The sequence below is a fragment of the Coptis chinensis genome, chromosome 8 (genome assembly GCF_015680905.1).
Source record: "Coptis chinensis isolate HL-2020 chromosome 8, ASM1568090v1, whole genome shotgun sequence".
NCBI lineage: Eukaryota > Viridiplantae > Streptophyta > Magnoliopsida > Ranunculales > Ranunculaceae > Coptis > Coptis chinensis.
In genome coordinates this window covers 17,598,396-17,670,484 of record NC_141463.1, presented here as the reverse complement: position 1 = coordinate 17,670,484, position 72,089 = coordinate 17,598,396, and the positions used below count along the sequence as shown (strand labels likewise).

Below are 72,089 nucleotides of genomic sequence, written 5' to 3'. Positions count from 1 at the left end.
AACATGAACTATGAACAATCATTGTTCATACATCAATATAGTATATGAGATATGTTCACCTATTATCAACATAAGATATAAATAACAAGAACGAAAAAAAAAGTAAAATCGGAAAACATTTATTTCAAATCCGGATTATTTGTTCTTACAAATTATTTTCACCCGAAAATTAGTTTTTCGAATTATTTTCACCCGAAAATTGTGCTCAAGTAATTTTGAAAAAAGACTATCCTAGAGACTGATATTGGCCCGGTTCTTTGGACTATTTTATTGAAACAATTATTGGGTCCGTTGATGTACCAAAAATAGCATTTGGGCTTTTATGTTGCATGAGATAACCCTAAGATAATTGGTCATTAGATTAGGAAATCATTTTTGGTAAAGAAGTTAGGAATTCATAATGGTACCCTTCATAATATCATACAAGGTTTCGAATTTGGAAATATGAAAAGACAATTTAGTGATTCATGTGAATGATGCAAAAAAATAACAGACACAAGTCCTATCCTTCGGGCATCTTGTTCAAAGTTATGATCGACCCCACTAGACGTACCCTTTCAGCTTTGTATTCTCTTTCTGTTATCCTTTAAAGTCCCACAACTCAAAAATTTGTTTCTCTTTATGTTATCCCTTAAAGTCCCGCAACTAAAAAATGTGGCCTATATCCGCGCATTATTATGTCTTCATTTTTTTATTATTATTATTATTTTTTTATTATTGTGCGTGGGAAAAATAGGAAAGGAGAGTAAGGTCACATGTCTTTCATGTGTTGTTTTCAGTTGTTATGGTATACAAAACAGTAATCTGACGCCACATAAGCCAAAAAAATAACACGTCAACATTTGTTGAACGAAATTTGGCCCATGGTCATTAACTGAAAGAAAAATCAATGTACAATATACTGCAGTGCATAAAAAGAAGTAAAATATCTAAAATGCAAAAAAAAAAAAGTAATATGCATTGTATGTTTTGCCTATTAAGTGATTCCCATATAAACTTGATAACTATCCACCGTGGTGCCGGAATAAGATAGGATTTGATTGATAAACACACCATCTTCAGGCAACCTCAGCACGACAAAAATTTGGATGTTGTTCTGATTAATATCCATATGAGAAAGTTTCAATTTGAGAGCTGCATTTCATTATTAGTCAACCAAGATGATAGGCACATATCAATCACCTCATTGCTATACCCTAGTGTTTTTGATTTCAAACGAAATCTCAGAATTCGGCCGGATATTTCGATTTTTAAAAAAATGAAATAGAATCAGAATTTTAATATAGCTAGGGTCGAAAATTACTAATTTTCAAAATATGTTCAGAATAATCCGAATTCCGGGTGGATTCATGGCGGAATTCCAGTTTTTCAATAATTTGGATTTCCAAAGATTTTGAAATCTCGAACTATGGCAATACCTCACTTTGAGGTTCCTGACTTTTCCAAACTTTGTGAGTTTTTCTAGACTAGAATTCGATGGGTTCATTTTCCACAAAATTATGTAGTATGTCCTTAAAAACATTACACCAGATGGTCGAGCAACCTAGCTTGAGAAAGGCATGCAAGGTCATTACTAGAAGATTCACACTGCCCAAATCAGATTCATCATGGGGGAACCCAGGATAATCATACCCTCCAAGCTTCATGAGATCATAGGTATTGGTCAAGTCATTGAATGACGTTAATTGGTCAAGACGAAGACAAGTGAAAATTCATTCACTAAGAAATGTAAAGGCTATTTACAAGTACTAATTAAGAAACATAATATGAACTACTTTTTCTCTTCCACTTTTAGTTTGGGTTTTAGAGGTAGTCATTCACTAAGAAATTTAAAAGCTATTTACAAATACTAAGAAACATAACATGAGCTGCTTTTTCTCTTCTACTTTTTGTTTTGGTTTTAGAGGTATTTCACAAGAAATATAAAGGCTATTTACAAGTATTAAGAAACTTTTCAAAATTACCTCACAATTGGGTCCTTTCCAATGCCCATTTGTCTATAAGCAATCTAGACTTCTTAGGTATAAAAATATCCTTTGATTGTTATACACTAAATAGACTAATGAGGAATAAGTAATGACGATACTAGATGAAGCCTCATCCTTTGGACCTTTCAAGTATTGCTATTGTTATTTCGAATATGGTCCCTGACCATTCTACAAAGAAACTTAGTAATTCTTCTTCAACTATTTTAGCGGTCGATAGGTGAAGGCTTTAGAATGAACTATTTCCATTGTTGCAGCATGCATGTCCAACATAATTGCTTTGATATGAAACCCTAGTGTCACGAACACGTCCCGAAGTATGTGTTGAGAGGGTCCCGCAGCGTATATGATCGTGCAGCTCAAACATGCACAAACCTGATAGGCATTCGGTGCTCGAGTAACTCACAGATAATCAAGATTGAAGGATTCCCCATTGGCCTACAATCGAATCCTCAGATATGTTCGAGAGGAGACAAACACTCCAGTCCCATGTTTCTAGGACTAGATAGCTAAATACACCATTGGGACGAGTATCTAGATGTTCCCACATGACGTAGTGCAAAATGCTAGGATGTGGCCGGTATTGGCATGTTCGAGCCCTATATGAGGCGAGCTCGAGCTCAAATAAAAGCTCGTGTAACAAATGAGCTTGATGAAGCTTGGCTCGTTTAGTTCAAATAACATATTTATAGTGTAAAATAACCGAAGGCTCGGAGCTCGGCTTGGGCTTGGCTCATTTAAGCTCGGCTCGAGCTCACTCCTTTAACTATATGAGCCGAGCTGATCGAGCTTGAGCATGGTAAAGCTCGGCTTGTTTAGCTCGAATTCCACCCTTACCGAACGGTACCACATATGAATGCTCCAAATGCGATACGTCTCTTGACCCGTCTTAGAGTCATCAAGAATCCATAACACACCTTCAGTTTCATCATGAACTGGCACTGGTATTGAACCAAGGAAGTTCCTAACTGATAGTCCGGAGACTATGAGGAGTGATGGGAACTCATCCCTCCCTAATATAGTCAATAAATATTTTCCACTATAATCAATATAGAACATAGATCCAGGTGTGAACTTCTACCAGGCATACTCCTAGCTTGGTGCTCTGAATTAGTCATTCGACCACTCTATATGGTGTCTCAAAATATACTAAAAGATGGAAATAGAATTAGGAGCACCCGACTCAAGGTTTGACCGGAAGTTGACTTTTGTTGACTTTTCTCTACCCGTGATGTTTTAGCATATATAAGTTCACTTTTGTCACTCTGTCATATCTAGGTGCAACACTATTGGGTATTATTGGAACGACGATGAATTCTCATGCAATGTAACAAGGTTGGATAAACAATTGGTAAAACCCTTAATAGTGGGTCTTGGTTGAAAATGAGATTAAACTTGAACTTTTGAACTCACTTTATTATAAGAGCATTCCCAATCATAGTCATTATGGAGAAAAATTGACAATTTTCACCGTTTTTGGGAAAAAACCCTTGCCCAATGTCAAGGGTGACAAAGTCGGTCAGTTGTGACTAAGTGAAAATGAGAGTAGCAGTTGCTACTGAGAAATTAAAGTAGCTGAGTTGTGAACTTCGGACGGGATGTTTGATTCTGTTTGGATCACAAAACACATCAGACGGAATTAAACATCCCGTCTGGATATATTTTTTTTTTTTTTCAAACGGAATCAAACATCCCGTCCGGAGTCCTAACAGCTATATCCGGCCAACAACGATCAGAAAGTCAGAATGGTCAAAAATGATCAAAAATTAAAACTTTGGTATATATACAACATTTGTTCCATTTCAACTCACACTTCTAACAATCATATTTCTTCTTCTTCAAAATCAGTTCTTCAAAAAAAAAAATCTTCAAAATCAGTTGAATTACTTTCAAATGGCATCTCAAGCATCTCAAGAAAGTGGTAGCACTCAATCAAAACCAAAGAAGACATCGACTCACTTTAGCATGCCCAAAAATCAAGATTTATTTCTTGCTTGGATAAAAATTAGTGAAGACTCCGTTATTGGTGCTTTTCAAAATGCAAAAGGATTTTTGGAATCTTGTAACAAACGAGTTCAATCAAACATGTGGGTCGGATAGGTCTTCCGATTCAATTTGCGGTAGATGAAAATATATTTTTAAAATGATGAACAAGTTTGTTGCAATTGTGAATGCGGTGGAGGCTCGAAATGCAAGTGGTACTACAATACAAAGCCGGGTAATTACAATTTTGTCAATTTGTCAATTTATAAATTTTGTCTATGATTAGTTTAGTCTAATTCTTTTTTTTTTTTTTTAGTTGTCCGAGACAAGGATGACGTACCAACAACAAGAAAAAGTGTGTTTTTCACTTGATCATTGTTATGTTATGATCAAAGATAATCCAAAGTGGAGTAGCATTTTTGAGACAAGGTCAAGCCGACCCACAAAGGGAAAAGGTCGCAAAAGTGATGGTGAAAAGTTAACTTTTAATTCACCAAGTATTGGTGGAGTTGAATTGGAGGGTTCTAAAGAAATTGAGCGTCCTTTTGGATCGAAGAAAGTCAAGTCCAAGAGGAACCAAGAAAAATCAGTTGGTATGTTGGAAGGTTTCTTTATACGTTTAGATGATACATTTGCAAAGGATGCAAATGAAAAACAAAAGTGCATAGAACTTAGGGAAATGGAGCTTACAAATGGTCAAAGAATTGTGACAGCTAAAGAAGGAAAAAAATCGGGTTCAATGAAAAAAAAATCGGCTTCAAAAGATGCAATATGAAGCTAAGATTTTAGCTACCGATACAAGTATCCTCCATCCCGATACCGCTTTTATAATCGAGCAACAACAAGCTAAAATACATGCTGAATGGGCAAGGGCTAAATGTGGTTCTAGCTCTAACTAAGCTTATGCAATATCTAGTATTTTATTTTAATTAATGCACTATGTATTTTAATTTCAATATATTTTTAATTAATGAACTATGTATTTTAATTTCACTGTCTTTTTAATTAATAAACTATGTATTTTAATTTAACTATTTTTTGAATTAATGAACTATGTATTTTAATTTCACTATTTTTTTTAATTAATGCACTATGTATGTTATTTTCAATGTATGTATAATTAATGAAATATGCACTATATTTAATTAATCAATATAATTATTTTCATAGAAATACAATTATCAATAAAATTAAAATATATTGTAATATAGTTCATTAGAACACAACTCATAAAACACATAGGAACTTCATAGTTCACTTTTGGAAATACATAGGAAATACATCACACTTTGGAACTTCATAGTTCACTTTTGGGATTACATAGGAAATACATCACACTTTGGAACTTCATTGTAAGACCCCAAATTATTTTTACATTATTTTGTAACAATATTTAGTATTTCGGAATTTGAAATTTATTTTTGGTCAATGTGCTAGTAAAATATGGGCTTGACTTTTTGATAGAAAGAGAAAAGAGGGAAAGTTAGTATTTTAAATTTTGAATTTTTGTGTAGAGATTTTTAATTATTCGGAAAGTTTCCAAGTAAAGATGAAACAAGATATTCATACAAGGTATATAATAGATATACTACTTTTAATAGAGAATAACATTCTATAGTTATGACTAGATATATTTGGTAAAATAGGAAGTTTCTAAAAAGTAAACATAATATATGGTAGATAATTTTTGGAATGGAATGACTTATCATAAATTCAGGGTTTTCAGAAAAATAAGGTTTTCTTAAGAATTAAACAATTTTAACTAAAAGAAAGAAGAAGGAGAATGGGCGAATTCGTGCATCTTTTAGCTAGCTTAGGGATCGGATTTTTGGCGTCATATTCTATATACTTTTTCACGATACAAGAGGTGAGTAGCTATATTTTTAAATCTATTTTCACCGAACCTACGAGCATAAAGAAAAAACTTTATTGTCAGAGTTTTGTTCCCGCTTAGTTTTTTTTGTTCTGCTTTTCCTATGTCGTTATTTTTTTCTCATCCTGTGAAATTGTTGAACTGGTTAGATGTTAGTATATTTATTTGCTTAATCATTGAAACTCTGAATTGAACTGTTGGAACTTGGAAGAGGTCGTTAATGGAGGTGTAAGCCCAGAGAAATTGTCATGTATATTATCTATATTATCTGAACCTTTATAATGTTTATTATGTTGTCGTGTTAGTTGGATTATGATTGGTGATAGTGGGGTGATTGAGTGTTGGAGAGGGGGGGCGGTTGAAGCTTTATGGGTTGTTAGTGGTGGCTAAAGCCCAAAAGAAATAATCGTCCTGTAAATTATTTGAACTGGTATATAGTTTGTTTTGGTTGATTGAATGGGTTATTGGTTGATGTCGGGGGATTAAGGGATTGATGTTTGGTTGTTGGTTGGAGAGTGGGGGTTGTTGGGAGCTTGAAGAAGTTGTTAATGGCGGATGAGATCTAGTTTGGGGGAAAGGGATCGATGTAATGTATTGGGTTTTTGTGTTCATTAAAGTCTTAGGGGTTTTCACCAGATGTCAAACCGCGGGGATGAGAGTTGGGGAGGAGAAGAGTTGATGGTGGTAGATCGGTGGAAGTGGTGAGGGAGAAGAAGGAGGAGGTGGCAATCCTGTTTCTATTTTTGCTTGGGCTTGCTTGGACCGAACCAATTATTTGTTTTTGGGTGAAACCTATTAGTTGTTCTTGAGCCGGTTTTATGTTTTTATGTGGGCTTGTCCTTATGTTTCCAAGTGGGTCAGGTTGTATAAATAGGTTGGTTTTAGACTTTTGGGCTTAGGCTTTTCCATTGGTTTTGTTTTGGTTAGTTGGATTTGGACCATGGGTTGAAGTGTTTTACATACGGGTTTGTGTCAGGACCTGTTTGGATAACCACTGGTTTAGGACTGTTGATTGTTGGGTTTGACCTGTTGACTAGGCCAGTCAACCCTTTGATTGTTGATCGTTGATTGATGACTGTTGACTGTTTATTGCGTTATATTTTGTATATATTAAATTTTATGGACTAATCCAATGGTGGCATGTTGTGGAAGCCTATATAAACGGTTTGTCATTATCTAAGAAAGATTTGATATTGATTTTGTGCAATTTTTGACACGTGACGAGATTGAAATTTTAAGAGACGTGATATTCCTAAAATGCTATAAAAATGTTATGCGGTACGTTTAGTGAAATTGTGACATTATGTGGTATGTTGAAATTGTTGTTCTATTAAATAAGATGATATGTTATGATATCTATTAAATGTGATATTTTTGAGAAATAAATCTAAATGCTCCATCATTATATTTGTGAGATGCTACTATGAGGTAGTATAATATTTGTGGATATATATTTCCCAAGGGATTGTGGCTTAATGCAATAATTTATTTGGCACGTGAAAGAATTTAAGTTGTTATGAGATATATTGAGATATTTCTAAATATTGTGGCGTAGTACAATAATTTGTTTGGCACATGAAAGAATGAAAGCTGTTATGAGATGTATTGAGATATTTCTAAATATTGTGGCTTAGTGCAATAATGTATTTGGCATGCACGTGATAAAGTAAAATGGTTATGAGATACTAATGTATGATGCCTGGATAATTTACGTAACGAAAATCCTAAAACCTAGCTACCACAACTCATGTGATTTGGCCCTTGTGTAGGGCGTATGTGATATGATTTGGCCCTTGTGTAGGGTGTGTGAGATGTTGATTGACCCTTGTGTAGTGCAGTCGTAGCCGAATAGTGGTTGGATTATCTCGTTCGCAAAATTAGAACGAGACGCTCTATATTTTATGCTGAATAGTACGTGGCAATACCCACCTAATGGCTTTCGTGTAGGGGTTACCTGGTATGCGATATCCCACTTAGGGTAACTACGCACGGAGTGGTTCATTACGTGAAGGGAGGCATGTGGATGTACATGTTCGGCATAGGGAAGCAATTGTGGTAGCCAAGGAAACAAGGTACAACATAGAGACGACGTGATTCTAGAGACACTTGAAGAAACTCTAAACAATAATTGTGATAATATATCAAAGTGTACGTTAAATCTATAATAAATGATTTATTGTAATTTATGTTGCATTCACAAGGGTGTTGTAGAAGGGTGGGTTGGATTGATTATTTATGCAGGTGTGACCCACTTTGTGATCAAGCCTACACCCGTGTAGGTATAAAGTAAGTTTTAGTTTTGTTATTTTATTATTAAATGTAGTTGATCTAGTATGGTTGGAAGCTAAGGTGCCTCAGTGGAGGAACTACCTACCTTAATTATTGCACTTAAGAATATTGTATTATTCGTTGGATGTTAAAGCACCTCGGTGGAGGAACACACACACACACACACACACACACATATATATATATATTGTATTTTTGGGTTACTCATACCAGCATTGTTTATAATCCTGACCCGATTTGCATATTTGCTTATCGGATATGTTTATAAAATGAACATAGTCAATAAGTCTTGACATGATTAGTGTTGAAAAAGGTTGATTGCTGCTTGTGGTTTGCGTTAGCGTCTCATTACAGAATATGTTTTGTTTTCTCTTGAGGTGCAATAGATTTTCAGTTGATACAATATATATATTTTGTATTTTCAGTTGTAGTTATAATTAAAGAGTTGTTGAAAGAAATTTTGTAACTTAATCATATTTGTGAAATTTTGGTAATTAAAAGGACTTTGGTTTATTTTAAAAAATTTATTGGGTTCAAATTATTGGAATAATTAAACAGGTTATGGGTTTTTGGAAGTTGAGAGTGCATCACACCTCGAAAATCGAAGAGTCGGGAACAAATATTGTTTTTCTAATTTTGTCGAAATTCGGGGTGTGACATTCATAGTTCACTCACTTTCATTTCTATTTTCCCCTCTTTCTCCCTCTGCATCATCCGACCAATTTGGATCATAAATTGGTAATGGTGTTTCTTCAATACCAATCCAATTCCACACATGCTAAATTAAGTCCCTTTGAAGATTAGTATGTGTAACTTCATTTCTGATTTTATTTCTTGTTTGAATCATCTGATAAACAAAATGATAACCATCATCTTCTTGAAAAAGCTCAGGTATTTTTTCATTTCTCTGACCTTTCCAATTCCACACTCCACTTTTACGTTCATTCTCAATAATCATATTATGCATTATAATGCATGCCTTCATTATGTCCCCAAGAACAACAACACTATGACAACACGCGCACAGAAGCCTTAAGAATATGTCATCTTGCCTACAAAACTCCAAACGTCCTTTCAATATCTTTTCTTGCAGCTTCTTGACATTGACTAAAGATCTTTTCATGCTTATTTCTTGGATAAAGAATGGATTGAACAAATGTGCCCCATTTTGGATAAATACCATCAACAAAATAATATCCCATATTGTAGCCATTACCATTCACATTAAAATTAACAGTAGGAGCCTCACCTAGCTTGCTCTAATGATTCAAAAACATGAGAATGATGAAGCACGTTAATGTCATTATGCGAACCTGGTAAGCCGAAGAAGCAATGTCAGATCCAACAATGTTTGTCTGCAACAGCTTCAAGTACCAAAGTTGGTTCCTTCTTGTACCCCACATGTTGTCCAGCCCATCCAGTTGGACAATTCTTCCACACCCAGTGCATACAGTCGATTGATCCAAGCATTCCTAGAAAACCCCTTTCCGCATTTTCAGCTAATATCCTAGTCATGTCTGCCTGAGTTGGTTGTCTCAAGTACTCTTCTTCAAACCCCGTGATTATTGCAGCACACCAACGCTTCATAGATACAGCTGCTGTGAAATCTCCAATTTGAAAATACTGATCCATTGAATCAGATGAACAACCAGTTGCTAATTGTTCAATTGCAGCTAATCTCTTCTGCAACCCAGAAGTTGTTTGCCGACCCAATCCATCCACCCTATCTTGGAAGTAGTCGTCGAATGCTGCAACTATTTTCAACATATACGTAAAAAGCTATCTTTGCATCTTTTACCTTTGCCTAAACTTATGAGGAGGCCACCTACAAGGTGTTGTGAAGTAATCCCTCATTATCTGTTGTTTACGTACATCACCACCATCTCTAAACATATATGATCTACCCATCACAGATCCACCTCGTTTGTCTGTATCCACATCTTCAATGGCTGCTTGAGCCATTAATGCCCCAGCAGTGTATAATAACTGCTGCCTCCTCCTCCTCCTTCGCCTCATCATATCATTATGCTCATCTCTTACTTTTTCCATGTAGTCATCTTCAGTGGAAGTACCAAAAGATGCGGTAATACTAGAAGACGAACTATTACTACTAGATCCCCATAAACTTTGGTTGTATGCAATTCTATCTTGTCTAGACATTGTTTTCAATATTTAGCTTGCTTGTGAGGAAGAAGATGGTTGTTTGTTTGATTTGGAAGAAGAGTAAAACGAAATATGTAAGGTAAGGTCACATGTGATAGCTAGATTTTGGTCCACTCTCCAATTGACAACACATTCTATCCAAATGTACTATATAGTGATAGCTGGATTTTTGTTCACTCTCCAATTGACAACACATTCTATCCAAATGTATCATAGTGATCAACACATACCCTCAATAATTTCAATGTATGGACCACCATCAATAAGATCAATCCATGGAAGCCGCAGTGGGATGGACCTATTAACCAGACGGGATGTTTCATTCCATCTCGGTTTAAATTACCAGACGGGATGTTTCATTCCGTCTCAGTTTACACCATACACAGATGTTCCTGAAATATGTAAAACCCAAGTCCTGAAAACAGATACAGGTTCTAGGGACTACAACAATACAACATATACAGGTTCTAACATAGAAACTCTATACAAAAACTAACTTATAATTCCTGAATTTTTTTTGCCATAACCTCCTTTGTTTTATTGACATACTCATATCCAAAACCTACCAATATTTTCCTAAATAATAAATAAGTCATTACAAACAACAATCCCAAATGCCATATTACGAGTAATGGCGCACAGTTATTACAAATAATAAAAATTTAACTACGAATAATGAACTATTGAGACCTCCTCCCCTTACCAGAAGCCTGGCTCGAAGAGCTCTCCCTCCTACGTCGTTGTTGCCTCTCTGGTTGAGGTTGAGCTTGAGGTGTGGCACTTCCTAACATAGCAGCGTTCTCCAACTTTTGCACATCTCTGAAGCTGCAAAGTTCAATTTCACTCTTGCTGTAAGTACTCAAAACTTTGAAGAGAGGACTCCATGAACGACTCACGCATGGCATAACTCATAGAGCTATAGTTAAGGAGTTATGATCTTACTTCCTCCTGTTTAACAAAACAAATACATGTTATATGTTATAGTGAATAATAATAACAAACAATTTTTAAATTTAAATCATACTAACCATGGCTAACTGCTCAAACTGTTCTAACAAATCTGTGACCAATGCAGCATTTGCTGGTGGAATAATTATGCTCATATCTTGCCCATGAGAATTAATCATGCTCCAGTGCCAAAGGTTAGACTCATCAAATATCTGTGGAGTTCTTTGTGGCATCTCAATATCATGAAACACCCTGGGCTGTGATTGTGGCAACTCCACTCCTTCTGGGAAATGAATGTCAGGCCTCAATGCTTCGGAAGTAACTCCTTCAAAGTTGGTTCCCCGGTATAACACAACTAGCAAGAGACCTCGACCAACCCTCTTCTAATACAAGTCATAGTCTCTCGTAAAAATGAAAGCTGCTACGTTTGGCCAATCATTTGGGTTTGCTTTATAGTATGCATGAGTTGCAAGAAGAATATCAGAGGCTGTCATATCTATGGGTGGTGGGTAAGGAATAACAATCTCTCCAGATACTTGATGCCAACATCGGTCCCCAAGGTACCATGCAGCTTCTGACCCTACAAGTATTACTTTTGTGAGAAAGAAACCTTGCTCTATGACACATATATGACAATCTACGGTACTCAATGTTCTCTGGAACAGCTGGAATATCCTCATAAGGGGTCTGAAAGATGAATGAAGAGGCCCAGGGTTGGCACTCAATTCATGTAGCTCCTAAAAGCTCAATCTATTGACGAATGTTATGAATATTATGAGATAGATCATTATACCCCCTCTGCGTATGATGAAGCCCCCATGCTTGAATACGTGGAATCAAGTCATGAGTCTCATTCTCTTGCAACGTCTTCAACACAAGATGCATTACACGAAAATATTCATACCACCAATGCTAAATCAATAGATAAAATACAATATCAACATAAATATAAACATGTCAACATTAATAACTAGATAAATAAATAAGATGAAACAATAACTTAATAAATAAAGCCGCACAAATTACTTTTAGCTGCTTTAGTCTCAACTACGAGATCTAGCCAACGGTAAAGGTACGCTAAGATCGATTGACCCCAGTCATAATCTCACATCCTTTCTACATCTAAGATAGCGGCCATCCACCCAATACGTAAGAAACTATCAGAGTATCCAAATAGTACCGCAGTAACAAAGTAAAAGATAAAAGCACATACATATTCTTCGATTGACTCAATGCCAATATGATAGTCTATCGGCTTCTCCTTTAGCCTATTCAAGTATCTCAAAGTAAACCAACTTATATTTATAGCACCTCCCTTAAAGTGCTCAGCCGATAATCTCAAAACATGTCTTCCTCATCATTTTCTACCATATCAAAACCTTGAAAGAAACTCATTGCAGTAGTAAAAACCTCCAAATTTTCATCAAAAGGAACGACATCTCCATAACCAGTAGGAATACCCGTGAGCATGATGAAATCAAGAGGGGTAATCCCAAGCTCACCCCATGGGAAATGGAATGTATGGGTAGATTTCCACCACTGCTCAACTATCCCAAACAACAATGCTTGATCATTTTGTCCCAAATTTGAATTTAAAAAGTTTCCAAATGGTGTGGCGGCTATAATGTTAGTAACCGTGACAAAATTAGGGTCCGTTTTTTATTTCAAACAACACCACCATAACACAGCATTTGAAAGTGCACAACGCACTTTCCATAGGTGTATTGCCTACATTCATATTACACGCAATACAACAAACTATTCAACACGATATAATTTCAACTCAAATTTTTTTAACACAATGCAACAAATTCAAACTAATTATACAACAACAAACTTGATATAAACTAACATAAATAATAATAATTAGCATAAAAAAAATGTAAAACTTACTTGAGACGCGCCACTCTATTTGCTACGTGTTGGTCGTATGTTGACGCTAATGGTGGGTGTTAGTCGATTTCACAACGTGGTGGAAAGTTAAAGCCAAGTTCTCCTCGTCCACATTTTTGAGTTGTTGACGACAATTCTTTTTGCCCCTTTTTTTAAAATTTTGTAATTTCCAAACCATCTACTACGCTCTTGGTGTGGTGAGGCAGGTGGGGAATCATTGGGAGGGGGGTGGGGGGTTAGAGAAGTCATTAGGAATTCAAGAAATTGAAAAAAATCGCAATGGAGGACTGAAAATCGCAATGGAGGTGTAATGGAAGAAACTGAAAGTGGGATGTTCCGCGTATGTTATATTAGACTTACTAGACGGGATGTTTCATCCCGTTATAAAATACCAAAATATCAGACAGAATGTTGTTTCGAACAAAATGCATCCAGACGGAATCAAATTGGTAAGAAACAAGATAAATTGAGCCTACGTAGAGGTGAAAACTCTCGCTTGCATTGGGAATGCTCTAAGTATCAATGTATCAATTGCAATTTAGAGTGCCTTGGGCACGGGTATGTGGAGGAACTTGTCTCCTCATCTCACAGATCACAATAGCCATCAACGACCACCCAAACTAGTCAAGGTCACTTTCCTGTTTGTATATAAAAATACAAAACACACTAAAACACAGCCACTCAAAATTTCCTTCCTCACAAACAAACCCTAAACATTTGCAATGCCAACTCCAAATATTTCCGCCATCAAACACCCTTCAATGACAACCACCACTGCAAATATTTCCTTCCCAAACCCAAAACCATCTTCCTTCCTTTCTTCAAAACCCAACCATTTCCCTTTTACACTTATTAATTACCAAAAACGCCCTCTTCACATTACCAACACCTTAGCAGACTACCCCTCAAAACCCACCGACCCCATCACCATCCCACAACCTTTCATTTCCAGATTTGCCCCTGATCAACCTCGAAAAGGAGCTGACATCCTCGTTGAAGCTCTTGAACGCGAGGGTGTCACCGACGTCTTTGCCTACCCCGGTGGCGCGTCTATGGAGATACACCAGGCACTTACTCGTTCCAATGTTATACGGAACGTCCTCCCTAGGCATGAACAAGGTGGGGTCTTTGCCGCAGAGGGGTATGCACGTGCCTCGGGGCGTACAGGTGTCTGCATTGCGACATCTGGCCCTGGAGCGACTAATTTGGTGAGTGGTCTTGCTGATGCATTACTAGATAGTATTCCTATTGTTGCTATTACTGGGCAGGTACCTAGAAGGATGATTGGTACTGATGCATTTCAAGAAACACCTATTGTTGAGGTAACTAGATCGATTACGAAGCATAATTATCTTGTTCTTGATGTGGAAGATATTCCACGTGTTGTTCGCGAGGCGTTTTTCCTCGCAAATTCGGGTAGACCTGGTCCTGTACTTATTGATGTACCTAAAGATGTACAACAACAGCTTGTTGTACCTAATTGGAATGCACCTATTAAGTTAACTGGGTATGTATCGAGATTGCCGAAATTACCTGAAATGAATCATTTGGAACAGATTGTTAGGTTTATTTCTGAGTCAAAGAAACCCGTTTTGTATGTTGGGGGTGGGTGTTTGAATTCAAGTGAGGAGTTGAGAAGGTTTGTTGAGCTTACGGGTATACCCGTTGCGAGTACTTTAATGGGTCTTGGGGCTTATCCGGGTTCAGATGATTTGTCACTTCAAATGCTTGGAATGCATGGGACTGTTTATGCGAATTATGCGGTGGATAGTGCGGATTTGTTGCTTGCGTTTGGAGTTAGATTTGATGATCGGGTTACTGGTAAAATTGAAGCTTTTGCTAGTCGATCTAAGATTGTTCATATTGATATTGACCCAGCTGAAATTGGAAAGAACAAGCAACCTCATGTCTCTATATGTGCTGATGTAAGGTCGGCTTTGGAAGGAATTAATCGATTGCTAGAGCAGGGTAGAAACTTGAAGCTTGACTTTTCTGAGTGGAGGGAAGAACTTGATGAGCAGAAAAAAATGTACCCGTTGAGTTTTAAGACCTTTGGAGAAGCAATTCCTCCTCAGTATGCTATTAAACTTTTGGATGAATTGACTGAGGGTAAAGCTATAATTAGTACTGGTGTTGGGCAGCATCAGATGTGGGCTGCTCAGTGGTACAAGTACAACAGACCTCGCCAGTGGCTGACATCCAGTGGATTAGGTGCTATGGGTTTTGGATTACCCGCTGCAGTGGGAGCTTCTGTTGCTAATCCTGATTCCATTGTTGTAGACATTGACGGTGATGGAAGTTTTCTGATGAATGTCCAAGAATTGGCTGTGTTACGTGTGGAGAACCTTCCCATTAAAATCATGATCTTGAACAACCAGCATTTGGGTATGGTTGTTCAATGGGAGGATCGGTTTTATAAGGCAAACAGAGCTCATACATATCTTGGCAACCCATTAAAGGAATCTGAAATTTATCCAAATTGGTTAAAGATTGCTGAAGGTTTTGACATACCTGCTGCACGTGTCACAAGAAAGAGCGAGTTGAAGGAGGCAATGCAGAAGATGTTGGAAACCCCTGGTCCATACTTGTTGGATGTCATTGTGCCTCATCAAGAGCATGTGTTACCCATGATTCCAAGTGGTGGAGCTTTCAAAGATGTGATCACTGAGGGTGACGGGAGATCAACATATTGATTGTATTTGAGTGACTGAAGCTGTATTGGTAGCAGTGTATCATAGGCTTTTGAGAATTATGCTGGGAAAAATGGTGTAGCTGGCATTCGGTTTGTTGTGTTAGTCTTTTTCTAGTTTCATTAAACGAGGTTGTTTAACTTATGTTAGTTTGCCTTTGTTGCCTTATTGACTGTTGTTAACTTTTACGCTTTTAGCTTCTTAGTGATAATAAAATAATTACAATGATTCACAAAAAAGGAACTTCTGCATATGTGTGTTTACATTAACCAGGCAGCGTTGGAAATTGTTTGTTTACTAGCAGTTTCCCTTTCACTCTTTCTGAGTTGCTTTCTATGTTACATGGATGCGCCATAGTTTAAAAATAATGTGTCGGATACGTCTCCACGTTGTTTCCGTGTCCTACATGACACGGTCACATATTCCCTGTGGTATTTCGCTGTGCCAGACACTTTGTACTGTGTCGGATACAGACACACGTACCCGTGTCAATGTGACTTAGATTGCTTTTATGTGTTTGCTTTGTGTGGAGGCTACTTTATACATGAGAACAATAAGTGTCTACTACCAGAGGTGTAATAGCTGGTTGAATTGACTCTTAAGTATGTCTGGATTTTGTTGTTCAAATCACAATATCTTTCCCTGATAAATTGCCCTTTTCTGTTTAAGTGAAATTTATAGGTGAGTGGGCACTTTCAATAGCCTTTGTTTTTTCCCCAGATGGATTCTTTCGATAATGTCTGGTCATCCTATGGAAATTTCCCAGTGTTATGCGTAAGAAAACTAATACCCATGCAATGGGCAAAATAGTTGTTTGGTTGACCTGTTTTGTTCCATCTAGGCCCTTTGTATTACCATGGGGTATCGCCATATCGGTAATATTGTGATTATAGTTCAAGAAAGAGGCTTTTCGTTGGCTTTGAGGAACCCTTTACGGAACCAAAGTTTAAGTTTGGTTTAGCAAATTTAAAGCCTCAATGGGTTTTGTACCGTGATTAGTTGTTAGGAAAAAGTGAAAGAGTCAGGGTAAAGAACTGAATTCTACTTCATATAAGATTGACGTGTAACTTGTGAAGAATTATAATGTCGAAACATCAGATGCTTTTATGTTACTTCCCACAACAATGCTGGAGACCACCTGGTGTGATTGTTTCCTTTGAGATAGGTTGTTGGAAAGAAATATGGTTTATAGTTTAAATATTGTCCAGACTCTGGAGCAAAATCTGTTGTTTGAACATGTACTTTCTTGCCCTTCGTTTGATGGAGCTGATTTACTGTTTTCAATGGATTTTCCTTTATGTTCTATCTAGCTTTGCCTGATGTATCTTTATGTTCAATGTTTCTGAATGAAACAAAAACTTCAGGACTTTCAGTTGAGATCCCACGCAAATCGTTGCACGTGTTGAGAAGATGGGTTTCCATACTTGTCTTTTGCTGTATTTGGGTAATACCTTGATTCTTTTTAGACATGCATGACCCTTCTGCGTTTGACGTGTTACACCTGAATGAAGCTCAGACAAAAATAACAATAAGAACCATTGAGGTGAAAAATGGAGGTTAGTTAGTCTTGGAAGAACTAGAAAAGTTCAATGGTATCTTTTGTAGCCTAGGGTTCTGAACTTCTGATTTACTGCTTATGGAGTGCAATTTAGTTTCTTCTGTCAACTCCATAGTTGAGTGTCTGATATCATGATTGGATATGTATTGTCTTCAGAATTCAGATACAAAGGCGGATCTTGCTAGATCTGATATGGTTTTGTTTTCAGAAGAAGAGTGAACAGAGAAAATCTTTCGTTCTTTTAAATATTGAAGTTGATATTTCTGTTCTTATGCTATAAATCACTGATCAGAGAGCAATAAGCTATGCTGATGTATGCCCAGAAATGGTATTTTTGTCAACACTGAACCTCTGTATAACCTGTGTAACTATTATTGATTGGAATATAATGAAATGATTAAGGTGATTTGAAATTTCTAACGTATTGCCCACAGAGAATGTACCCATACTGATTAGTACTCCATTGTGTGTGAAATTGTTGAAGTTCCTGATCAAGTGATTGTGTATTTTCCCCTGCTCTTCTGTCCATGTTTCGCCTCTAGATCTGAAGGCTGGGTCTAGTAGTGGTTGATGAACTATATTCAAGAGAAAACCATAAACAGAGACTGTAAAATAGCATAAAAAGTATTGTTATGTAGCTTTATTAACCAAGTATTCTCACAATCAGTCTATTAGATAGTTAAATACATTTCTTATAGGCCATCATTAGCTTCAGTGCTTGTTCCATTGATAGTTGCTACAGGAAACTCTCATGGAAGCACAAGTACAGACTTTTTGCTTGAAACACAGAAAAATGGAAGCAGTAGACGTGATTGCTCGGTAACAGTGTAACAAAGAAAAAATTGGGACAGTGAAGGGAAGTCCTGCACCTTTATTGCTGCATATATATAGTTTTGAAGATCTCGCAGGACACTTGGCTTGCAATTTGTCCGGTTCAATTTGCTCCAAACTAAATGCTTCTTATATTTTTATTACATTAATGTGGTGTGTGGTGTTCTCCCCCCGACAGACAGATATTCGTTCATGCTGTATATGACTTGTAAGATTCAATATTAAGATGTTTCTTGTGCATTGTGGTTTATGTACCTTTAAGATTTGTGACCATGCAGAAGTACAATGATTCATGACTTCACAGTGGGACAGTTTATAGCTATACAAAAGAGTGGCAGTGCCATCCACGCTATTGAAAGAACAACTATGGCCTGAAGATGCAAATTAGTAATCAGCTTTATGCAGGTATGCAACTCAAAATTCTATGACTTAACTGGTTTTGCAGCTACTGGATAACGAACTTTTGAGCTGCACCAAGTTTAGAATTTATGAATCTACTTATATTCCAGCCTTCAGGATAATCTTGTGGAGGTGAGCGGAATCATAGTTCTTATTCTGTGAAATGCTTTGTTACTAATATTATCATATTTTCTCTCCCAAACATGTGTTGCATTGAGTTAAAACGTATATTTCATGTTCACATAAGCCAGATGATATGCCTTTACACCTTGATGGAATCAGTCATTTGTCAGATGACATGCCTCGACACCTTGAGGAAATTGCTTGCTAGACAAGATGTTTCTAATGCCCAAACCTCTGTATAGATTTTGAGGGTGCTTCTTCGACAGTTTTTGGTTCTCCATGTTCTGGTAGGTATCTTTCATCTAGGCTCATTTTGCAAGTCATGAGAACATCGCCTTTTGTTCAAATTTGATTTGATAAAGTTGGATACTTGGATCATATTCAGCAGAACACCTGCACTTCCAAAAGATGAGATTATTGTAAGGATTTGGCCATGGTTTGAAAAAACGTATCTTAGCCTCAAGCACTTTAGGCGTAAGCCTCAATCACGCCCCCAATGACAAAGAAAAAACTATATATATATATATGAAATTTAACAATTTCCCATATGAATGAGATTATTTTGTCCTTTGGATAAAGACTGAGGGTGGTTGTGAGAAGAAAAAGTTTTAAAAGAATAAAAAAATGAAAGAAACCAAGATTTTAGGATCTTGGGTTACTCTGCTTTGAGGCTTAAGCCTCAGTGCGCTGAAAGGCTTAAGCCTTAAGGTGTGTCTCAAAGCGTAAGAATCAGTGCGTTTTTTTCAACACTGTATTTGGCTTGCCACCAGCATAATAATGCACCTACGATAATTTGTCCAACATACAATAGATTCTAAGTTTGTAGCACTAAGTTTGAAAATGAGCTTGTTTGCCCCTGGAGGTCTGGAAGTATATTAGATTTTGTTGTTCGTTTGTACCAAGTAAAACAAGTATCTTATATTTTCTTCTAAGGTGCGTTCTGTCCTTGTTATGCTTGAAAATGTAAAAAGTAGTAACCAAGTTTAACTCTCTTCGAAATGATTTTCCGTTGTCACTTCGAATATGTCAAATGCAGAACTTGTATTGTACATTAACTGATGTACTGTAACTGAAAATCTTATTTTGCACTCTTTAAAACGTGTTAAAGAAAAGTCTGAAGAGAAAATTTTGTCATTCAGGTATATAGGTATCGTTGCTCGTTTGTCAGTGAAGAACTCTAAATTATCTGAGGACAGATATTACGGTAGTGCACCAGAGATGTAGAGTATATAGACGCACAAACCCCTTCGCCCTGTGTTCTTCCCCCGATATGTGATTATTACTGACACTTCATTTCTCCTAATTCTTCTGATCTTTTTGTGACATATTCAGGTTGCTTAAACCTTTAGTCCCTGTTCATTTTATGAAACATGGTTGAGAGGAGCAACTTTAGACCACAAGTATAATACAGCTATCAACAAGACTCCATTCAAATAGGATGTCACTTTCAATTGAGAATAGTGAATTGTTCTTTACTTACCTAGGTTTTTCCAATTTCCATTTGTCGCTTATAGTTATCTTCATCCAAAAACTTGGCTGATGCATCTAGTTGCGGAAAGCTGGTGACTGGGAAAGCTTATATCAGTACTCTCTATTCCGGAATTTGGACCACCTGCAATGATGATGAAGAAAGGTAATCTCTGCACCCATCTTAAAGAAAATTCAGAGGTTACCATGTGGAAGCTATTATTGAATCTCAAAAACCAAAAAAAAAAAAAAAAAAAAAAAAGTAATCAGTTACTCAATGAAAAAAGTTACAGATATTGTACTATTTAAGGGCTTCATGATTACAATAGTCTTTATGAGGAACAATGATCTGGAAAAGATTCGTGTAATCAAGTAATGACTTGAATGTAACCAGCCTTAGCACTCATTTCCTGATTCCTAACATGCTTTTTGACAAGACCTTCTAACGGAACTCTTTGTCTTCTTTTCTTGTAGAAGATTGTGTAATGGTGCATCCTTTTGTAGATCATTTGCATCTTGAGTAACATGTTGGGAAGTTGCTGACAAATCTTGTCGCCTCCAGCATGGATAATGGTATGCTGTTCACATATATGAGTGATGCTCTTTGATAGTGCCATCTCATCTGGAAAAAGCTACGTTATGTTAAACCCATAAACATTCCTAGTGGAAGCTCTCACTAATGAGCAAAAGTTAAGAAGTAGGAAACAAATAGATAAAGCTATTTTGTCCAGAGGTTGTTTGATTTTGTTCATTCTCACTTGTCTGTTCCATTTGCATATTTGAACAAGGCTCTCATTATACTGTGTTAACTCATCAAATCCCGGTTCCTGAACTACCGATGTAGAATAACCATTAAAAATGTCTTAGATGCCAGATCCTTGCATCAACTCAGAGCAGCACAAGGTAATCGATTGATGATATCAGAGGAGCAAAGCCTTTAGAATACCTGTTAAGTTTTCTAATTCTCAAGATATTCTGGTAGTGCCTATCAATTTTTTTTTTGCAATTGAAAAAGAACGGTCTATCAGTTGGAGAAAGTGGAGGAGAGGCCCCGTTGTGTATCATAACTTTTAAGCTGTCCTATTCTGATTGACCAGTTGAACTTATCGTCTATAAAACATTTGGACTTAAGTACCTCAATAAGTCAATAAGCTATTTCCTTTGAGAAACTAATACATTCAAATTAGGCTGAATAAGCTTATGAATGTGCATATCTAGTTTCTCACATCACAACTGCGAGTTTTCTATAATAGGTAGCTCTACTTTTATTTTATTTTCTTTGTCTAGTTTTTGAAACCCAGAATCCAGATTACTTATTTGAATTAATGATGATATGTGCATAAATAATTGAATAAACGAAAGGCACAGCATTGCAGTAACTTATTAACTTAATGTTTTTCCCCTATTCAATTCTGTCCTAATTTGTAACTAGGCTATTGCTCATGTAAATTTTATATTTCGTCTTTTTCTGCTGGGGTATATCAAGTGTACGTATTCACAAAGAAAAACTACAGACAAGTAACTAATTTTTTGGTATTCAGTTCTGAGCTACTTACAATTTGCAAATTATTCCACTAATCTGAAGAAGAGAAGAGGACCTCTTCTCACTTATTTATTAGAATCATCACTACATAAGGGATTGGCATTTATTTACTCATCTCTGTTTTATTTACTTCAGAAATGGTGCTGAATTCTATCTTCATCATGCAGATTCGTCTCAACCTCTTAGTTATTCAGTCTGAATAATCGCTCTATATGGAAGAGTACGATTTCAACTTCCAAATTTTGGGACGGTGGTTAGGGACTGAACCGTCGCCAACAAGCTTGGCAAGTTATTTCCATGCACGTAGACCCTATCTGCCGAGTTGCTCTTTCCTTCAACCTCTCGGCTTTCTCTACTTCCCCCCTTGCTTTCTCCCACATGATTCTTGCCTGTGCAAGCTCTGACTGGGCCAACTCCATCTCCCTCCTTGTCATCTCTCTCACTTGTTCAGCATATTCCCTCTCGGCAGTAGCTAGGCGAATTTGTTCCTCTGCTTGCCACTTCAATGCTTTAACACAGCTCATGTCGATCTCTTTATAACTATACATACTAGTGGGAAAAGCCAGAGAACAATTGGGTGATGACTGAAGTGGTGGTAAACTGATTGATAATTGCAGATTAACAGATGGTTTATTGGATGTGCCGCCTGCTTTTAGGCTTAAACTCTCAGAAGAATCTGACTTCCATGCAGAAAGCTGATGTGAAATGGGTACAGGAAGTAGCTGTAATTCTCTCAGATTTTCTTTCATATCTGGAAAGTGAGTAAGATGGTGAGAGAAATTCTATGATGGAAGCCACTGGTATATACACATATTTATATACAAGTTTCTTTGATGGATAATTACTTAAATACCCATGCAGTCTATAGTTACCAAACATCTTATAAGGTAACTTTTATACGTACTTTTGGAAACTCGACTAAGTCTATAGTTACCAAACATGTTATAATGGTGAGTCCTATGGTTTTTGACTTTTTATCTTTTTTTTTCTCAATTTAACAGTGTTTTACAGATATAGATAAGAAAAATAGGTCTGATGGTTTTACAGGTATAGAATGAAAACCTCAACAAACCAATCCACTTCATCTGGCTTAGAATGCAAATAAAGAAAAAAAAAATAAAGTCATATCACTCTATTTGAACTGGCTCAGAATGCAAATAAATAATAAAGTAAGTCATACCACTCCATTTGAACTGGTGCGGAATAGAAAAAGTAAATCGTACTACTCCATTTGAAGTGGCATATCTGTACTTTTGGAAACTCGATTAGTGACAACAGGATAGCAAACTCAAGGCCGGACCAGTTGTGCTACTCTTCAAGGTTTTGTAACTTTTATTTGTATAGAATCACGAATGTTTTATTAGGTCAATAGACTCAAGTTGGGCTTCAAAGCGAGCATGGGAAACTAAATAGCCCTGCTTCCACCATGTCAGCATCAAACATTTTGGACAACTCGAAGCTGACGTAGCAAAGCAGTTATTTTTTTGATGCGCGCTCTACCCGCTTTAAAACATTCCAATGGGCTAAAATTTTGACTGTTGAGTTTAATGATTGTCAACTTTGAAACAACCATGCCATGTAGAATTTATTGACATGCCATCTATAGGAGTTACTTACTGTGAGTTCCAGTTTGTAGGCCATGGACTCATTGATGAGTTATCAGGAAATGGATGGCTTTTTGTTTTTGCTAGCATGCCCGCGAGTTTTTTATAAGGTGAGGATGTAAAGAGGAGTGGGTGGCACGTGCATTGTGTCACTGGATTTGGGCTTTTCTACTTTTTGGTGGGCCTTTGTTGGTCTTTGGTACAGGTAAAAAGTTTTTCTTTATGATCAGCAGTCGAGTCTGCAGTCATCTATACATGTGCAGTGTGCATTATTATTATCTGTGTGCTTTGTGAATGGAAAGTCATTTTTTCAGACGATTCTAACCGTAGAAATCTCATATTATTCTTCTCTCTTTCTTATTTGTGATCCCCCTGTCTTATCTGTGAAATTATGCTTCAGTATACTGTGCAATAGTGCAATGTGCACTCTATTATTAAATTTTCTGTTTTCTACATTTACCTCCCCAAAACCACAGTATATCCAAGTCAATATGTTTAACTGTTATCTTTTTGGTCAATGCATGTAAAAAGATTTTATTGACCTTTGCCCTTTTATCAGTTTTCTAGTTTTACTTCCTCCGAATTTAGACCAATTAGCTTTACCCCCCTCCCCCCTTCCAGTTCTTTCATCTAGAAGTTTCAACCCCCCCCCACAAGACCACAACACATCCAAATCAACCAAGATTGACTGTTATATTTTTAGTCAATACATGTAAAAAGACTTTATTGCTGTCACACCCCAAATTTTCAGACAATATTTAAAACAATGATATTCAATCATCTGGAAACCAGGGGTAAAACAAAACCCAATACCCTGTTATCAAACATAATAATAAAAAAAAAAAAAAAAAAAAAAAAAATCAAAAAAAAACTAAAAAGAACAACTCTTCATCACATTATTAAACTACAAAGAAATTAACCAACTCTATTACATCTGTCTCAAAACAAAACCGTAAAATTCAGAGAAACTTAAACCAGAAGACTCCAAGAGCAACTCCAAATCACGTGTCCTCATCCACTGCACTCCACTATCTATGTTTCCAAGAACACACCCACATTGCAAAACAAAGCAAACATGGGTCAGCAAATTGAATCTGATAGTATGAGTAAGACTAAATATAAAATAGCAATACGCTCATATCTTTCGAATAAAGAAATATATTATTCAATCATTTCAACTTGGAAGACAAATTAGTTCCGTATTCTCAAAACGGCATGCAGTTTCTTCCCAAGTAAAATTTCAACCCCCAATATACATTTCTAAGAAATCTTAGATAACAGTATTCATCATGCTCACTTCCCAAAATAACTCACAATATAATTTCCACTTACATTCAACTTATTACATACACATATGATAACTTATTTAAATATGAGTTTGATACACTTTACCTTTAAGTCAGCACGTCGTCTTAGGGTAGGACAACGTCTCTGCATAAAAAGTTAATAAGTCATACCCTCTTGTAAAACAAAGTTAGATTTTTCAAACGTAATCATTTATAGTATATATCTATTTCACTCTCATTGCAACCATCATGGATATATATAATCTGGCATAATATATCGCCAATATTAACATTCATGTCACACCACCATATCCATTATATCATAATATATCACCAATATTAATTAACATTCATATCATATCACCATATCCATCATATCATAATATATCACCAATATTAACTAACATGCATATCACACCACCATATTCATCATATCACGCTAACCATATTCGCATTCCTTCGTAAGAAATTATATGCATCATATTATAATATATCACCAATCATATCCAACGACTCACTCATACTTAAAGTCAATATTTTTCTTTAAAACCACTTGTCTACTGATGAAAACGATGAACTATATCACCACTAGGGAGTATATTTATCCCTCGTGAGTATCAACTCACACAAACCACAAATACATTTCCTTGTAAGAAATCATGTATATCATAATACATAAATATTCATATGCAATAACTCGATTAGTCACATGTAAAATCAATGTTTTACTTTAATATCACTCGTCTACTTATGAGCATAGTTCGGAATTTCGGAATTCTCGAAATTCTGACAAATCCAAAATCCGAAATTCATTAAATTTCGACCACTATCACATTCGAAATTTTAGATATTTCGACTCTATATTCGGAATTCCGTTTTTTTGAAAAATCGAAATTCTGGACGGAATTCCGAAGTTTTGTTCGGAATCACAAACTATGCTTATGAGAACGAGGAAAAAGTCACAACCAATAAGTACATTCATCCCTCGTGAGTATCAACTCACACAAACCACATAAACATTTCTCATAAGAAATCATATACATCATATACAATAACTCCATCACACGTAAAATCAATATTTTACTTTGCTTATTAATTATCTCATTGACTCATTTATTAAAAGACACAGCTTAACCTTTAGTTCCTACTTCACGATTTGCATTACACACATTTGTCATATCACACATATCCGTGTGCCTCACTCACACCGAGTACCACTACAAGACATATGTCCCAAGCGGGGATATCGCCTCCAGAAAACATATTTTCATCTTGTAAACTCGTAACTTGTGAGTCACAGCCATCTCTGGGCTTTCCATATACATACACAAAGCCTCTTTTGGGCATAACAAAATATCAGGTCATTCATGGCACATTCAATAAATACCTTGGGTCATTCCCGCCACATTCAAGGAATACCCATCATAATACTAACAGATCATTCATGGCACATTCAATGAATACCTTAAGTCATTTCCGCCACATTCAAGGAATTCAGATCTACATTCCCGTACACTCAAGGAATACAGCCCACCTGCAAGGCGAATGTTTTAGTTCCTCTCTAAGGCGGCTTTTCACATGACATCATTAGTCATAAAAATTTCCTTTTATTTATTTTCATCAAAGAGGCATGGAGAGATCTAAAGATGTGGGCGACACATTAAATTTTCATCGGACACTTTTACACCAGATTTTAACACTCAAGAGTTCTCATTTATTATAATATTTTCATTACAAAACAAACATCGTCTCAAACAATAATTTATTACTAAAGATTCTAAACACAATAACTAATCAACTCACTTTATTATTAATTATATAAATCATAGATATCAAAAGATTCAATCAGGAATAACGCATTAGTTAAATGTCTCGTGAATAGGGGTGTTCATGGGTCGGTTCTTACCGGTTTCGGTTCTGGGTCTATTTTTAGCGGTTCCTATCGGGTTCAGTTCTTTCGGGTTTTTTCCTATATTTTGAAAACCCAGACCCATACCCATTAAATAAGTCGGTTCCGGTTCCGATTTCGGTTCCTTATCGGGTTATATATTTTTATTGCTAAAATTATTATTTTTAGTTATATAACCAATATAAAAGTTGGTTTACAGGGACTATAACACTTGTCATCGATATTTTTGTCCTCTCATAAGAAGTAATGGTCCTAAATTCAATAAGAATATTTGAAAGTTATCTAAATATTTTAAATACATTCTCATACATTATATGTATGTGTATATTTTAAATCGAACATATGTATATTATACTATACGTAATGCGCCATATATAGAATAAATACCACATGTACCACAGTTGTTAGTTAGCATTGCACGTATTCGTTATCTAATATATATACATGTAATATATCAAGCACGTACACGTTCATGTATTAGTTAATATAGACAGTGCATAAGTTAATTCATAGTATACAACTATACGTATAGACGTAGACACGTAAATATTATTATTAATATTTATAATACACATATTTAATGTAATATTATAAAAGATGCATTTAATAACACACATTCATTATTATGCTAAATATTATATATATTTAGTATAATTTTACACCTAACAAATATAGACTATATATAATACTATATATAATAATAATGTTTGGGTTTGTTTTTATTTAGTGTAATATAATACTAAATTCTATATATCAAAATCAAACTAATCGGTTCCGGTTTCGGTTCGGGTACCCATCGGTTTTTTACTATTCGGTTCTAACGGGTTCGGTTCTTTATCGGGTCGGTTCTTGAAGACCCACTTTAAATGAGTATAACATTTTAGGACCCAGACCCGCTATAAATGGTTCCGGTTCGGGTAATTGGGTACCCAAGCACACCCCTACTCGTGAATACATTTTAAGCAACCACAATCACGTACACAATTAAGTATTAACATTGTTCACATATAGTTATTACAATAACTAATAACTAATATATAATATATATTATAGTGGCTGCACTTTTACTCAAAGCTGCCTACGTATCCAAATCTTTCAAGATTGGAATCAAGCCTTCGTAGTTCTTATCACCCACATAGTCAAAATCAAAGTCCATCAATGCTAATATATATAATTGCATAAAACCACGTCAAATCTTTATTAGATAATTATAAACATATTTATACAAGTTTCGACAACATCCTATAGTCATCCAAATGATACACCGCTTGATTATTTGAAAACTATGATAGGTATACTTACTTTTTCATGTAGAACTCAAAGTCCCAACCTCAACCCATCTAGAAGAAAACTTAGGTTGAAAACGGTAAACATCCTAATTTTTAGCAAACTAGATTTCTGACGAACTATCTTATGAATGACACAACACTTTCCACAAGTGTCTAAATGCATCGAGGATTTTTGGGTTGAAAAGATAACACACAGAACTTACTTTCTTATGTTTTACAAAAATACTCAATCTTATTCTAAATGTTCGAAAATTAGGCTCGAACACAGTGTGTAGAAACTGATTTCTGACGCACTGTTTTCTGCCTGTCAAACTTCCAGCCACCATAATTAATTCCACAGGTCTTAGAATACGATGAGGCCAATTGGAATAGAAAGCAGACTTCCAAATCTTATTTTTTCATGTTTTCATAAAAATCTAGTTCAAACTCTAACTAAATTAAAACTGGACTTGAATACTGCACATAAACTGATTTCTGACGCACTGTTTTCTGTCAACCAAACTTCCAGACATCATATCTACTACCACAGACCTCAGAATGTGACGAGGCCAATTGGGTTGGAAAGAAGACTTAAAAAACTCACTTTTTCATGTTTTGGCGAGAGTTTGAATCTGACCCTAACTAGGTGAAAACTCAATTCCAAACTAGGCACAGATTCAGCCCAAAAACAAACTCTAACCCAAAGCCCATCTAAATGAATCCGGTCCACTCAAACTCAACAGGCCTAGTCCACACAAAAACTGATCAGTCCCAACTCAACAAAACTTAGGCCCACATGTCTTATTTCGCCCAAGCCCAACTAAAACTTAAGCCCATAAGGGATTATCTAAAAGAAACCACTTAAGCCCACAAGTATTTCAACCCAAGCCCAACAAAAATAGGAACAACATTGCTACCTTCTTCTTCTTCTTCCTCACACCTCGCCACCTCCACCGAATACAACCACCAACCACCCCCACCCAACCACCACACAAAAACCATTCAGTTTTACTCCCCCTCAAAAACCCAAACCATTGCCACTAACCAAATTCAATTCCATTACTCCTCAAAAATTCAATCTTGACCGCCATTAACACCACTTCGGAGCTTCAACAGCACCCCTAAACATTAACCAACGTATCCCATTCAACCAACAACCGACCGACATAAACCAACAGTTCAATCAATACACAAAACAATTCAATACCAAAATCACTAATCAATTAATGACAGTTTATACAATAAAACCCAATCAAAGTTAAACAAGAATCAACATCATATAGATGAAGCACAAATCTTTTGATTTCATAAATCTATATTTTGGAAATCCGCATGAGTTCATTATTTGATTTCTATATACGCGAAACAACTGTTGTTCGTATATTCGTATATATGATTATTTTTCTTTATTTAAACAGTAAAAACTAAAGATAAATTACCGACAGTACATATATTTACCAAAAATCTCGAAGGTAATCCATACATTTTAAATCACGTTTCAATCCGTATATAAAAATATCTACTCACTTCTGTTGTGTTTACGAGCGACGTGAATGAATATAAACTTGAGAACGAAAAATGCCACGCAACAATCGTCATAAAGCAATCCCAGTAATCTTCGCCTTTCTCTCTTTTCCACTGTGTAAAACTCCCTCCCTCTGTTAAAACTCTCCATATAAACTCCTATTTTCAAAACCCTCGAAAAATAGGGAATGGAGTTTATCCTTTTTACCCTATCTCTTTCTAATCTTTATCTTTTTTATTTTTGTTTATTATTATTATTATTATTAATTATATATATTATAAAAATAATAAATAAAAATAGCCGGGTGTTATAATTGCCCTTTGCTTGTACAATGACATATATATCCCATGACTTCCTCAAAGACCCTCTTAGAAGTTTAAACTCAGCTAAGACACGTGTTATCATCTCCTCAAGTCTATCCAACGGTTGAAATTGCATAAAAGATCAACAAGTTTTCAATTAGCTCCAAACTGTATTTAGTATAATTAAACTTAACCCCAAACATTAAACTATAACTTATTGATTCATACAAGGTAGGAGAAAACCATTAGCTTTTCAGATGTTGTATTGAACAAACTTCAAACACTTCCACCTTCTAATTTGGTTTCCAAATGACGAATTTGGTGAAGGAGAATACCCTTTAGTTGGTATTTAAACTAAATTGAAGTTAAAAAAATTAAGGTTTAGCTAAATTGAGGCTTAATTGTGTCTTTTAAGTTGTGGTGGTGGTAGTGGTGTATGGCTTGGAGAAGATGATGCTACAATTAGGATAATTATGTAATTTAATAATGTTAAGGGTGTGGATGTCATTTGATAAATTTGGTGGTGGTAGGCTTAGGATAAAGTTCACAAGATCATGACATGTGTCCTAGATTATTTGAATTCCAATTTTGTTTTTGCCGAAGTCACAGAATATTTCTGTAATTATACCTAGAAAAAGGCATTAGAGTCTTTTTACATATATTGACCAAAAATATAACAGTCAATCTTGGTTGACTTGGATGTATTGTGTTCTTGGGTAGGAGGGGGGGTAAACCTCTAGATGAAAGAACTAGGGGGGGTAAAGCTAATTGGCCTAAGTTCTGGGGGTAAAGCTAGAAAACTGTTAAAAGGGCAAAAGACAATGAAGTCTTTTTACATGTATTGACCAAAAAGATAACAGTCAAGCATGGTTGACTTGGATGTGATGTGGTATGGGGGGGAGGTAAAGCTAGAAAACTGTAAAACTTCCAAGAGTATATGTTAAAACTTGAAAGTGTTCTTGAATGTGTAATCAATAAATTTAGTGCGATATACTCACACTATCGAAATGAAATTATCGTTGAGTGATGGGCATTAACTCAATACTGCTCAAGTTCGAAGATGACATAATTTGATTGTGGTTGGGCTTAGTTTTGGGCATTTAGTTGAGTTCGTGCTAATTGTGTTCACCGATTCAGCTTAGTTCTGTGCCTCTGAATTGGTAGCAGCCTCTAATACACGGACACAGTTATCAAAGGCCTATGTCCGCGTCGGACGCGGATACGGGGACGGACGCGTGTCCGACACGGTCAACATGGTCAAGACATAGTCAATTGCGATGAACGTAGGTCAGAACGCGGGTAGGACGCAAGTCAACCAAAATCAGGACACGGGTCAAATATAAAACCAAAGTCAGAAAAGAAGTGGGGCAAGTGGTGGTGGTGAATTGGAGGTGAGGTTTGTGTTTGGAGTTATTGAAATATTAAGTTTTAGGAGAAGATCGAGTTGTAGTGGGATGGTGGTGTGTGGAGATGTCGGTGGTGTGTGGAGATGTCGGTGGTGGGTAGTTAGTGGAAACAACGAAGAAGAAGATAATTGAGAAGATGAACCTTAACTGTTGGATTGGGATGTTAAAAAATTGGATCTGGCTCGTTGGATTAGGGACACATGGGGGAGTCCAATAGTCAAAGTGTATGTGCATGTGGTGTCTTTCTTTTTTTCTGGATAATGGTGTGCATGTGGTGTTCGTTGGGGACTTGGGGCTGTAGGGCTGACAAGTTCACAAAATAATATCCGAAAAGCTACATAATTAATAACTAATAAATGTCCAGAATACATTTTATGTATTATTGAAAATAGAAAACGTATAAAAAATAAATAGTATTAGGTCAAATCCAATTTAACTGAATTTTGTATAATTGTAAAAAAAATCAAAATACACAAATAATTAATAATTAGGCAAGAAAAATAATAACACATATTATTTAATTTCAGCGTCCAGGTTGTGTCCGAGTCTTATTTTTTTGAATATAGTTGAATCCCCGTGTCCGTGCAGTATATGCGTCCGTGCAACATTGGTAGCAGCTATCATGTATGTGAATGTGATGTAAAAACGTCCACTCATCAAATAGTCGGGTGTTTAACACAACTATGAAGTATAAAGGTCCATGTGAGAAAGCATAGGCTGCAAGTTTGCTAGCCCATAGATTACAGATCTTAGTAGAAGTTCCAAAGTTGAAAGATCATAAGGAACTTAATGAGACTCTGATACCATCTTGGATGGGTCTCAAAGCCCAATCAGTGTTATGTTCTGGACTTCTGGTTCAGCAAGTGCATTGATGATCCCCTTTGCCTTCCTTCAAAATTTGGTCATGCAATATCCCACTGTTTCAACTCTTGTTGTTGCTCGTCCCGGTTGAGTAGCTGCAGCCTAAGAAACTCCTTACAGTAAGAAACAAGTTTTCCGTGTATGGTATCACGTATCAACTACAGCTAGATCACACCTTTTAATGATTTAAAAGTATGTGAATAATCCAATTGGAAAATTGACCTGCAACTCTGTTAGGGGAGATTATTTTGAGAACTTAGTGATCCAGGGCACTTTCAAGTTTTAACTTTGTTGTAAACTAGAGTTAGATTTTCACGTATCAAATTGTTTTTAAATTCTTAAAATAAAAAGTTTAATTAGATCTGAATTTAATTCAAATAATCCAGTAGCTCAGAGAAATTTTCAAATACATTAAAATTTAAACTTTGATTTGGTAGGGGGTAGGGGCCGCGCGAACGCGTACCCCCCTACAACAAATTATGACATAGACTATCCCACTTGGAGATATCTTAGGCCAGCACCCCTCCTGAGTGCAATGGAGGTCACGAACCTAGGCCATGAACCTTCTTGATCGCCCATTGACCCCGTCCAGGTAAGTATGTTTATAGGCGCATCTCAACATGATTTTATAGCTCCATCTTTAGGTGTTACACTCTTGCCGCCCCATGTGGGACTAAACCTTCGTTTCTATTTCATGAACTGAGTGTGTGCATAACACTAAATATGATCAGATCCCACCTTGGGTAACCACATTGCCAAATAACAAATTCCAAAACTCGGGTTCTAACTTTATGGTCCTTTCTTTAGTAGGAAGTTCATTGCCTTGTTCAACTGGCAACGCTCAGTTGGATCATGACCAACCTGATTACACACCCTGAGAATATAACTTCCCAGCCAATTTGCCTCTATACCAAGTAGTTTTTTCTTGGTAAATTTGCCCAATGGAGCATCCATGTTGTATACACTGACTGTCAATGAAAGATGTTTCATCGAAAGTGACAATGCAAAACTCATGTTACATAACCGCTAGGAAGTACTGAAGTAGAAAACAAAGAACGCCTCTGCTTGCTCACCAGGGATGCATTTCACAAATAAGTTGCGGTCTTATACATAATCAATAGTGCTTGGATTAGTACCATACTACCATGGGTTTGTCATCATAGAAACGGAACTTAACCAAACTGCTTATAGCTAGCTCGAGCAAATTCATAAATCTATATCACTATATGACCCGAGCTTGAACAGATTTTAAGGCTAACTTGTTTAGCAAACGCACCGAGCCTGAACATACTAAAACTCGAATACGCTCGAGCTCGTTTAATGCAAGAAGCGAACGTGACTAATTTGGTGAGACCAAATAGAGGTCAACACTCAAAGCTGACTTCAAACTCAACATATAAATAGTAAAAAAAAATAAGAAACCTTTGCAAAACAAAAATTCAAATGGTCTCATTTTTGCATACATGAATAAGAAGTATGCCTATCTTCTCCAAAACATTTGTCCATTCACGTTAACAATCAGGCGCCATTCCATAAACCCATCCTCAATACGAAGAAGACCATTTCCGACTTACTCACCTAAAAAACCAACTATCAAAGACACTGAACTAGTTCAAAACATATTCACTTCAATAAAACAACGTCGTACTGAACCATTACACCGTGTGTTAAAGCCCTTTGAGTCTAAGTTTAAACCTGACCATCTTATTTGGGTACTACTTAAAATAAAAATGAATGTCGTTTAGTTATAAACTTTTATGAATGGTTATGTTTACGTAGAGAACCTACTTTCTTAGAAGCTAGGTGTATAGTTATACATATTACTGTTGCTTCAAAGAATGCAATGGGGTATCAACTTATTCAAGAGTTTTGGAGAAAGCCCATATTGAATATTGAGGTTTCTTTGGGGAGTTTTGTCGAATGCTTGGTGTACACTTATAAAGACTGGGGTTCTGATGTTTTTGTATTTGATTTGTTTTTCAAAGTACTTGTTGAGGTTGGGTTGTTTGATGAGGCAAGGAAGTTTTTTGATAAAATGTTGAGTTATGGTGTTGTTTTGTCTGTTGATTCTTGTAATTTTCTTTTATCTCGTTTATCGAATTGTCCGAATGGGAGTGACATTGTAGGGAAGATTTTTAGTGAGTTTCCTGAATTGGGTGTTTGTTGGAATGTTGTGTCATATAATATTATGATGCATGCTCTATGTAAATTAGAGAGAGTAGAAGAGGCATTGGCTCTTTTTGGTGAGATGGAATCAAAGGGATGTGGTCCCGATGTTGTAAGTTATAGTACTGTAATTGATGGATATTGTCATTTGGGGGAGCTTCAAAAGGCACTGGAACTTGTAAGAGAAATGCGTGTGAAAGGTTTGAAGCCAAACCAATTTACTTATAGTAGTATTATTCTTGTATTGTGTAAGAATGATAAGGTTGTGGAAGCTGAGAGAGTGTTAAGAGAGATGATGAGTCATGGCATGGTTCTAGATAATATAGTATACACAACTCTTATTGATGGATTTTGCAAGGTTGGGAATTTACCTGCTGCATACAGGCTTTTCAGTGAAATGCAAAGTAGGCGGGTTATTCCTGATACTATAGCATATACTGCTGTGATTTGTGGTCTTTGTCGAAGTGGGAAAATGGTTGAAGCAAATAGGTTCTTTGATGAAATGCTCCATAGGAAGGATTGATACCAGATGAAGTAACATATACCACCCTTATTGATGGTTACTGCAAAGTGGGTGAGCTAAAAGAGGCTTTTGATCTTCACAACCAGATGATTCAGATGGGATTGACCCCTAATGTTGTGACTTACACTGCACTGGCCGATGGTCTCTGTAAGCATGGGGAGTTGGAAACTGCAAACGAACTTCTTCATGAGATGTGTGGGAAGGGTCTGGAGTTGAATGTTGTTACGTACAACTCACTTATTAATGGTCTTTGCAAATCAGGAAATATAGGGCAGGCAGTTAAGATCATGGATGATATGGAGGCAACTGGGCTGCGCCCGGACACTTTTACTTATACTACGTTAATGGATGCTCATTGCAAATCTGGTCAGATGGTTAGAGCCCATGAGCTCCTTCGTGAGATGCTAGATAAAGGGCTTCAACCAACAATTGTGACGTTTAATGTACTAATGAATGGATTTTGTATGTCAGGGATGCTAGAAGATGGTGAGAGACTACTAAGCTGGATGTTAGAGAAGGGCATCATGCCTAACGCAACCACCTACAATTCTCTTATGAAGCAGTATTGCATCGGAAATAATATGAAGGCCACCACCAAAGTTTATAGAGGAATGTGTGGGCAAGGGGTGGTGCCGAACAATAACACCTATAACATATTAATAGAGGGGCATTCAAAAGCAAGGAACATGAAGGAGGCATGCTACTTCCACAGTGAGATGGTTGGAAAGGGATTTGGTCTCAGAGCCAGTTCCTACAATGCCCTCATTAGGGGACTTTTAAAAAAGAAGAGAATGGAAGAGGCTCGGAAACTGTTTGAACAGATGAGAACAGAAGGCTTGGTTGCAGACAAGGAAATATACAACATTTTTCTTGATCTAAACTATGATGAGGGGAACATGCAGATGACCCTTGAGCTTTGTGATGAAGCTATTGAGAAATGTCTTATTGATAAGACCCCTAGTGAGCATAGATAGCCTGAAGTTTTTTAAAAGTTAAAACTTACGAGTGCGAAGATGCAAAAGACATGAATTGGAATCGGATTTCTTGCTATTTGGGGTTCCTCCTCCCTCTTGCTGCCTTCTGATCTGAGAACCATTTTGGTGAGTTTGATCTTAATGCTTTGATTACTTTCATATATTATTTCAATCGTGTTTTTTCTTTTAGTTATCATATTATCTAAATTCAGTGTCATGAGTTCTCCAGAGTTGAATGTTCTACTGATTTCTACTTGATATTTTACCAAATCTATATTAATCTTTCCTTGAATGCATCGAAGCAACTTAAGAACCAAGAAAGTTACTGATTGATTTCAATGATTAAGAAGTATACATTACTAAGGAATTACTTTTTGTTGGAATTGATTTACTGTTTTCTCTCCTTTGAAAACTTCTTATATATATCTGAATTCTGTTAGCCTAGTAGAAAAGATAGATTAGGTTGAAAAGAATGACAGATATAATCAAGTGAAAGATGTCCTCTATGTCTGTTCACTGGTGCTTTAGCCTGTTTTGGGAGTAGGAAGAGTCCATTGAAATTCACATTTTGTTGGGATTTGGGAGAGTACAAAACAAGAGTGTGCTGAGATCTTACTTGAAGAATAGATGATACGTTGAGTTCAGATACGTCTGATATTGAATATTGAGGACCAAATCATGTATGTTTTGGGTATTCACTAACATAAGAAGTTGAGTGAATTGGAAAGGCCCAAAGGGCCTAGTAGCAGCCTTTACTAGAGTGACTAGGAAAAATGTGTATACAGGGGGGAAAGGCTTAGAATGCTGGCAGTAAGCTCTAAGTAGCAGCCTGGAAAGATATGCGTGGGGGATGAGGTCACTGAAATGAAAATATCAATCTGGGTGAGTAGAACAACAAAGGACAAAAGAGAATCAAACTCAACTGAGACAATACAGTAGTCCCAATGGGTATTAACATAAACAAGAGATGGTTGTAATGGTCTAATTTTTTTTTTTAAAAAAAAAAAAAAAAAGACTAGCTATAATTCGGATTAAAAAAAAAAAAAAAAAAAGACCGACTATAATTCGGAGTAACATATTTCTTGAGGATATTAAAATAAAAAAGTGCAGAATTAGAACTGAACTCAGTTGGGAGAATTTCAGAGTAGCCCAAATAGGTATAAAAATGAAGGAGAGATGATTGATTTGGGTTTGCCAATGTGCAATAAAGAATAATTGCAACTGTAGTGTAGAAGAAGAACATACATGTTGGTTCTAGAGGACAAAAGAAGAGCAACAACAATGTCAGTTAAAGTAGTGCTTAAGATCCAGCGTACTTGATTGTTGCCTTGGTGCTCGACTCTTAGGTCAAATATCAAGGAGGCCTGGGGAATAATATCATTTTGGCTCCACTTTCCAACATAGCCAAATGCTAGCAGACCATCTTCCTTATGTGATTGTATGGACACTTGAAGAAACTTGAGGATAAGTTGGCTGTGGAAGTCAATGATGTTCCATTCAATTGGGCTTGTGTGAATCCTTCAGTTAAGGATGTAAAATCCGTGAGACTTCATGATGAGTAGGTCTTTGTAATATGGGGAACTCGGGGTGCTTGTGTGTGGTCGATTTGCTTCTTGCTACTTGGACTGGGTAATATTGCAAACAAATATCAATGTTATTATCACAAGTAATTATATTTTAATAAAAGAAATATCAATATTTAAGAGGAGGAAAACCATGTTACCAACAGCATATAGTTGGGAAGATCATTATGCTCATGATAATGATTGGTGACTAATGATGCGTTAAAATTCAAAAACTTGCCCTATATAATCAGTGCTATTACTTAAGAGTTGGTATCTATAGTGTGTGCTAGTTTTAGTGTGTGTGTTCAAAATAGAGAAACATACACACATAAATGTTAATAAATTAATCAAATACAACGAAATACCAAGTCACTAACCACGTTTGAATATATACCATAAAAAAGGTCAAATGTTCATATATGTTGCTTGCGCTGCTTTTCTCCATCAAATTTTATTCCACTAAGATCTGTGCAAATATGTTGATACTCCTACCTGGTCCAACTGAAGTCTTAATGTAACTTGTTGATGCATCAACTGTTTCCCCTTTTTTTGCTAGGTACATTGAAGTTGAGTACCATGGTTTGACTTCCGTAAAATTGAGCATCATGGAGTTGAATTGGTGAACCAGGGGAATTAGGTGCAGACTTTAGTTGCTTGTACTTCAGAGTTGTGCAGTCATGCTCATATGCATGTGTTAAGTGAAGTCAAGGAACAATACCTTAATAATTGAGTAGATTGTCACGTGGCACTCTTGGAGGAAAGGGGGCAATACCGGGTCTTTTGAAGGGAAGGAGAACGACTTCAGTGTCCAAACATGCACAATTCTGTGGTGAGGCAAATCCACCTTGAACAGCTTTACAAATATATTCACAAGGTTAGGCAGACTGAATTGAAGAATGTCCTTGGCAAGCTATCTCTAAATACGAATTCTTTTGAAGGAAAGGAGAACAACTTCAGTGTCCAAACCTGCACAATTCTGTGGTGAGGCAAATCCACCTTGAACAGCTTTACAAATATATTCACAAGGTTAGGCAGACTGAATTGAAGAATATCCTTGGCAAGCTATCTCTAAATACGAATTCTCCTAATCTGGTAAGTGTGTTGACTCTTCTAATTTTTTTTGCTTAATTAGTTAACCAAAGATGTGCTATAAGAATTCTCTTAAATGGACATGTCCGTTGTTCTTCGAAAGCTTATATAGTGTCGTCTGTTAAACAAGTTAATAAGCCATCAATTAAAAAGTTTTGGACGACACTGTATAAGCTTTCCAAGACACATAAGCTTCCCAAGAACATGTCTGTCAACGGACATGTCTGTTTAAGAGAAGGCCTGATTAGCCTATAACAGTTTCTTGTCAATTTTCATTACACATCTACATTACAAGTTCCCTCTATTTACAGGTTATGTGAAGTAAACCTATGTAACTAGACAAGGGATGTTTCCAAGCATATCCCTGACGGACATTGAAATACATGTAAAAACTTAAGCATACCGACATAGGGTCAATAATGAGTTGCAACTTTGGTGTTCTTTCTTCACTTCTAGCCTCATAAGATGCGTAAACACCAGAGACAATAGGAAAGTGTGTTGAGAAAACTGTGTTGTAGACTTGTATTCTAATTGGAAATCACTTATCCAGGTCAAATATTCACTTGTTCAGGAAATAACTGTGTTGTTCACGCCATGTAAACTGTATTCTGGATTGTTGCGACAAATTTATGCCTGTAATGTTGGTTAATGTCTGCCAGTATGTAAGTATCCCCCTGAATGAGTATAATTTGAAAGAATATTGTTTCAATTGGTTTAGTTTAACATGCTTCTGATTGTCTCTGTCTAGGTGATGCAAGGAGGATGTTGCAAACATGAAGCATACTTATTATTCCCAGCTTAATTTGGTGAAAACCTTTCTAACACAAAAAGCAAATAAAGAATTCTTATATGCATTTGAGATTCAGGTAAATAAAACGTTTTGGAGTTTTTTCTTTGGTAATAGTGAGTAACAGGGGCACTGATAATGTAATTGCAAAGGGGTGGTAGCATTTTGTCAGATCATCAGTGGTGGCATAATGCATTTTTTTTTTTTTTTGTCTCGTTTTGATAGAAGAATACCAACCAGAAGTTACCATCAAATGAAGAGGCATTTAGTCTTCTGAAAGGGGTCAAATTTTTTGAACATAATTAAATTAGAGGACTTCTAGTATGCGCAGGGTGTATAGCTGGGCAGGCCTAAGAGGACATAGATCCAGTACCTTGTGGAGCAATACACCCTCAACTTATGTGTATGAGTGGCCCAGATTCACCCTCACTTTCTCTCTCCTGCGCACACTAGATTTACTCATTAAATTATCTGTCAAGGGCATATTGGAACTTGAATTATTGTACTCAGCCTTGTTTACTTTTTAAAACGCAACATTAGTCTGGTAGGTTGTCTTTGATCGTCACCTCTATTACCTCAGCGATGAGTGAGTTAATTTGTCATGGGATCTGTGCACTTTGTTTATTCAATTTTCCTCCTAATAATGAGAGTTTAGAATAACTCTAGGAATCTAGTACAGTAGTACATTATATTTAGAATTTGTTCCCAAGTTTGAAATCAGCCGACCTGAACTGAAATCTGGTCTGAAAAACAGCTTAACTGACAACCGCTAAATTTTGCAAAAAGCAAAGGTACCAGGTACAAATCTGCATGGGAATACACTCAGCTATTGGCCCCGCTTGGCTTTCAAGCAAGGTATAGTTACTACTTAGTACTTACTAGGCAACAACTAACATATTTTCAATTATCAAGTGATTAATGAGGACACACATGTATTAAATTTGAGCCCCCCAATACTCTGCGGTGACCTAACTTGCAAGTGCATGTAGATAGATATCAATATTCTTTGTGGTTATTCAGTTTTACGTTCACGGTAGGTATCTAATCTTTTATGCAAGCGGTTTGGCTGTATGAACAAAATTGGAAGTGTCCATATTTTCCTGAAAGAAGAGATCGAAAGAGTTATTGGTAATTCCATATCAAGAAAAGGAAAATTCTCAAACAGGCACATAATTGAGCTGAAAGAACATGTATAGTGGTAATCCTCGACTAAAGGAGCTTGATGAACCAATGAACCAGTATTTAATGAGTGTAGTCCTCAATTTCAAAACGAATTTAAAATCATTTGCCAATGCATGTCCCATACGCACCTTTTCTCCTTTTTATGCATATTGAGTTTTATACCCTATCAGCTACATCTCCGAATCAGAGGGAAGGGAAGCATAAGAGATAACACAATGGAGGTGGTACTACTACAAAGCACATCCCCTGCCACCAGTGATGGATCTTGGCGTTGGACTTCACCACTTCCCTATATTCTTAGTGATCTAGCAGCTATACTAGGCCTATTGTCCTTGACATTTCTCATCCTTGCTTGTTTCTATTCCAAGGCTTCTGATGGCGGGTCGCTGAAGGACATTGGTGGCGAAAAGCAAGCAAATTGGACTCTTCCACCAGCCGAGTTTGAGCCAAAGATTGTTGTCAACATGGCAGGTGATGACGAGCCTACATACTAAGCAAAGCCAGTTTCTTCAACTCGTAATATTTTCCGGCAAGAAGTGTGACCATCAGAATCCGGGCTAAATAGCTTTGCAAAAAGTATAGCAACACAAAAAATATGAGATAATTTTTGGTCATCAAAGACTCCTACAGTAAATAGTTGCAACAAGGTTTTGAGCTTTTATTTGTTCTATTTTGAGCCGAGATCGTAAAACACAGCACATTCTGATCCATCTTTTGTACTTCTTTTTTGGTAGACACGTTTTTGGCAGGCCAAGATTAAAATTAGTGTTCTAGATATTTTCTTGGTTAAATTATTTTCACTGAGGCACTAATCTAAAAGAATAAAAACCATTCTAAGAACAAGATAAAAAATAAAAAACATTGATCGAGGATTTGACAAAACCTGAATCCAGAATCATTTCCTAATCTAGAACTAGGAAGATTCCTGATATATGACGTGCTTTTGGTCGCAGCTCAGTGTAATATTTTTAGCAAATGGATGCAAACTCAGACAGGCAGTTCTGCATCAATAATATATGCTCACCTAAAACGAATGTTTCAATGATATTTTACCTTAATCCTAATTCTGATTCCAAAAGTTAATAATCTTAATCAATGGCTGCTGGCTAATGCTACAATAGTGTACGCTGTTATAGGCATATTAGATTTCCATGTTTGACGAAATGAAAGTTGATTAATTAACTTAACTTGGACACCGTGGCTTCTAGATGTGTATAGAGAAAGTGTAGGAATTTTAAATCAATGATTAGCAAAAAGTGTAGTGAAAGAGAACATAAAATCAGAAGATTTTGAGGCTTAACGTATAGCATCTTAACCAATGAATCATCGAACAAGAAAGGGTAAGTGGGGTCTTCATTATTGGACAAGATTCAAACGGAAAGATTCATGTTTGTTCTTGTTGCTTCCTTTTCAAAGTTCACATGAAACATGAATTTTTTGTACAAAGACTGAACCACTCTTCATCATCATCACATATGATCCTTAATGATGAATATGTAATGAGAAATCAGAAAGTAATATGAGTTCAGCAATAATCAGTAGGGTGAACTAGTGTTACCTCCCCACTAGATGAGCCAATTAGGATTTCCCCCCACTAGATGGGAAATTAGGGTCTCCCCCCTAAACACACGGTCAACTTGGTTTGACCGTTAACTTTCAAGTCAAACAACAAAAAATAACATAAATGCCCCCACCTAATTAAAATTGAACATTTTCTTTTTGAAAATAATGAGGGCATTTGTGTAATTTTCAATTGTTTGACTTGAAAGTTAACGGTCAAACCAAGTTGACCGTGTGTTTAGGGGGGAGACCCTAATTTCCCATCTAGTGGGGGGAAAATCCTAATTGGTTCATCTAGTGGGGGGGGTAATACTAGTTAACCCTAATCAGTATTAGTGCTGCTAAAAGAAAGAGTACATGAGCTTCATCAGGCTTAGGCGCTCAGCTCATTTTTGGCCCACTCAAGCTAGCTTTATTTTAAGAGTCGTTAATAAAGCAACCACAACCCAACAGAAACAACTTGCGGGCAAGGTTAATCAGGGAAGTGGGGAACCATAGGTTTTCTACTAACGGTACTCTCTAAAGCTCTGTTGCATGGGTACACTCTAATTTTTTTTGTATGCGTATGTCCCTCGGACACGGAGGGACATGGACACTCGGACACAAGCAAAACAGTACTCTAATTTTCAAATCTCGCTGTGTCCAAATCGTCGTATCCGTGTCCAAACCAAACACACCGTCCCGTACCCATGCAACACCGCTCTAAAGCTATTGTTTGGTTTGGCAGTTTTATATCAGAAATTTATGTGGTTAATTTAGAGCACAGATAAAGGTCCTTAATGGAACTTCAGTGAAAATGAGACAGCTACTAATCGACTACACGCACTCAATTGCTTAAAAATTCATAAAGGTGAACTTGTTCTGTTTTATAAATAATATAGACATTAGATCACAGCTTTCTTTCATCAAACACACTAATAAATAAGTAATTCTATAAGCCAAAGAAAGAGAAAAGGTAACAGAGAAATGGAGGTTGGCGCACCACCACGCATACTAAATGCCAGCACTGATGAATCCTGGGATGGAACTCGCCACTTCCATTCCTCTTTGGTGGTCTAGTTGCTATATTATTTGGCTTAATTGCCTTGGCTTTACTCATTCGTGCTTGTTGTCAATGCAAGCCTTTTGATGATGACTCACAGCTAGATTTCGAAGTGGAAAAGCCGGAAAAACAGGCGCTTCTACCAGCGGAGTTGGAACCCAAAATTGTCGTCATCATGGCTGGTGTTAGTGGGTTATGCTAGACCACCAAAATAAGTATATAATAAAAAAAAATCAATTTTTTTTTTTCAGTTTTTAATATAGTATTCAATTCAAGTTTTAATCTTTCTTACAAAAAGTTTCTACTAGTGTTTAAAGTTTGTTTGAAAAATGATAGGAGAGTTTAAACATGATTGTAATAGGGAAACCAGTAAGAAGAAGAATGAAGAATAGTGGAGGCTAGAATAATAGGGTTACAGTATTGTTTCTCTACACCTTAGTTTATATATTTGACTTACTTGGGTGTCAAGCTACTCAAAACAGCAATTACTAATTATAGGGGCGCGGTATTGGCCCCGATAAATGGGACTAGCACCCATTTGACAAAAAATAAAACAATAATGGTTATTTCTTATATATCCTTTTACACTCCACATGTCCATAGTTCTACGGCAGGCAGTTGCAAAATCTCATATCCCACGGCAGCCAACTGCCGCAAAATCGCACAATCCACGGCATCGGGTTGCCGCAAGATTGCATATCCCACAGCAGACAGTTGCCGCAGCATATTTTTTTTGTGTTTTTTTTTTTTTTCACTTCAAATTTTGCGTATTGAACACACGATATATGGATACCTCATTTTATTCTTTAAAGTTTCTTTATACACTCCAAGAACAACACCAAAACCATGACAAAAAATATATACAATTGAGCCATAATTTTGCTATCTCGCGGCAAATATTTTTATATGCTATAAGAAAATTTTGTGATCAAATTAATGAAAAAGAGTTTTAATAATTAACACAAGTAAATACTCCATTTTAGTAAACAAAATCATCTTGCGGCAACTACCTTTTTTTATAATGGCTATTAAAAAAAAATAAATAAAAAATACCCACGGCAGCCACCTTCTGTGGGATATGGGATCTCGCGGCAACCCGATACCGTGGATTGTGCGATTCCGCGACATGTGTTTACGGTTAGTGTTTTCTGTGTATTTAATGGAGGGGTGCTAGTACCGTTGAATTGGTCAAAAGGGTGCTAGTCCCATTTATAGGGGTGTCAATACCGCGACCCTAATTATATATCCACACTTATAGAAACATGAGATACTTTACATACATCAACACTTCCCCTCAAGCTGTAATTATTGTCACCAAGTACAGTACGGGTTTAAAAGGGTATATTTGAAAAAAAATTAGTTTGTGTTTTAAAGCGTAACGTCGAAAAAAAAAGCGAAAAAAAAAAAAAAAACGTAAAAAAACATGGGGCATAAAAAACGGGTTTAAAACGGTAAAACGGGTTTAAAACGTATAATACGTACAATACGTAAAAGAAACGGTAAAAACCGATGATAAAGAATTTGATTTTTTTATAAGAGTGGAAAAAAGAATTGACACATAAAATAAAAATAAAAATAATACAAATCAAAGAAAATTCAAATACATGAAAGTATCAAATTATCATTACTCATCCAAATACTATAAGTTTTAGATTTAGTACCAAAACACGACTCTAAATAAGATACTACTAATTACCAACCATAATGGCATAATCAAGTTTTACAAATAAGTTAATAACTTTAAAATTTATAATTAATTATTAATAGTCCAAAACAAAATAAAATTGTCTCAATAAGTCAATCTAACGCCCACTCTTCAAAAAGGTAAACTCCAAAGCCCTTTTTTCTTCTTCGTGTTTTCTTTTAGATTAAAAAAAAAAAAAAAAAAAAAATTAAATAGGAGATTTTCAAAATCTCGGGTTTTAAACGTTTTTTAAGTTTAAAACGGGTTTTTTTTAAAAAAAACCCGGGTTTTAAACTGGAACCAAACGCCTTGCCAATATCTCGAGTTTTAAACGCGTTTTTTTCAAAAAAACGCCGAACTTGGTGACAATGGCTGTAATTACGCAAACTATGCAAATTACAGCTTGGATTGCAAAAATAAATGATAAGAATACTATAAGAATAATGCTCCCCCTTTCATATAGAACTGTCTTTAGCTGAAGAACTCGAACAATTGTTGAGATGTTCTGGAAAATGAAATTGTCGATGTAGGCAATGGCCTAACTTGAATACTGAAGATGTACTGAAGAGTGGGGATGTCATTGCGCATATTGTTGAGATGCACAGGGGTGCACGCCCTCGATCATGATGGAATATGGAGACATGAGTATTCTTCCTCATACGTCTCCATATTCTCCTTGCCTCATATACTAGTGAATGTCTTCATATCTCCCTATTCCACCCCCCCCCCTCAAGTTAGAATATACAAGTCTGAGTTGGAACATAAAAAGGCTTGTCTATTCTGACTTGAACTTGAAACAGAGGAGACCAAATACCAACCCAATAAATAAACTGAAACCATAACACCGGTTTGATGGCACGCTACTTGGCTGCTGCTCACTCCATTCACTGCTATGCCTGTCATAATAAATTGCAAACAATAACAGTGATTTGATGTGCGCTTCTTGGCTGCTACTATCAATATCACTGTTGAAGTCAACAAAATACTGTTCTGGGTACTCCTAAAATACTGAAAACCACAAGTGCAGTTTATGCTTGACTGCTATTTGAATACTAAAGAGTGCAGTTTAGGCTTGATCGCTACCAAACATAATGCAGTTTTAGGGGCGGATTCACTTCCCCTGAATAATCGATGAGTGCAGTTTAAGCTTGACTGCTACCTGAAACATACTTGCAGTTTAGGCGTGACTGCTACCTAAAATATACGTGCAGTTTAGGCGTGACTGCTACCTGAAACATACTAAAAAGTGGGGATGTCATTGCGCATATTGTTGAGATGCACAGGGGCGCACACCCTCATGGTGGAATATGGAGACATGAGTACTCTTCCTCATACGTCTCCATATTCTCCTTGCCTCATATATTACTGAATGTCTTCATATCTCCCTATCCCCCTTAAGTTGGAATATACAAGTCTGAGTTGGAACATACAAAGGCTTGTCTATTCCGACTTGAATTTGAAACAGAGGAGACCAAATACCAACCCTATAAATAAACTGACCATCCCACCAATACTTATACAGCCAACCAATACCCACTTCAAATAACAAAGCAAAGACGAAGTTATCCGACCAAAAGATCAACCAATGCCCACTTCAAATAACAATACCTCATACTCCAATACACAAAAAAAAAATCTAACTTCGAATTCATCAGTTCGTGGAACAACTTTAGACTTTGTAAAAAAAAACGAGAATACTCACTGTAGATATTGGAAGGCAGGTCGCGCCCCTTGTGATGACTGCGAACTCCTGGAACAGTACTGGAAACAGAGGAAGATAGAAAGAATAATTCCTCAAAACTGACTGTGAGATACATAGCCCAGAGCACGTGCACGCCTAGCAGAAGGCTAAACCGAGCGCGTGCGTACCTCGTCCAATACTAACTTCAGAGACTACGAGATACAGAGAGGTTGTGCCCCTTTTATCAATAATAAGACAGAGAGATTGCGAAAGAAGGAGACTGTGGAAGCGAAACAATACTAATAAACCATGCAATACTGAGAAACTTCAGATCTCTCTCCTAGCATTCTTCAAACAAACTTCAAACACCATAAGAAGCGAAGACTAGATCAACAAACATCAGCGGAAACGTGCTATTTTATACAGATGGGCGTGAACCATGACAGAAGAACTTCAAACTTTGTTGCAATCTTTAAACAACTTGATACTTGTATCTTCTTGTCAAAAAGATGGAAACTTGAATATTGAAAACTGAAAAGTTGATTTTTTTTCTTGTATATTGATTTTGGTAAATACCTCTCATAGCATACCACTAAACTTAGATTTGAACCTGATGCTCTGATACCGTGTTAGTGGTGATGCTAGGAGAGTTTAAACATAATTGTAATAGGGAAACCAGTAAGAAGAAGAATGGAGAAGAGTGGAGGCTAGAATAATAGGGTTAGAGTGTTGTTTCTCTGCACCTTAGTTTATATATTTATACTTGACTTACTTGGGTGTCAAGCTACTCAAAACAACAACTACTAATTACGTATCCACACTTATAGAAACGTAAGATACTTTACATACATCAACAGCTGGAAATAACGGCCTACTTACATCGCAGAGCCCGTCTCTTCAATTCGCATTACGCGTCAACAAGTGTGAAAATATGGAGAAAAATTTGTTACTAATCATTCTTATGTAGTACCAAACAATACAGGCATACAGCCCAATCCAATTCTTAAGAGCAGAAGTCGAAATGCCAAATGTTATGAATTATATTATTTACCAAACACAACTTCAATGAACAATACATATGTTTCTTCTTTTGTTCTTAATTTGGTTCACATGTTCCAAATTTCCAAATGAATGTATATGGTATGAATGCCTTGTGATACTATAATCACCACTTCGTGAAATATGTGCATGCCCACTTCAGAGTTCTGAGTGTTGATCTGAAATAGAAACAAGTAGCTTATTTGTGTATGACTCCATCAAATTCTAATATATACCAATATACCATAGTCCAAGGACACTCTAGAGTACGATTCAAATGCTTATACTGTAGCCCAGTCGCCTTGAATTGAGAGGTGCTGGGGAGCTAGTCCATGTGCTCATACTCTAGCCCAAATATCTTCTAATGTGCTAGGTTAGTTTAGGCTTCCAGTTTTGTTCTGTTGCATATTTTAACTTTGGGTTAACTTTTGGAACTTTTTAACTGAGCAATACTTCTCCAAATCCATTTGTCGAAGAGCTGAAAGCTAAATACTTTAATAAGTGCAATAAGGATATCGTTATTCTTAAAAATCGACTGTAACCCTTCTGTTGAGCCCACTCGCTGTGAAAATGTAGTAATGTAGTATATAATAGTGTTTTAACTAAATCCTACTTATGTTCACTCTAATAGTATATGCACACTGCAGCCACACATATGCACCAGGTGGCGGAATTGTTTGTTCATTGTCTCAAGAATGGAGTTTCATTAGTCCCATATTTATCCAGAAGGTAATAGAGTTGCAGACATATTTGCCAACAATGGACTTCTCTCTAAGTCAGTTTTCTCATGGTGGCCTTTAGCACCGAATTTCGTTAGAATGGAGATTATTATGAATGGTCTCTGTAATTATCGATTTGGGTAATTTTAATCTGTATTCCTTTTAGGATTTTTTTTTTTTTTTTTTCCAAATCTTATTGTACTCTCTATTTTCATGCTTTTTGAATAAACTGGTAGGGTCAGCCAAACACCCTTGTATGTACTAAATGTACATTCAAGAGTGTTTATGACAAAAAAAAATGGAAAGAGTGTTTATGACAAAAAAAAATGGAGATCATGCAGCACAGTGCAAGCACTTTCCAGTGTTTAAATACAGGCATGATCATATGTATGTGACATTTTATATGATGCGGATGCGGCATGCTAGTATATATACAAATGAAAAGGAGGCTCCAAATCAACTTCCTCATCGACCCTAGAGAAGGTCGATCGGCGTTTACCGCAGATATATTGATATATAATTGGTCTGATGGAATGTGTACATGTGTGGATGTCACACGGGTATCTCCTTTTGTTGGTTTTGGCAATAGAGTTTTTCAAATAAGGCAAGCAGTTATTAGTGCAGCTACAACAAAGGTAAAGAAACATGAAAAAAGAGCGTGCATGACTAACCAACACTATCTTGTCACGTTTCCATTTGATATATTAGATGTTTTGGCGTCAGATGCAGTTGAGTTGTTTAGAATGGTGCAAAAAGTGTTTAGACAGCAATGTAGTTAATGACAACTGGTTCTCACGAATATGTGCTCAAGAGAATTGAGTTTGCTAGTCAAAAGGGGCTAGTGGCACAATTTATAGACATGCTTGACCTCTAAATCATTTGTTTGATTTATTTTTCATATCAATAAATATATTTTTTGATTAAAAAAAAAAACAGCCACACATACAAATTTCGCATATAAGCCTCATATGCATGTTGTTGTTTTTTTTTTTTTTTTTTTAAGTAAAGAAATACACGTACTTAGCACAAGAATTCAATTTATCAATGATCAGAAAATCTTGATAAGATTAGATGTTTCATGAATTTGAGACACAACTCATCAAACACGGCTTACTTTAAATGACGTATTAGTAAAGTTTGTTATGAGTTAAGGCACGCGATGTCGCGATGTCGCGAAAACTATCCACAATCTAGAATAAATATGAGAATATTATTTATCTAGAATAAATATGAGAATATTATTTTATTAGACAACCATGTTTGACAAAAAAAGAATAATTAATCTTTCGATCTATTGTGGATTATTTTGGTGAACGCGGTGACTCGGAGATGTAAAAACATTTTAATGATTTTATAATGGCTAATTAGTGGATATAAATCAATCAGGTGTTCAAAATATTTGAAATATTAAGAGAATTAAGTTGTGGATTAATTTGAAGCTCAAGAAAGTCTTAAAATAAAGGACAGGTCCATGTCATTGGCACCCGGGGAAGACACTTGTCATCACCCATTCCACTTTGTTTTCTAAAAAAAAATTAGCTACTCATTGATCGCCAATAACTTCCATGTCTCGAAGTCAGAATAGGGCCAGACATCCAAAAAGAATAGAAATGTTAGATTAATTCGTAATAAGCATGTCTTCAACGCGCATGGTACGCAAGATGTATGGGCATTTGGATCAGTACTTCTTTGGTGAAATACACCCTCACTTCTGTGTGTGAGTGGCCCAGATGTGAGGGCGCACGATACATCTCGCCCACAGTAGATTTAGCCTATATATATACTAGCTTATATGCCCGTGTATACACACCGGCTCTTTTGAAAATATTTAGATTTAAAAAAAAAAATTGGGACTACCATTTTAGTTGCTAACCCGTTTTAATTTTCTAACAAATTATTTTAAATTAAGTTTTAATTAAATTTTAAAAACCCATTTTTTCAATTAAGAGAGATATCATGTTTTAATAGAAGAATAATTATCGTTTTAATTAGGTATGCTAGATTTTCCCTTTTCAATAGGAGAGAAATTTCCATTTTAATAGGAGAATGATTCCCGCTTTAATTATAAGTGCTAGAATTTGTTTTAATTGGAGAGGAATTCCCGTTATAATAGGGGTTCTCGTTGTAAAAAAAGATTTCCATTTTTCAAATATGAGAGAAGTTCCCGTTATAATAGAAGAGGAATTCTCGTTGTAAAAAAAGATTCTCGTTTTTCAAATAAGAGATAAATTCCCGTTTTAATAGGAAATGAAGTGAAATTTTAATAGAACTCGAAAAATACCCCTTGTAGGCCCATGCAAACGCACTAACTCTTTTGAAAACATGTAGATTTTTTTTAGAAAATTGGGACTACTGTTTTAGTCGCTAACCCGTTTTAATTTTATAACAAATTATTTTTAATGAAAATTTAATTAAGTTTTAAAAACCCGTTTTTTCAATTGGGAGAGACATTCTATTCTAATAGGAGAAGAATTTCCGCTTTAATTAAAAGTACTAGATTTTGTTTTAATAGGAGAATAATTCCCATTATAATAGGAGAGGAATTCCCATTGTAAAAAAAGATTTTCATTATCAAATAGGAAAGAAATTTCTGTCTTAATAGGAGATGACGTGGAATTTTAATAGAGCTCGAAAAATACCCCTTGTGGGAGTTTTAATATTAAGATATAGATTTACATTAGAAAAATCGAAAACATCAAGCAGACAAAGAAGAATAAAGATAACACGCCATAGCCCGTCATTAGCCCATAGGGTATCATGATCGCAAGCATGGCAGTGTTGGCATATGTTGTGACTGTAAAGGCTTGATTTGGTGTAGGTTTTATGGGTCTTTAGTAGGGAGGAGAATGTGGATTGGATGTGAATTTGACTGAGCACGACATGGCTACGTATCAAGTTCAAGGGTACAACTTGAATCAAGTCAGATGTAATTCCTCTTCTCTTTATATTTTTTATATAGATAGGCAAGTTGCCCGCTTCCTCCTCTCCCACGCCAGATTAGGTTTGGGTCTTTATGTCATCTAGCGAGCCATGATGATGAGTAAAGAGGTATTAATGAGGTGCGCAATTGAAACTCCACTCTTGAAGGATACAGCCAGAACATCCGTTACTAGCCGTTGGAGAAATGAATGGAGCGTGATGCCACCAAGTCGCTTCTGTTTGAGGTCGCTTACTCGACTTGAGTCACTATGAAACAAGCTCATATGACGAAACTAGAAGTCGGTAAATGGACAGATTCAACTGGATGCGAGCCTAATATGGGCGATCTATTCGGACATATTGTTTTCATTTGATGCGATCTTGTGAGGTGGTGATTTTGTGCTGGACACATGTGTAATATCCATTGGTTGTGGATATTTTTTTTTTTCGCTAAGCATTGGTTGTGGATATTACTCCCCCACAGTGACAGAAAAAAATAGACTGCGTTCTTTCACAAACTAGTTAACCATAACATGTAAGCAGCACATGGATAAATTATAAACGTATACACTGAAACTTTGGATTTGATGATCAACAAGTACTTCATTACAAACTCGAAAAGTGCCTTGATATAAAATGAATCAGAGCTTCTTTAGTAGAAATTTGTAATAAGTTCCTTGTGACAAGTCTTAGAAAAATGAAATACCTATCTGTGTAAGCTGATTTCTGAATTTGGATAACTGGGATTTGACCTGGGGTGGCATCAAATTAATACTTCAATGGGCTACTTCTTGTCATACCTTGTAATTGAATAGATCAAAGCTGTTTTACAGGCTTTTCAGTCTAAAGAATTTATTTTCAAGGTGCATATTTGCAGGGATTGTGTTTCCAGTTTCCACTAGTTTAACTTGATTACATAGGCTCATAGCTATCAGAATCATGTGCGCTTCAGTTCTAATGGTCAGAGACTTGAAGCTTCCCTGAATGGTACAGTTTAAGTAGGGGGCGGTAGGAAGCAAAACCTATACCATGAAGCATGGTCCGTTTAAACCGTCTGTTACACTTGAGAGTATCCCAATGGACCTCTCTGTTTTTACTGTAGGAGGGTCTAATGGCTAATGTACCAAAGATCAAACAGTGAACTTCAAAATTTTGCTTTTAGCATTACACGATGTCATTTTTAAAAAAAATAAAAATTGTATATTATGTACTGTCAAAAACAATATTTGCAACAGATGATCTCTTTGTTAGAGAGGACCAAGGACATGAGAGCATCATCAACGCGCTGCTAAAAAAAATTGCCAGTATTTTAATTTGGTCAAAATTGCTAAAATGAAATTATGTACCAACGCAATTTTTTGAAATTGTTGGTTTGTATTTTAAGACGGGAATACTTGTCTCGTCCATTACAATTTTTTTTATTAAAAAAATAACGAAACATTGAAACGGGAATAGTTATCCCGTAATTTTTTTACTAAAAAAACAAAACATTGAAACCGGACAACTTGACCCATCCCATTTGTGAACGGAAAAATTTGTCCTTCCGAATATTTTGGTCGAGAATTTAACAATTGCTAAGATATAAACAATAGTTTAGCAGCGCATTGGTCAACAAAATTGCTAGAAAAATTATTATCTATCACATTAACAATCAAAAATAGCGGCGCCTTCATGATGCTCGGAATACCTGACCGTAGAACGTTTCATGTTTTCACTAGGATATGCCCATGCCTACGGCCCACGAGGCCTCGACACGGCCAAGGCTTACCGCCACACTCGATATTTTAATGTACAACATCGGTTCACCATCGCCTTTGACGCTTACCGTAAACACGACATAACACCACCATACACTAAGAGCCTAGTAGGTGCCGCACTTGGTCTATTATTTGTTGTGACTTAAGGTCCTAAATAGTTAAAAGCTCAAGCCATAATCCAATAACTATTGTTGACTAAGACAACATTGACCCACTACAATTGACTTTATTATCAAGTGTGATTGTGTGGATCACACGCAATGGGAGTAAACAACTTAAAGCCTGAAATACATTAGATCTGTCATGTCATAATTTTTTTGGAAGATTTGTAGCCGCCGGATGGGGCCTTTTGGGCCCTACACCGTTCTGTTTTGTTAGATAGATTACACAGAAAAACTAGTCACTAGTGCTAGTGTATGAGAGTATATTTGTTCTTTGAATTAAGCACACCACATCAGCTAAAAGTTACTGTTAGTACCCGGTATTGAATTGGGATTTTACATAACCGCATCAACTTTAAAACTGGTTATGCACTCCCAGACAACATTGATGTCATTAGCGTTTTATGGTATTGACGTACTGTGCGATGAGTCCATGACATTGTTTTACGAATGCTCACATCACAGCAGACAAATGGTGGTCCGTGTAACATAAAACAACTCTTAATGAGTTATGACTTATGAGCCAAAACACACTTAAGCGCCTAAAATATGAGCGGATCCTGAGTGACAGAATTGGATATTTGGTTCAAACATATAACACTTCCAGGAAGTGATTTAATATGACTCCGAATAAACATAGATGGATATAATAGGTGCGTGTGAGTTCACACTCCCAAAGATTTGTAAAAGTTACATAATGTATTCATAATTTGTTAGAAAAATAGCTAGACTATAAGAATTTGCACCTCCAATTTTTTTTTACAAAAGCTCCGCTACACCTCCTAATTCAATTACTAGATTGCATATACTCTTACACTCCATACATTGAATCATAGTTACATCCATGCTTCGAAGTAAAGTGAAGCCACTTCAACAAAAAGAGGTTAATAATTTTAATTAGCATAAAATCATGTTCTTTTGTTTGAAGCTTTTTAGAGGAAATTGGAACCAATCTATGTCAAAGGCTCAAAGCAATGTAAATTCTGTACCTTAATATTGCCCCTAGGCCCTACTTATAATATGGAAGCATTATTAGTGCAAAGACAAAAGTTAAAAATGTGAATCAAATCATTTGGGCATTGGGATCGTTGCTCCATAATCAAGAAAACCTCCTAAGTTTATCTTCACATGGAGCCCAAGACAAGAACACGTCAAGATATTATACCCAAAAGAACAAGCAGCAAATAAAGAAAGGACCTTAGTTGTCTAGTGTTAAGATATAATAAGCCAGGGGAAAGAAATAAAGTTGGGAACAATCAAAAGCATGCTCACTTAAAGATGAAACAAGGCATGCCCAACCCATTTGTAATTACAGTCTCTTAGACCCTTTGTTCATTTCCAAAATTCCTACTGAAAAAGAGCATTAAAATGGCCAAAAAGATGCAACGTGAAAAATGAACTTCTGACTTAAAAATGTGGTATTCATGTCCAAGTTAAAACAAAAGGAGAATCTTTGATACTACAACTTTGTGCATTATTACTCTGATCATCTGATGCATGTTATCACTGTTACATTATTGTGGAAAATAATTCTGAAGTTGCTAGTTCTCCCCCCAAGGATACAGAAGTTATAAAACTCCTTGAAGGGGAGACAGACAACAGTAAACAGGGAAAGGACATCACAACAGGACACAAATAAGCCTTTCTGTAAACCCCATCTTATCCAGTTTGATCAAAAACACCAAAACTCAGTTAAGTTCTCTGCATTCCTTCATACAAAAGGCTGCTCATTGTTGATGACAAGACAGAGAAATAAAGGTGTCAAAAGACAAGTGTAAGACTTGTTACAAGCTATTTTTTAGAGCATGGGTGTCTTATATTCTCTCCTGGTTTGTGGTGTGGGCTTATCTCCTTTGCCTTAAGGGTTCACTTTTTATTTATGACAAAAGCAGAAAAATAAAGATGATAGGATTTCAGGGTAAGAAATATAATGACCCGATGAGCAACCAGTTGTTTCAAATTTAAAGAACTTGGATTTTTATTCTTTTTGTGACATACATTGAAATTTTATTCTTTTGTGATATGGGTTCAATTGTTTTATGTTTTCCTATACAAGCTGTATTGTACTGCCATGAAGCCAGAGAATTAATTGTGCAAGGACTTCCAGGTGGGTAATATTTATTCTGTCATTCAATAATGTTGTTGCTCATGTAACTTCCAAAATATATAGTGAGTTGGGCTTATGTTGTTTTTGTAAACAAAGCTGTCTTCTGATTGATGGTGGGTCAGAGGCATAAAGACATTAGTAGTTGAGTTTCATGGATGATGAGAATTACTGGAGTGTTTAATATTAGATCCTTGTTTCCTATTTAAGAACTCCAGTTGTGTTTTCTTTTTTGTTTGGTTGCCTTTCTTTTTCTCCCCTCTCTTCTTCTTTCCCTTTCTGCACTAGTAATGGATTCTTCCCAAGTCTTTGGAGGAATAGAAGAATGTAGCAATAGTGAATCTGGATGGACCATGTATCTTTCTTCCCCCTTGCATGATGAAGTTGATGATGACCGTAGTGATGATGAAGAGCATGAAGATGATGATGATAACGACAACGACAACAATGATGACAGTACTGACACTGATGATTCTATGGCTTCTGATGCCTCTTCAGGTCCAAGCCACCATGAAAATCTGCTTGGGAATGGAAATGGTGGTTATGGTATGTCTTGCTTCAACAAAGATGAAGATGAAAACAATAGGAAGTATTATTCATGTAAGAAATCAAACAGACAGTTGGAGAAGAAAACAGGTGAAGATAAAAGGACCAAAGAAGTGAAAGAACAAGGTTCAGTCTCAATGGGAAGGAGTACTGCTAGCTCTGTTCTAAGTGGTACAATAGCTAAGGTAAGAAAAAATTAACTGGGTGGACAAGGGAAATTAGAAATGCTTATATCCTAGAGAACTTGTTCTAGATTGGTAGTAAGTTTCTATCCGTGCTTCTAACAAGTAGATTAAAATTCAAGTCATGTTATGTGTTCCTTTTTTTCTGTTGTTGTATGACTCCTCAATCAGGAGATATAAACAGTCTAGAACAGCTAGCAAATGCATGTATGCATCCATTTATTTGTGCATTTCAGCAACTAACTAACATGATTTGAGAACAAAAGTGCCAGCACGGGATTTAAAGTATAAGCAAGAGGTTGGTGGACAAACAAAGACTACTAAAATAAATCTGCAATCATTTTTGTCATACAAAATGCCCATCTCAATCATTCATGGAAAACTTGATATTCTATTTTGTCAATATAAACTCAGATATGTTATCATTTATAAAAGTTATCCAAACAATACCAGTTTGAAACTCTTTATCTAGTACAGAAAAGTATGTTAGTCATGTTAGTTAGCAGAAAATTCGATCCCCATGATGATGAAACTATGCAAATTCAATTTTTTTACATGACATTTTGTATGTGTTAACATTAATATTGCACCATCATGTTATCAACTTATCATGCATCCGATAGTGGTAAGGAGAGGGAATCATCAACATAGAATTTGTGAATATATGTGAATGCAATTTCATTCCATTTAATCTCAAAGCAGAGAAGATAAATGTTCAAGATCACTGCATAACGTATGCACCAACCACCAGAAGTCCGACTAATCAAGTGAGCGGAACGAATGTTCTGGGCTGAGGGGGCTATGTGGACAAAAAGTCATTTGGTTGGTTTCTGTCTATCCTCATTTCTCATCTCTTCTCTTTGTCCCTCTCCTCTCCGTCTCCATGCCTCTCAATTTCTCCCTCTCCACTCTCCCTCTCCGCTCATGCCCCCACTGCATAGCAGTATACTAGTCTAAATCCTACTGGTCGCCGTAATAATGACTAGCTTAAGAAAGACTCGTGCATGTTTGGGGGTATCTAACACGGTTGTGATGCTTCAGACATGGTAACATGCATCACCTGAGCCCCATTAAGGTGAACACATTGCAAAGCCCCAATGGATACACTACGCATTTTCTTAGAAATTCGAGCTTCAATGTCAAAAAGAAATTCCAAAGTACATCGCCCCATATAATATCATCAAGATCTATCCTGGAGAATAAGCAATCAATCAAAACAGAGCGGAGACAGACTATAGCCAATGTGATTATAAAGAACCAATTTTCCGATCTTAACTGGAAAGAGCTACTTTGTATTTGACATAAGCGATCAACTCATTGACCATATTGCCTTCGGGGAAGCATGATGGATGGCATTTTCGCACCTGAGAAACAACACGGAGGCTATATCGCTAATAATAATATGAAACTTCACCAGTTTAAAGAGAGAAACTCAAGGTTTATGATTATTTCCCACCTTCGCTTGAAGGTGAGTTAAAAGTATTTAGAGAATAAAGTTAGGATGGTACCACACTACCAAGATACATGCATGTCAGTTGTCCTGGAAAGCAACGCATGACTACGCTGTTGGTTATTGGAATATTAGCATACTTCTAATTCTCAAAGTAGATCTGGAATATCATATTAGGAAGACCTTCCAATTGTTGAAGGTACACCTCACTGAACATGTGATCATGAATGTGGATTCTGCAGGACACCCAGAAATTTCGCAGAAATATATAAGGTGTTCTTTTGTTTTCATGTTAGACTTGGCTCCTGGCATTCAGATATTCTGTACCAAAAAGACTTGCAACCACACAAACGGCCCCAACAGCAGCAACATGGCTTCAAAAAGACATCTATAAGACTAGGCGTTCAGTCAAGGACATCAGGTTTTGGTAAGGACACCAGGATTCCTCTATATCCAGAATCATAGGCAGCAGAAGATTGGATTTCTACCCCACGTTTGAGTTGTTGTTATCGGTCTACAGTCTACACGTGTCTCCTGCTGTCCAATCCAAGTTGTAAGTACATATAGAAGACAAATCTTGTTCCCATAATAGATGTTATAAATAAATTATCACATGAAAATAGCATTCAGATGCTAAGGTAACATTATACTACTTCAGCAAAGCTTAAGAACATTATTGCAGTATCAGAGGACGGGGCAGAACATGTAACAAGGGAAAGACAAAAGACACAACAATAACAATACATAGAAACACAAACAATTCAACGTATTACATTAATCTAACATTGGGACAGCTGACTTCAACAGGGAAACAAAAGCTCCATCCGACGTTTGCCCATTTTGAATTTAACACAAGGACAATCATTCTATCAAGTAGCACACAAAATGATAGAAAGCTCAGTTGTTTGATTGTTTAGCAAGCTTAAACCACTCAGTATGGAACGACCCTGGTATATCAGTCCTTTCATAGGTATGAGCACCAAAGTAATCTCTTTGAGCTTGGACCAAATTAGCTGGCAGCCTAGCCCTCCTGTAAGTGTCAAAGTACGCAAGACTGGATGACATACCAGGAGTGCTGATGCCAGCGTTGATAGCAAGGCAAACAACTAGTCGCCAAGCAGACTGTCGTTCAATCATCTCCTTTGCAAATTCAGGATCAACAAGAAGGTTTGAAAGATCGGGATTCCTGTCGTAGGCTTGCTTGATACGATCCAAGAACACAGCACGTATAATGCAACCTCCCTTCCAAATCCGGGCCAGCTCCCCTAACTGCAAGTCCCATCCCATTTCAATGCTCTTTGCACGGATGAGATTCATTCCTGTGCGTAGCTACATATCTTGGATGCATAAAGAGCTTGCCTCACATCATTAACTAGTTTTTCCTTATCCACAGCTTGATCAGTTAAGATGTCACCAAAACCACCTGATTTGAAGACCTCAGAAGCTTTAACTCTCTCCTCTTTCAATCCACTAAGGAACCTTGCGTCCAAAGATGAAGCAATCGTAGGAGCTGCAATTGACAAATCAGCCGCTTGTTGAACAGTCCATTTACCAGTACCCTTCATACCAGTCTTGTCGAGAACCTTGTCAACCAAATGACCTTCTCCTTTGTCATCCTTAATTTTGAAAATATCAGCAGTGATCTCAATCAAGAAGCTAAGAAGTTCCCCTTTGTTCCACTCTGAAAAAACACTCAGCAATTCCTCGTTAGAAAGCTTCCCAACTGACTTCAGTACATCATAAGCCTCAGAAATTAATTGCATATCACCATATTCGATCCCATTGTGGACCATCTTAACGAAATTGCCAGAACCTCCTTTGCCAATGTAGGTAACACATGGGCCACTGTCAGGAACTTGAGCTGCAACCTTGAGAAGAATGTCTTCAATATACTTGTAGGCCTCAAAGGATCCTCCAGGCATCATAGAAGGGCCGTTCCTGGCACCCTCTTCACCACCTGAAACTCCCATTCCAAGATAGAGCAGGCCCAGTTCAGCCATTGCCTTTTCTCTCCTCTCGGTGTTCTCATTACCACTCATTACCGCCATCAATAATACAATCACCCTTCTCCAAGTAAACTGAGAGAGTTTTGATGGTTTGATCAACAGGAGCCCCAGCCTTAACAAGCATGATTATGACACGAGGCTTCTGGATTGACTGAACAAAAGACTCGGGATCATGGAAACCATATAATGGAAGGTTACCTTCCCTTTTGGCTCTTTCAACAGTCTCGTCAACTTTTGAGGTAGTTCGGTTGTAAACAGATATGGGGAACCCTTTCTCCGCAATGTTGAGGGCGAGATTTTGCCCCATCACGGCCAGACCAGCAAGGCCTATTCTTGAGAGGTTTCCCGAAGACATGTTTTTTCTGTCAAAAATAATTGATTACCAGTAAGAGACCACAGAATAAAACTTTTAAACAAATAAGTGCCATTATCCAACTAAACAGCATATAACAAAATCAAAGTAATTCAGCTTTCACTGGCTAGTAAATTCACTACATAATGCTTTAAGTGCAAAAGATTGCAGAGCATACTTTAGATTTTAGTTATTTTAGAAAGAACACCGTACGAGTTCAGGACTTTTTGTTACATTCTTATTGTGAATAAAAATCTTCGTTAAGAGGAAGAGAATCAAAAGATCTATTACGTGCAATCTTTTGTATAAAAAGTCATAGACAACTAATTCACTAATCACTAGAGATCTCTCGGATCAAGAATAAAAGTATCCAACCACTGAACAAATTTTAAACAATAAGATCTTGATCAATCTAAATCTAAATCTAAATCTAATAAATCAAAATGATATATCAAGAAAATAAGATGAGATAATAATTAAACCTTTCAAGCCTCAATGGAGAAATAATGAAATTGTAGAGGATGGATGATTTATAGGTAAAACTAAATTTCAGATTCCAAAATGTTTGGTGAACCCTTTTTGAGAGCGTGGACTCTCTCTAGCACGAGTCATAATAAAAAGAATGAGTAATTTATTCTGTACTTCCTTCTGTTACTTTGTAAATTAGCCTCCTCCTTCTTTTAGTGACATATTTCCTTTGTTCATAAAGACCTAGATATGGATCTGGGTCGGATATTCGGATCCAATCACGGATCAAACTTTTTTGTTTGGCCAATAAAAACAAAGAATTGAGAGTAATAAGTGGCCAAAAATGGAAATAATTGAGCTGTTGGTAAATTGTAAAATTTGGATGGATATGACTGACTATATGAATTGTTTTTCTTAAACTCGACCTATTTTGGTAGCCTATTAATATTAATCAAATTATATATACAACCTTTAAATTACATAAATCATAACTTTTTTACATGGGTTGTCATTGGCTTGGGTTCACTTTAAATTACATAAATCACAACTTTTTACATGGGTTGTCATTGGTTTGGGTTCATTCTTTAAGGTTGTCTACTCTCCAAAGTCGCTGATTCAACATGCCCACTTCATGGCTGAAAAAACAAAGTAGGGACTTTCGTTGCATTGTAATAATCCTGTCCCAAACTCAGTGCAGCTTTGCTTCAATAGAGTCCAGACATAGTTGTATAACTTACTACTTTGCTATCTACTAATGAAATGTCTATTTCCAAAAAAAAAATTGGCTTGGGTTCATTTGGGTTCATTTTGAGATTCATCATATGTACTATATATATACTGGCAAAATGTCAACACGTCGTGGATCAGCAGCCTCAAATATAGGCCATGTCCCATGGATTTTGTTTCATACTTTCACGCAGTCTGTGGGGAAGGAGGAAAAGGTCAACTTATGGCCATCCGTTTAGAACTTTAGACCGGACCAGTTTTCTTTTCGAATATTTGTATGATTGTGTCTTCTCGACAAAAACACCAAAATATACAAATAGCAATGTACTAAATGAAGGCCATACTAAATGAAGGCCAGTTGATAGTTTGATAAATAGTACAAAATATTAGGATATGGGTATTTATCGATATTCAATTTCTGGATATGTATGGTGGATATATCTCTCTCTTTGGGAATATTTGACATTGTTTCACATGCAAATATCGTAAATATATCCAAAATATCGACAAATATCGTAGATATTGTGAATATTTCTTGATATATCATGATACATTATTTATATTTATTTAAAATATAATGGTAAATATTAAATAAAATTGTTATATACACAAAATATCGTTAAATATCGCAAAATATCACAAAATATCAAAAATATTGCAAATATCGTCAAAATATCACCGATATTTGCAGTCGTATATATCTCTTAACATATCGTGATATTTATATATCTTTTTCTGAAATCTGGATAGATATCCCCAAATATCGCGATATATCGGGATATTTTGTACTATGGTTTGATACAACTAACATTGTTTGGACAAAATTAAAGTGTCAAAGTAGAGACGTAGCAAGCAGATGAAAAAAAAAAAAACCCTAAATTGAAATTAACAAGCAATTCAAGATCACTTCAACATCAATTGAATTCAATCCCCAACCCAAATTCACCAACCTTTTACCCCAAATCTCAAAAAACAACAACGCGACTCCATCAATTCCCAAAAAAAAATCTCACCCCCATTTTTTATTTTCTTTGATTTTCGATTTTTGATTTGTGGGAAATCACTTGTAGCGGCGATGAAGAAGAAAAAGAAGAAATGGGTTTTTCCGCTCTGAACTTGCAGTCGGTAAATCGCTTTTTGATCGGCAATAGTCATGGGCTAGATTGTTCTTCAATTTGTGGTTGTGTTAAGGATTTCTTTTTGAGTTTCTTATTCACCACTTTGGAGTATGATATGCCTAATAAGACCTACAATAAGCCAGATCTGTATATAGCTTTTAGTGTGGTTTGGTGTTCTCGTTCTGCTATCTTTGATTGTTGCAGTTGCAAGTCTACACCCACTAGTTTGAGTCCTGAGTTTCTGCTACAAAACCATGGTGTGTGTTAGTTATGTTTGTTAAATTACACCTCTCATCCTTTACGCATGTTTCTGGATTCGTTTTCTCCTTTCCGTCCGTCTTGGTGTATCGATACCTTGATATGGATTCCAGTCAAGCCACCACCGCACCTCAGTTGAGCACTTGGTGGGGCATTTTTTTTTGGAAGCGTTACTCTGATAATTGAGACTTTCGGGTCTTCTGTTATGATCTTGGTCTTGTTCATCGACTTCGGGTCTTTTGGAGGAACCGGGCTAGAGATAGATGCTTTGAAGGTTTCGTTTTGGTGGTAGTTTACGGATGTACATCGAACACTCTTTGTTTGCTTATGGTCGACAGAAGGAGAAGCTCTTGGGGTTTGTCTACATGGGTTTGGTGTTATTCATTTTTGCTTTGGCTCATGTATTTTCTTCTGGCTTGTTAGGTGTTAGTTGTAATATTTGGTTCAGATCATGAATACAAAAATGGTTTATCGAAAAAAAAAAAAAAAATTTAACTTTTCACAATTTCATCATATTCAAATTTTATTTTATATCTTTTTTACAATTTTGTGTTTTAATTTAGGGTATTTTCTTCAACTTTTCACCTTACACGGCCTCACTCTAGCACTCTAAGTTGGCCTAAATAGTATTGGTTGTATCAATTGGCCAATTTTATTTAGTACATTGTATAAATTGGTATAAAAAATAGTACGTTGAATCAAAGTGCATTTTTCGAATAGTACGTTGTACCTCCTAGTAATTTTGTCTATCTTCTTTGATGTGCCAATTTGGCGCATTTGTGCCTTGTTCATGGTGTAGAGAGTAGCGACGAACAACCGCAACAAGAGAGAAGATGATGGAAGGTCATGATCAGGTATTGAAGGCTACCTACCAAAAAAAAAATGCGGCGGTATTGACACCCTATAAAATGGGACTAGCACCCCTTTGAATGATATAGGTCACCAAATAAACTATTCAAGACACTAAATAAAATGCGTTAAGACACTATATAACATCCAAAATGGGTGCTAGTCCTATTTTATGGGGTGCCAATACCGCAATACTGCGGCCTTAAAAAAAAGGTGCGGTATTGGCACCCTACTTTATGGGATTGACACCCCTTTGGCAAAATGTAAAACAATAATAGTTATTCCTTATATGTCTTTTTACACCCCACATGCCCATAGTTCTACAGTATCGGGTTGCCATAAGATCCCATATCCCACTGCAGGCAATTGCCGCGGAAATTTTTTTATGTTTTTTATTTTTTTTTCACTTAAATTTTGCGTATTGAACACACACGACATATGAATACCTCATTTTCTTCTTTAAAGCTTCTTTATACACTCCAAAAACAACACCAAAACCATGACAAAAAAAATGTACAATCGAGACATAATTTTGCTATCTCGCCGCAAATATTTTCATATGCTATAAGAAAAATTTGTGATCAAATTAATGAAGAAGAGTTTTGATAATTAACACAAGCAAAGACTCCATTTTAGTAAACACAACCATCTCGCGGCAACTAACTTTTTTTACGGTGGCTATTAAAAAAAAAATTAAAGAAAAAAAGACCCACGGCAACCACCTTCCGTGGGATATGGGATCTCGCAAAGAATCGCCTGCCGTGAGTGTTTTTTATGTGATTAATGGAAGAGTGCTAGTACTTTTGAATTGATCAAAAAGGTGTAAATTCCATAAAGTGGGGTGTGATACCGCGACCCAAAAAATAGGAATTGAAGGCCAGCTTGAGTCATTTGTTCAGCAAACCTACAATAGCTTGGGTCTGTAGATCCGATATTCGGATGCATGGGCCGGACCTGAGCCTATGTCGTCTAATGCCTTGCATAGGCCCCCAAATGTTTGCCACTTACACGGTTACACCCACTACCATGTTAACTTAAAAATTGATTTAGCCCGCACACAAAAAAAGTCCACTTCCACACAAAAGTCCGTTTCAGAGTAAGAGAAGCCAAATGATTTTTTTTCCAAACCCAATTAATCCAATTATCCTTTGTGTCACGTGGGTGAATTGGTCTGGAATACTGGAAAGGGCACATAAGCAATCTCAAGTTCAGAAAACAAGTAAGCTTCTTCTCTATATATGGAATCACTTTTCCCTTTTCTTAATGTTAAATCATTTTCAAAGCCATATGGACGCACAGTACACTTGATGCTCCTAGACTAGAGGTTGCTTTGGTTCCTCAAGAGGACTAATTTCAGACCTCACATCCATTTCTTCTATTTGCAGCAGATACTTAAACCAGGAAGTTTCGCAACGGAGGTAAAAATGTCTCTACAGTGTAACATTTCCAGTGAAAGAAAACAGAGATACTGAAACTGGAATCAGCTGTTTAATGGCTGTGACTTGTTATTGATTCAGTTGTTAATCTGAACCGATTAATTCAATTCCAGTTCTGTGAGTTTCTTATCGTCGGTGTCTAGCCTAAGTATCTGGTAATGTAATATCCTAGTAGATGCAGAGTTTTAGCATTTTAAGACTTTTTGAAGTAGTAATGCTTTTTAAGATTTCTTTGATGTAGTAATGCCTAGAGTAACTTAGGACCCTATAAAGAGTACTCTGAAGTAGTAGTGCCTGGAGTAATATGGCATTCGAAGCAAGATCTTCGTGAGTTGTTATTGAGACTTACGAAGTTGGCATACATGACTGAATATGTTTAAGAAAAATGGTGTAGATGTAGAAGAACACTTTAGGTATTTAACCATGTTTCTACTTCAGGTGTTGGTGTTAAGGCGAAGTTGAGAATAGAAGACACAAAACACAGCATTCATGGCTGCTTCCACACTGTCTCTAGGCACTTTATTTCCAACCCATGCTTCACTAAAATTAAACTCCAAGAATTCCAGTCCGTCGTTATATTCAAAGAGAACACGACGTGTTCATAAATCAAGGGCACCACGAAAGTTTACTATATTTGCTGTGACTGAAGGTTCGGCAAGGTCTAGCAAGTCGGAAGAGAAAATTCCCTCCTGGGCTCTACCAGATTCTGACGAGCTTCCTCCGTGGGCTCAAGTTGAAGGCCAAGAGTCATTACAACAGACGTATGAGATCCCCTTTTATGTTCAGTTGCTTGCTTCAGCAATCACCGCAATAGCTGCAGTACGTATTCCTCTTTTTATGAGTTCTTCGGATCCCATTCTTCGTTTACTGTCACATCAATTTTTCCGTTTACTTATTTTGACTGCAGATAGGTTCCATATTCGAATTTATAAACCAGAAGCCTGTTTTTGTAGTGAACCCAGACAGCATCTTTTATGCTCCATTGCTAGGATTCTTTGCTGTCACCAGTATTCCTACTTCAGTGCGTTTCATTATTTTTTTATTTTTTTTCAATGTTTTTCTCCCCTACCTAGATATTCGACAGTAAATGATGATTTAATCAACCCGTTAGTAACTTCAGTTTGTATTGTTCCTTGTTTTCTCTCTTTTTTTGATACGCCATCTAACAGGCATTCCTCTGGTTCAAATCTGTTCAAGCAGCTAACAAGGCAGGTGAAGACCAAGATGGGAAAGACGGCTATCGCTAGACTCAGAGCTTTCATAGGAGCACAACTGTAGGATGCTCCTTTTTCCCCCACTTTTGTTCTTTTCAACTGGAAAAAATGGTCGTATATATCACCACGACATTGCTGAGTGACATCATTTATACATAGACACTAAGTCGATTCCTAAGTGCACTAAGTTAGCCAACTACATCTCCATCGCCCTGAGTGTATCATCTCCATCTTCCACATCCACTCCTTAACCTTCATCAGCACTTCCACTCTCTCTCAGCTCATTTCGTGTAGAGTACACTTCATAATAGTTTACATCATTCAAAGAACCACAAATTTTAGATTCTTACAGTCGATTTAAAGAACAAAAGAGATAGGATATCCCGAAACGCAAATGCTTAAATGAAAACAGAAAAAACTAACCTCAATTTGTGATTTAAGTGCTTATTAGTTACCTTTCACTAACTGGAAATTCTACTTTGGAGTTCCCTGAAATTAGATTTTCAAAAAACATGTACTTGAGCGCTATGCAAACTCAGAATGCATGCACATGCTTACATGCTTATATTCTAGAATGACGATTCTGAAGAACATGAACTTCAGTTACAATCAAAGTAATTAAATTTCATTTTCGGTTACTGTTTCGGTTACCACAGAAAACAAAAATATAGAAATTTTTGAGAAATTTTCACGAAAAGTAAGAATATGTGAATACATTAACAACAAAAAAAAAATGGCATAGCAACTATTCTTTCAAATTTAAATATGTGTCTATACACCAAAAATAACCAAAATAAACAACTTACTTTCTCAAAATTAACAATCCTCTCAAACATAATCAAATGTGCCCCCATAAAAAATTAAAAATTAAAAAGGAAAAGCAACAAGGATAGCAAGGTGAATACTAAATCTTAAATGTTTGTTTGAGAAAGATTAGGTCTTTAATATTTAATAACTAGTAAATGCTAAATGTTAAATTAACAAAAATAATTTAACCACTATTTAAATTATTTATTGCACTTGCTACTATTTGAAATATTCTATATATTTCGTAAAAAACTGCATATTCGTATACAAAATGAACGAAATCGAAAAAATGGTCGAAAATTTCATGAAATTACTTTGAAAACTTGCAAACAAAAAATGTAAAGTTCGAAATGTTTCTATGCCAACCGAAAACAAAAAATTCGTGAAAATTTTCTGAAATTTAGTTCCTTGGTTACAAACTTACAATCAAAGGAATAAAACCATAGTGGAACAAATAATTCTCTAACCAACACGCGTGCATCACGCATGCATAAAATGGCTATATCGGATCAATCATAAGAAACGAAAAATATAGGCAATTAACTATTTCATGCAAAGAACATGAAAACAACCATAACAGACAATCGCAAGTATGTACCTCTTGAAGATGGCTTGTAATTGTACAAAATAAAATCAGAGAGGACGAAGAGAAAATAAATAAATTTTCCAAAATGGGCCAAATAAAACACTGTAAAAGATGGACTACCCATGTAACTACCAAATTCCCTAGAACTCAAGTGATGACCACGAAAATATTGTACTATGAAAAGTCCTAGATCAAATGTGTGACATAGTATACCATACATCATGTAGAAGAACAAAGGAAAAGTTCAGCTGGAAGACTCACCTATCCAAACGACACTACTCCAGAATTTTCTTGTATGATTTTTTACTTTGTAGAATCTGTCATAAAATCCATAAGCAAATTAATCCCAAAATAATGAAATGCTATTAATTGCCAGCCATAACACAACATGTATAGACCAAAACCTGAACTTTTTAAATCCGGACCGACAGGGCCGGCTCAACCCCCTAGCAAAATAGGCAACTAGTTAGGCCCCGCAGCCCAAGGGGCCCCAATATAATTCAGCCCATTGCTTTCTTTTCAGCCTACAATCGTTTTTCTGGCCCTTATTTAAGGGTTAGATAAGGTACATTGGAATCTATGAAATAACGTTAGATAACCATTTGTTTCCCTGGCCTTCTCCAACGTTTCTCTCGCGTTCTCTGACCAAAAAAATTCCTCGCATCCATTGGCATTTGGCGTTCTCTGACCAAAAAAATTCCTCGCATCCATTGGCATTTGAACTTTGCCTAGGGCCCCTGATTGTCTTGAGCCACCCCTGCGTAACGACAAAACAGTGTAGGTCTGCTCTCCAAATTCTTGATTCTTTTGATTAGGAGATCTTCCATAGCTCCATTTGATAAGTGTTCCTGCACAATGAAAGCGATTGACAAAACAGAAAAATAAAAGAGGAAGAGGAGAAATCAATGTAAAAAGAATCGAGAGAGGGAAGAAATACATAAACGAGGGAGGAAGAGAAGGGAGTTGAGGAGTTGCTCATCATAAGTTCAGAGAAAAGAGAGAAGAAGAGTTTTTGTTCGATGTCCAAAACAAACACAGACTAAACCATGAAAAAATGATACCTACCTGGTTAAGAAACTTTGTAACCGGGCGTTCAATGCCAACTTCAATTCATACTTTTGGAGCTAGTGTACAAAAAAATTGAACTGCCTTTGTTATGTTGATATAATAAAGACCACAAAAATTCCTTTTAAAATAAATAAACAAATAAGATAAATCCTTATTTTCCTCCAGACAAAATTCTCTCTCCTCATTTTTCTCTTTCAAGTTTCAACCAAATGCTCACCATTTCCACTCCACTCCTCCACTTAAATCCCACCAAACCCACTCAAAACCTCAAAATCACCTCACAACTCCCTACACTCCCCCTTTCAATATCCGACCAAGACCTCAAAACCCGAGGCTTCAATCTCCACCGTACATTCACAAACCTCAACCTCGACCACCTTAACAAAGTCTTCACATCAGTTGGTTTTCCAAAACGTGACCCAGAAAAAATAAAAATAGCATTACAACATACAGACTCATTGTTATGGATAGAATACTTGAAGACCAAGAAACCGGTTGCGTTTGCACGTGCAACAGGTGATGGTGTTTTTAATGCTATTATTTGGGATGTTGTTGTGGATCCTTCTTTTCAAGGAATTGGGTTGGGGAAAGCTTTGATGGAAAGAATGGTGAGGGAGCTAGTTGAAGAAAAGGGATATGGAATATTGGCTTGTATGCTGAAAATAGAGTTGTTGGGTTTTATAGAGATTTGGGTTTTGCTGCTGATCCTGATGGGATTAGAGGCATGGTGTATTCAAGAAAACAAAACCAAAATAAATAAAATTTTGTGTATATTTTATTTATTATTATGATTGTGTTGTTATTAATTTTTATATGCTGTAGTGTTATTTATTAAAAGTAAATAAATTGATACAACTTTCTTTTATTTGGTAACATTGTACAAACTGGAAATTAAAGAGTTGTAAAGCTGCATCCCTGTTTTTGCGTAGTCGCTTTTTCGGCTTAATTGCCTTGTACTGTGTATAGATGACAAGCACTAGACCAAAGAACCCAGAGCAATCCAAGCACCAAGTTTGCCAATGTCTCTAGTAAAAAATAGTCTTCAGCGATCACAATAATAGATGGATGAATCCCTTCAGGCCTTCCTTTCACTACCACTGCAACAGTGGGTCATCAAATCTCCAAGCGAGTTACCCCAAGCAAGCACAGTGAGGCCTAGAATTGAGGGCTGATCCCAAAGATATACCCAACTGAAACTGACAACACAGCCAATTTATTATTAGCTGTAATACAGCTCCAAGTCACACTCACCATAAACCAAGGAGTACAAGCCAGGAGTCGCGGGTTCAAGTTCTCAGTTGTAAAAGATGCAAGAATCCCAAAGAAAATTCCTAGTAGCCCTCGAACAAATTTTGAAGTTACATAGAACTGGTGCTATAGTCACTGAAGCAACTGCGGATGGCTTAGACTACTTCTCCTCAAAAACAACAGGAATGGTCAATTTCCTTGGTATCGAGATCGAGCGATAGTTCTAGAAGGTCAAGAAGAAAATTGAGTAAAGCAGATGGTTTCAAACTAGAACGGTTTCTCTTTACTTTGCAGCCTCCATTGGCTTCAAGAGCTTCACTCCTTATCCTTAAAAACTCCCCGCTTCTACCCCAAAAAGGACCACCTTATGCATTGAAAAAGCTTGAATCAAGGCCAACTACACTGTCTTCAACGTCATTCTTCAGATGGACATTTGTTTTACAAACAACAAACACATATACGAGATAGAATGAAGTAAACACAATTGCACCCAAAAAATTGATCTTACCCACGGCAACAATCAAAAGCAAGGCCAGAATTCAAAGGAGGAAGAAACAATTATCTCCAACAAAGTCAAGTTTACCAACACACTTTATGCGAGCCACAACAATGCTAGAGTGACCCCGGCCACTGTACAAAAAATATAGAATACACCCCAAGGACTATTAACACCTACAGTCCTTGAAGCAGTCCCTACAAACAAAACAAGGCTAGCGAAAAAATCCAGTGCCCAATTGCCAAGTGATAGGAGTTGTAACTCCAGCTGCAGTGGGAGGCAGTTTCATACCTTTGATAAGCTTTCAAGTGAACAAAAGCAAGTAGAAGTTGTAACCATTAAAATGTAAAACCAACACAAGCAACCAAAGAAATACAAGGGTAAACTCAAAATAGGCCAATTCCCACGCAAGTAATAGAATACGTAAAGATGGTGAATCTAATTACTGGTGTCACATGAATGTTAGGATTTAATAAACAAAACCCTTGGTGAAGGATTTTGTAATCTTTCAACTTTTGTAACTCTGCAAATAATATATGTAAGTAATCAAACATGAGACGGAAGCTACGACAGGCATCACAATAATAATAATAATAATAAGGGTTACAAAAAGAAATTGGTTATAATACCACAACTCAATTGTTACTTCAATATAATTAACAACAATGAACATATTAGTTGTTTTACTCTGTAAAATAGCTAACGCCATTAAACTATATTAAGGATTTAGTACATTAGAGACAATGCTCACTAACATAGGACTATAGAAGGTAAATTCCAGATTGCAACATTAGAAATTAGAACAGTAGTATATTGCTACATTAGAAATTAGAACAGTAGTATATTGCTAGCTATAAGTTCAACATAATCAGAAACCCTCTCGTTGCCATCTTGTCGAATTGAGCGAAATGACCATGTTATACTCATGCAATCAATTTCAAGTTTCTAAGTGCTTCTTTTATCATCCCCACTTCCTTCCACAATCCCATTTGCTTCTTTTGTCCCTCTATGACCTTCCTTTATAATCATGACTGTGTGCTGTTTTGATCATTCCATAAGTTTCATTAACCTTATAATCTATGCAAACTCATATACAAAAAATCCTTCCTTTATTATCCTACTCCCATCCATACTTAACCAAATACGTTAATCCAAAACTTTTAAATATCAATGGGTATCTGTGTTGGATATGATATGTTTATACAGATAAAACACGGAAGAGTAGAATTTCAGCCGTGTCATTATACCAAATCCCTCAACCAATCGCATAAAAGATCTAATCCATGACAAACATGGCAAATTAAGTAGACAGTAAAGCAAAACAAGAACATCTTCCAGCGTATACTATCTTATTAAAAAGGTATATAGTTGCTAAAGCAAAAACAACTCGCAAACTTAACCCGTTGTCAGGTGAGAGACAATGAATTGAATTGAAGATTCGCCTCTTAGATGAAAAAACACCGAGCGTCCGACATCAAAAGTAATGAAGCAGCCGCCCGGGTGATAGGCTTTAAGGTTAAGTTCATCACATTATTATACATTACAAGTAATTGGGCAAAGAGCCCAATTTTCCCAAATAATTTCGCCCTGACCCCATTTCAATTTTAATTTCTCTAAGAGTACTATGCAAATATTTACATAGGACCTACGACAAGATTAAAATTGAAAATGTGTGCTTGAGCTTGAGCCGTAATTGTAAGTAAAAAATTAGGATTATATTGACATACCCCCCACCAGTAGTTGCAATTAGGATTACCTCCCATAATAATTGAAATTAGGATTTCCCCCCCAACTTGACAGTCAATAGGAGTCAACCAACAGTTTCCGTCAGTTGACTGGTCAAGGATCATGAATTGTCCTAAATACCCTTTTTCTGTGAAAATTACGAAATTAGCCATTGACACTGTTTATTGGACTTGGCCCACGGGCCGTGGGTTTAAGCACAGCCCAATTATAATAAGCCCACTGAAGTTCTGAAACCAAATCGAGGGAGAAGGATCCGCTGTTTATCTTCTTCTCTAACGCCGGATAAGGTACACTATTGCAAAAAATAACAACCAAGAACGAGGACCATACTGAGAGGCATGATGTTTCTACGGCTTACCTTTTTTGTACAAATGTACATTTGTACTTGAACATTATTTTCGTTAAAATACTTGGTAGTTTGGAAAGTTGTTTTGCGCTACTACCAAAAGGGATTACTGTTTTAAATGACGCCCACACAAAATGCAATGGGAGGTCGACAATGATTTTATCACTTCCAGTAGGTCCAGTGAATTAAATATATGTTTTGCTTATTGCTATATGTTCTCAGCATTGCAGTCTAGGTATGTGTACTCTCTTTGTTTTGTATCTCAACTACTTTGTTATTGTTTGAGGTTCCATGCCATCCAGATCCAGGTTTGTGACTGGAATTACTGGA

General features: G+C 36.4%; 6 protein-coding genes, 4 long non-coding RNA genes and 1 other non-coding gene across 11 annotated transcripts; 6 read left to right on the top strand and 5 right to left on the bottom strand.

Moving 5' to 3' along the window:
• Positions 1-9,182: 9,182 nt before the first annotated feature.
• Positions 9,183-10,146, bottom strand: LOC147480280 (uncharacterized). The gene is made up of 4 exons (XM_086578606.1): positions 9,999-10,146; positions 9,652-9,884; positions 9,505-9,561; positions 9,183-9,389 (listed from the first exon to the last, which is right to left on the bottom strand). Exons 1-4 carry the CDS (start codon positions 10,144-10,146, stop codon positions 9,183-9,185), a joined length of 645 nt encoding a protein of 214 aa, XP_086434732.1.
• A 3,644-nt stretch (positions 10,147-13,790) lies between these two features.
• Positions 13,791-16,063, top strand: LOC147480279 (acetolactate synthase 2, chloroplastic-like). The gene has a single exon (XM_086577729.1). The coding sequence runs from the start codon at positions 13,857-13,859 to the stop codon at positions 15,825-15,827; it is 1,971 nt and encodes a 656-aa protein (XP_086433855.1). The 5' UTR covers positions 13,791-13,856; the 3' UTR covers positions 15,828-16,063.
• A 3,080-nt stretch (positions 16,064-19,143) lies between these two features.
• On the bottom strand, positions 19,144-20,689 carry LOC147480278 (uncharacterized). The gene is made up of 3 exons (XR_015206528.1): positions 20,505-20,689; positions 20,216-20,347; positions 19,144-20,087 (listed from the first exon to the last, which is right to left on the bottom strand). It is a non-coding gene; the product is annotated as an uncharacterized LOC147480278 (long non-coding RNA).
• LOC147480277 (uncharacterized) lies at positions 20,232-22,049 on the top strand. Its single transcript, XR_015206527.1, has 3 exons — positions 20,232-20,368; positions 20,677-20,775; positions 21,913-22,049. It is a non-coding gene; the product is annotated as an uncharacterized LOC147480277 (long non-coding RNA).
• A 10,298-nt stretch (positions 22,050-32,347) lies between these two features.
• LOC147480276 (U1 spliceosomal RNA) lies at positions 32,348-32,506 on the bottom strand. The gene has a single exon (XR_015207071.1). It is a non-coding gene; the product is annotated as a U1 spliceosomal RNA (small nuclear RNA).
• An 839-nt stretch (positions 32,507-33,345) lies between these two features.
• Positions 33,346-40,983, top strand: LOC147480275 (uncharacterized). Its single transcript, XM_086580364.1, is given in 4 exon segments — positions 33,346-34,586; positions 34,589-35,695; positions 37,691-38,226; positions 38,972-40,983. Coding segments are annotated over 2 exon segments (1,818 nt in total). The 5' UTR covers positions 33,346-33,749; the 3' UTR covers positions 35,570-35,695; positions 37,691-38,226; positions 38,972-40,983.
• Positions 40,984-54,445: 13,462 nt separating this feature from the next.
• Positions 54,446-55,815, top strand: LOC147480274 (uncharacterized). The gene has a single exon (XM_086579859.1). The coding sequence runs from the start codon at positions 55,148-55,150 to the stop codon at positions 55,601-55,603; it is 456 nt and encodes a 151-aa protein (XP_086435985.1). The 5' UTR covers positions 54,446-55,147; the 3' UTR covers positions 55,604-55,815.
• A 1,942-nt stretch (positions 55,816-57,757) lies between these two features.
• Positions 57,758-60,014, bottom strand: LOC147480273 (6-phosphogluconate dehydrogenase, decarboxylating 2-like). The gene is given in 4 exon segments (XM_086577337.1): positions 57,758-58,357; positions 58,360-59,065; positions 59,067-59,403; positions 59,876-60,014. Coding segments are annotated over 3 exon segments (1,461 nt in total). The 5' UTR covers positions 59,397-59,403; positions 59,876-60,014; the 3' UTR covers positions 57,758-57,932.
• A 3,851-nt stretch (positions 60,015-63,865) lies between these two features.
• On the top strand, positions 63,866-64,890 carry LOC147480272 (uncharacterized). Its single transcript, XR_015204521.1, has 2 exons — positions 63,866-64,031; positions 64,198-64,890. It is a non-coding gene; the product is annotated as an uncharacterized LOC147480272 (long non-coding RNA).
• Positions 64,624-71,371, bottom strand: LOC147480270 (uncharacterized). The gene is made up of 3 exons (XR_015204522.1): positions 71,068-71,371; positions 67,117-67,703; positions 64,624-65,951 (listed from the first exon to the last, which is right to left on the bottom strand). It is a non-coding gene; the product is annotated as an uncharacterized LOC147480270 (long non-coding RNA).
• LOC147480271 (Acyl-CoA N-acyltransferases (NAT) superfamily protein) lies at positions 67,846-68,788 on the top strand. Its single transcript, XM_086577336.1, is given in 2 exon segments — positions 67,846-68,549; positions 68,552-68,788. Coding segments are annotated over 2 exon segments (549 nt in total). The 5' UTR covers positions 67,846-68,132; the 3' UTR covers positions 68,684-68,788.
• Positions 71,372-72,089: the final 718 nt, after the last annotated feature.

Coding starts and splice junctions, on each gene's coding strand:
- LOC147480280 (XM_086578606.1), bottom strand. CDS start 10,146: ATGAGGCGAAGGAGGAGGAGGAGGCAGCAGTTATTATACACTGCTGGG. Junction 9,885..9,998: donor TAGAGATGGTGGTGATGTAC/GTAAACAACAGA, acceptor TGTTGAAAATAG/TTGCAGCATTCGACGACTAC. Junction 9,562..9,651: donor ACTTGAGACAACCAACTCAG/GCAGACATGACT, acceptor TGGGTGTGGAAG/AATTGTCCAACTGGATGGGC.
- LOC147480279 (XM_086577729.1), top strand. CDS start 13,857: ATGCCAACTCCAAATATTTCCGCCATCAAACACCCTTCAATGACAACC.
- LOC147480274 (XM_086579859.1), top strand. CDS start 55,148: ATGGATTCTTCCCAAGTCTTTGGAGGAATAGAAGAATGTAGCAATAGT.